The sequence below is a fragment of the Benincasa hispida genome, chromosome 9 (assembly GCF_009727055.1).
Source record: "Benincasa hispida cultivar B227 chromosome 9, ASM972705v1, whole genome shotgun sequence".
NCBI classification, from domain to species: Eukaryota; Viridiplantae; Streptophyta; class Magnoliopsida; order Cucurbitales; family Cucurbitaceae; genus Benincasa; species Benincasa hispida.
The window spans coordinates 79,282,974-79,355,062 of NC_052357.1; the positions used below are offsets into that span (position 1 = coordinate 79,282,974).

Here is a 72,089-nt window from a genome sequence, read left to right on the forward strand (position 1 = left end):
TGGACGTAAAATGACTTTTGATATCTCTTATAAAAAATCATTTTACCACCTAATTCAAAATTGAAATTTTAAATTTGTTTAGCATGACTTTGACAGCTTAATTATCAAAAAATGTAAGTCATTTCATCATTATGTTTAATAATTAAGAGAATCTTAATAGTATGATATTTGTTTATTGTATTTTTTTTTTAAAAAAATAAAGTTTATGAAATGTTGAAATTTTGTAAAGAAAAAAAAATCTAACTTTCCCTTATCTGATTTAGAAATATCATATTGAATAAAACATGACGAATAATGAGAGGGGAGTCGGTCAAATTATGTCAAAAAGTCAAAGGCTCCGTTTTTTTAACTATTTTGTTTTTTATATTTATTTTTAAAATTATGTTTATGAACACTACTTCCGCTTCTAAATTTCTTCTTTTATCATATACTTTTCATCAATGATTTAAAAAACTAAGCCAAATTTTGAGAACTACAAAAATAACTTTTAAATAGTTGTTTTGTTTTTAGAATTTGGTTAAGAATTCAACTATTGTACTTGAGAAAAATGCAAATCATTGTAAAAAACATGAATAAAATAGACTTAATTTTTTTTTCAAAAAAAAACTAAAAACTAAGGTCCCATTTGGTAATCATATGATTTTATGGAAATAGGAAATATATGAAATTTTCTTTTGATTCTCACCAATGTGCATAATTTTAAGATTCACCAAATGCCACTATTTATAGGCAAAATGGCAAGTACGATGTGGACTTACATAGACACAAAACATGAATTACTACAAGCCACATGGACAACATGAAAAAATGACACGTGACTTTTAGGATACTAAGCATTGGGTATATATTTTTATGATATTTATAATACTCCCCCTTAGATCCTCATATTTATATATGAAATATGCTTCGTTAAAACCTTACTAGAAAAAATCCAATGAGAAAAAACCCAATGAGAAAAAATCCTAGTGAAGAAAGAAGAGTACATATTTCATATAATACATTCTTCTAAAAGAATACAATATACTTACTCCCCCTCACGAAAATATCACTTAATATCTCTGAGTCGCCGCGTTCTATTGTTGTGCATCAATTTTTCAAAAGTTGCAGTTGGTAATGCTTTTATAAATAAGTCTGTCAAGTTATCCTTCGAACAAATTTGTTGTACAGTGATGTTGCCATTTTCTTCAAGATCATGAGTGTAGGTGCATTCGCGGTTAATACGTTGTAATTGGATAAGTTATTAGGAATATGACGGAACGAAAGACCAAAGCTTCGATGAAATATGTTTTGTTCTATCTCTCTCAGTATATCCTCATTTGATTTAAGCTATGCAAGTTGTGATGTATTAGTATAATATTGTTGGAAGATTTTCACGAATGTACTAAGTCATTTACCTTAGCCATACACATTCTCAACTAACCTCGTGAATTGCAAGAATTTCAGCATGATTCGAGAAAGTGGTCGTTATGGTCTGTTTCACCTTCGCCATGATATAGCAATTCCCCCACATGTGAACAGATAACCTATTTAATATATAGTTTTGTATAGATCGGATAAATATCCAAAATATGCATAATCAACTAGATCAAAATTTGATTTATGTGAATAAAACAAACTCATACCAATTGTTCCTCGAAGATAACAGAGGATATGCTTATTTCCATTCCAATACCTTTTTGTAGGAGAAGAACTATATCTAGCTAATAAATTTACTGAAAATACAATATCTAGTCTTGTATTTGTTGGGTTGTATGTCCTAAAACTCGCAGTTTGTAATGACAAACATATTATATTATCAATCAATAAAGATATTATTGATATTTATTCAATAAAATTTATTGTTAAGTCTATAAATTACATTTGTAATGACTAAATCCAATAAACTAAGACCCATGACTATTACATGAATACTTGTACTTTATGTGGAGACATAAAGATGGATCGAGTTTGAGTAAATAGCAAAAAACAGTCTATAGTATATGAATAAAGTTTGGTACCTTATTCTAGTAACACTATTGGATACTGCCCACTTTGTATCTAATATAAACGATGTGATCCTGAATCATTCATGTGGAGATATGCAAGTGGAGGCGTCCTATGCAAAGAGTTTGTATAAGACCAGGACCAAGAAATAAGTCACTGTTACTTTATAATGCTGTTTACTGTTTAAAACTAAATGTTTCAAATCGATGACCTAGGTAACTCGACCTTAATCCTGAGCTAACTATGACCTCTTATTTATTCGGGATCATCCTTAGATTTGCATATGTGAGGACTAGCTCAACAGCGCCGGTTCAATAAGTCCCCCATTTCAGGGGTAAAACGGGTAGATAGCTGGGGGCATAGGGTGCAAGACGGAATTCAGTACTCCTACCTATTTCTAGGGATAGTAGTGAGATTGTTTTCTTAAGTACTGATTCCAGGTCTTGAACAAGGGGTCTCACCCTCTCAGTTTAGTGATTGGATCACAAACCTATTGTTCAATAGATGATCAGTGAGACTTAAGGAGCAAGATGCAATTTCGGGGGTAAAACAGTGTTAGACCTAGCTGTTATTTTGAACAACCCATGAAAGGCCGACTTACTGATTGTGATTAAATCATGTGAATAGAAATATATCTATAGTGAGAAGAGTGCAACCATCGAGCTATAGTGGTGTGTCTCGGTGGTTACGAATATTGATTAATTTGGATTAAAGTGTTTAACTGATTAATCTTAAATCGTTGGAGCTCGTGATCTATAGTTCCATAAGGTCCCCCTACTAACTCATAAGAGATTAAACCTTGGATTAGAATACTGAGCGAATTTGAAGTGTTCAAATTCGAAATTAGGGTTTGCAATTTGAAATGTTCGAATTCAATTTTTAGGGTTTGGATAATTATATTTGATATAATTAAACGTTTAATTTTGTCGTAACTAAATGTAATTGGAGAGTTCAAAATATTTAAATATTGATTACATGAATAAGGATTCATATATAAATTAGGTGTTTTATTAATTTAATATTTGATATTAAAATATTTGTTAATTAATTAAATTTATTTAATTAATTAAATTAAAATTAATTTCAAAGTTAGAAAAAAAATTAAATTTGTTATATTTAATTGATTTCTTAAATTAAATGTATTTAATTAAATTAAATTTGAAATTATGATTTTTTTAGTGGTTTTATCCCAAAATGGGATTTTAGTGGATTTTTCCACAATTCAACACCTAACCCATTTCCTAAGTGCAATTTGAAGTGTCAAATTGCTGAATTAGTTTGTGCTTTTGCATGAGTATATATTAAATTATCAAATTTTGATACATGCAATTTTGAATTTTTGAAGAGAAAATTCTATTAAAATATTCTCTCAAAAACAATCTCCAATCCATTCTCAATCCCTTTCAATTCAGAGTTCTACCACTCAAATCTAATATTGAGAACAGTAGAGAAGATTCTTCTGGTGGTCTACTAAAGAAATTGAAAGTCAATTTCGTGGAACTTGCAAGGATTAAGTAGAATTCTTCAAACGTATACTTGTTGAAACCCTTTTCCGTTTTATGTTTTTTATTAACATGTTTTGTACTTAAATTAAGTGTAATTATAGTGATTAATGATTTTGTTAGCTTCCGCTCTATGCGTGTTTATTCCATTAGTATTATTAGAAAGATACATAGATGCACCAATTGCACTGAGATATAGTACTTCAGGATCAAGAAGTTCTTCATTATCTTTTCGAGGTCGAAATATATATTTCTTTATATCCAATGAATAGACTTCCATTGGAATATTTAATGGATGTGCTTTGTCCATACAAAATATTTTCAAAAATTTCCTTGTATAAGTTGTCTGTTGAATAAAATTCCATTTGCTAAATGCTTAATTTTCAAACCAAGGCAAAATATTCCATTTTCTTAAGATATTCTATTGCTTTTGAAAGCTCTTCAAGAGTTCCAATTATATTCAAGTCAGACGATTGTACCACATCCTTCCTAATTGTTTCAATCCATATAGTGATCTCTGTAACTTTATTGAATACCATTCCTGGGAATTTGATGTATATGTTTTAGGTACCTTAAATCCTTATGGGATTCTCATATAAATATCATTATCAAGAGATTCATATAAATATGTTGTAAAACTACATCCATAAGATGCATATCTAGACTTTCATATACAGTCAAGTCAATTAAATATCTTAGTGTAATTGCATCTACCACTAGAGAATATGTCACCTCATAATCAATACCAGGTCTTTATGCAAAACTTTGTGCCACTAGTCTTGCTTTGTATTTTGTGACCTCATTATTTTCATTTCTTTTTCTCATAAATACTCATTTGTATCCCACAGATTTGACACCTTCTAGTGTTCGGACTATTGGTCCAAAAACCTGCCGTTTTGAAAGTGAGTTTAATTCTGCCTCGATTGCTTCTTTCTACTAAAGCCAATCTTTTCTATGTCAACATTCTTCAATAGAGTTTTGGTTCAAGATCCTCGTTTTTAGATATAATATCAAGAGCAGTATTATACGCAAAAATGTTGTCGATAATTACATTAGTTCGATCCATCTTTTTTTCTATCATGACAAAGTTTATTGAAATCTTATTATTATCGTTAGGTATTTCACCTTCCTCACTAGTTATGTCGAGGATTTTTTTCATGGGTATTTACATCCTCAACCAAGTCTTTTTCACTATTAATTATCTTTCATTTTTTAGGATTTTTATCTTTGGAACCCGCTGGTCTACCACGCTTCTGACGTGTTTTAGACTCACTAGCGACAACTTGTTATGTTAGGATATCAATATTTTATGGAACATTTGCAGTTGGTATTGTTGGGGTTGATGCCCTAAAGTCTCGTGTCATGTAGTTTGTAAACAGTATATATGAACACTTGTGCTGTTAATATATGATATTTACTTCACATCTTGTATTTTGCTCGGTTAATTGTTTTATTTGTTTTACCACAAACCAATAAATGTAAAATCCCTGGTTATCTGTATGTGTCTAAAGCATGTATATGGTGACATACAAGTAGATCATGTCTTGATTGATAACCAAAATGGTTTGTAGTTTATGGATACAGGAGGAAAATGTTATCCTGGTAACGCTACAGACACGGCCCGCTTTGTGGAATGGTCACAAGTTTTGTGAGTCACAGATGGTCTGATCCTATTCATTCGTGTTGGGGACATGCGAGCAGGGGCGTCCTATACAAAGAGTTTGTATAAGACCTGACCACGAAGTGTTAACGTCTCGTTATATAACACCGTTCATGATAGAGACTTCACTTCACTAGGATGACCATATGTAACATGACCTCAATCCTGAGTGAGTTGGGAACTTCTGCCATTGAGGGCGGTCCTTTGATTTGTATGGGTGCAAGTGGCTAGGTCGCCAATTCAAACCTACCATTTTGGGATTCGTCTGATTTAGGAGCTGGAAACTCAGCTACACAAGATGAAATTCACTCTTTCCCCGAGGCAGGGGTACGTAGATAGATGACTCCCTTAAGGGTTGATTCCGGGTCTTGAAAGATATGGCGCCACACACCTTATCTTGGCCCGAAAGGTGTTCATACATAGTTGGACTATGTTGTATTGTTCATTAGAGGAATCAGTGGTACTTAAGAAGTGAGATGTAACTACTGTGGCAAAACGATAAATTGGCTCAACTGTACTTACGAGCATCTGTGAAGGGTCATCGTACTCATGATTGGTTATATCCGATGGACACAGAAATATATCTGGTGGTAAGAAGAGTTCAGCTGTTGGTCTTTAGTGGAATCATTGACAGTTAACGAATGGTGGATCTCGTGGCTAAAGAGTTTAGTCAACTATTCATGTACCGTTGGAGCTTCGAGCCACAGGTCCATTAGGTCACCTGGGTAGCTTGGATAAAGTTGAGAACCAGTGTTTGGGATAATTTAAAATGTTCAAATTGACAAGAGGAAGTTCGATTATATATGATATAATTGGACTGATTAATTATATATGATATAATCGTCTATATGTATGAGATACATTATTTTGAAGGAAATTAGACACAAATATGATTTATATCAAGTAGAGGAGAAAATACTATAGTAGATATATGATATCAAACTATAGGATATAAATATAAATGTTCAAATTGACAAGAGGAAGTTCGATTATATATGATATAATTGGACTGATTAATTATATATGATATAATCGTCTATATGTATAAGATACATTATTTTGAAGGAAATTAGATACAAATATGATTTATATCAAGTAGAGGAGAAAATACTATAGTAGATATATGATATCAAACTATAGGATATAAATATAATATGATTATATTTATTAATTAAATTAATTGATTAATTATTTGATAATTAATGAATTTATCCACGTTCGGACGTAGGAAGTGGGCTGTGATGGTTATGGTAACTAGCGGATTAAAAAATGAAAATCGTTTTCATTTTTTCACAATCGTGTATTCATATTTTCGTGCGCGCCCAAAAAGAATTCGTGAAAGCGATCGTGAGAGCCTATACAATAAAAGCTTGTCCGTCTAAATAATCGCCTGCCTTACGATTTCTCTAAACGATCGCATACATTTTTCCTAAACGATCGTTTAGCCTTTCATACACGATCATGTAGCTCTTCTATACGATAAAAATTTCCGCTATACGATAGCAGAGTTTCAACTCCCACTTGCTTATCGTCTACACGACGCGTTCTCCTCTACCAAACTCACCAAAGCCCACTCTTTGGGTTTTTTATGTCGAGAATACTCGGATTTCTCTTTTGGTGGTGTCGTCTCCGCTGCAGTGTTCGTGCATGTTCTGATCGTGCTGTCGCAGTCGACAGACTCGTCGGGTGCTGGTAGATCCGTTGGAGGTTTCCGTTGCTTAAGGTTCGGACGTTCGAAGAGTGTCTTCATCTGGTATGAACCCTTTCCATGATTTTTACCGTATTCTGAGCATGCCGATAATTAGGTTTATATGCATAACTGTATGTGTTGAATGTATGTCATTTGTGTTTCAGTCACTGTGAAATCGAAGCGATCTGAACCCGCTCATGGAACTCTCAGTATGAGATCTTTCAAGTATATGTGACTTAGTTACTTTCTTTGCATCTATAAATGTATATGGTAATTGATTTGTTATATTTTGCAAATGAATTATTTTCTGAATTTCAAGTTCACATTGATCTATACGGCAATCTAGATGAGACAATAATGATTCATTCCATGTAATTTATTTTTCCAAATTCTTAATTCGTCTCCCTAATGTTGGAAAATTTGTCTCATTAAAATGACAATAAGCAAATCATGCAGTAAATACATCACTCGTCAAGGGTTCAAGATATTTAATAATTGATGGGGAATCATATCTAACATTTATTCCTAACCTCTTTTAAGGACCCATCTTAGTGCTTTGTGGTGGAGTAATTGGAACATATACTGCACACCAAAAACTTCTTATATGGGAAATATTTGGCTTATGACCATAAGCTAATTGTAATGACAAATATTTATGATAAGCTACTGGCATAATACGTATAAGTGACGCTGCATACAAAATAGCAAGTCCCCATACAGATGAAGGAAGCTTAACTCTCATAAGTAATGGTCTTGCAATTAATTACAAACATTTTATAAATGATTTTTCTAAACCATTTTGTGTATGAACATGAGCTACAGGATGTTCAACACTTATCCCAATTGTCATACAATAATTTTCAAAAGTTTGAGATATAAATGCACCAGCATTATCAAGACGACTAGTCTTAATTGATAATTAGAAAATCGTGCTCTTAACTTAATTATTTGAGCAAGTAATCTTGCAAATGCAAGATTTCGACTTGATAATGAGCACACGTGTGACCATCTATTAGATGCACTTATTAGTTCTATAAAATATCTCAATGGTCCACTTTGTGGGTTAATAGATCCATATATATCACCATGAATTCTAAAAATGCAAGTGATTCAGTCCCGACTTTAGCTAGTGATGGTCTAATTATTAATTTGTCTTGAGAGTAAGCATCACATGATAATTCATTATATTAAAGAATCTTTTGGTTCTTCAATGAGTGTCCATTTGAATTCTCAATAATTTTCCTCATCATTATAAATCCTAAATGTCCCAATCAGTCATGCCAAATTGTAAATATGTTTGGATTCATGAACTTCAGGTTCATTGTTGCATATGTTTCAATTACTCGTGTATAAATATAATACCATCCAAAAGATAAAGTAGACGATTTTTCCAATATACATTTTTCATTTGAGAAGTAGAAATAATATATAGATATTTTACATTATTCTTACTATCAGTCTTAATATGATAACCATTGCAACGTATATTTTTAAAACTTAGAAGCTTTCTCTTTGATTGATTGGAAAATAATGCATTGTCAATTGTAAATTTTGTTCATCTAGGCAAAATAATATTTGCTTTTCCAAAACCTTCGATCAAGTTTGCAGAACCTGATATTGTATTTACTTTTTCTTTCAGCATTGTCAATTTGGAAAAGTTTTTTATTTGTAAGTATTGTGTGTAGTTGTACTGTCTGCTAGATATAAATCTTCTTTGATCATTTTTGAAGTACCCAACATATGAAAATGATCCATGTTTATTCATTAAAAGAAAATAATTACAATAAGAAAAACATCACTTAAAATGTACAAAAGTTACTAAAAAACATGAAGATAGATTAAAAAAAAAACATTAAGTTTAGATATTCTCAAAATCAAAAGAAACTCTTGATGTTCCATCAACTGCTCCAATCTTCTCTTCAGGAGGTTCAAAGAAGTCCGTCACATCCAAGTTTTTCATATGGGAGGGGTCAAATATATCATTATCCTGGTATGCAAAATTTGCTTCCACATTTTTTCCTTTTTCCTCTAGGGATGTTTGATAAAGGTCAACTAAGTGTTTTGACGTACGACAAGTACGTGACCAGTGCCCAGTCATTTCGAATCAGAAGCATTTATTTTCAACACCTTTTGAACTCTTATCTTGTGGAGTTTTTCCTTTTTGATAATCATTTTTTATGGTTCTTTTGAAATTTGAATGATTAGAGTGACCACCACGAAAATAATAATTATTTATTCCTCTGCCACGGTCATGACCTCGACCTCGACCACAATTATTATTAAAATTCACAATATTCACTTCAAGGAATGATGTCGTTCTAGTTGGTCGAGATTCATGATTTTTCATCAATAACTCATTATTTTGTTCGACCACGAGAAGACATGAAATTTATTTAGAATACTGTTTAAAACTTTTATCTCGATATTGCTGCTGCAGGAGCATATTCGAGACATGAAAATGTCTTCTCTAACATATCAGCATCAACAATTTTTTTCCGCATAACAACAATTTTGAACTAATTTTAAATAATGCATAATTGTAATCATTTACCGATTAAAATCTTGTAGCCTCAAATGCATTAACTCATAATAGGCTTTAGGAAGAATAACTGTCTTTTGATAATCATACATTTCTTTCAATTTTTTACACAAGATATAGAGATATTTTATTATAAGATACTCCATTTTTAATCCCTCGTGGAGGGGATAACGAAGGAAAATAATAGTTTTTGCTTTGTTCTGACTAGATGTTGTATTTCCTTCTTTAATTGTTTTTCCCAAGTTCATAGCATTAAGGTGAATTTCGAAATTGAGCACCCATGACAAAGAATTATTGTCATTAATGTCAAGGGCTGCGAATTTTAATTTTATGAGGTTTGTCATGACAATACCATCACAAAATATTATATTTATATTAGAAATTTAATATGTACTAAATATGAAAAATAACATTTAACTTATTAATTGTAATAAATAGTGGAAAAAAGCCCACCTACCTTCAGTGATAGAAGCAACAAGAGCTTGTGCCAATAATGTGTTGTGAAACTGAGGAACACAATGGAGCAGGACGAATATGGAGAAAATATAATATATAATAATAATAATAATAAATAAATAAACATAATAATAAAAAAATAAAAAAATATAACTAAACTTATAGAGAACTAAATTAAAAATAACTAGCATCATAATTTTATGGAAACAGAAAATATATGAAATTTTCTTTTCATTCTCACCATTGTGCATAATTTTAAGATCTATTAAATGTCACTACTTATAGGCAAAATGACAGTAGGATGTAAACTTATATAAACACTAAGCATTAATTATTACAAGCCACATGGACAACATGTATAACTTTTAGGACACTAAGCATTGAATATCTATTTTTATGATATTTATAATAATAATAATAATAATAATTTACATGTTTAAAAAGTGTGAAATATTTATTGAAATATCTTTTAAAAATTTTGTATTTTAAAAATTCTTTAAAAAATATATTTATTGATATCCACAATTTTACAGTGAGTTATTTATTTATTTGAAATATAAAGTAAAAGAAGTTAGAGGGAGAATTTGGAACGGGAAGGTGGGAGAGTGTGAGTCAAGCGCTTGGGAAAGCGAGTGAGGGTAAGAAGGGAAAGAGGACAAAAAAATGAAGAAGCAAGGAGGAGAGGGTTCTTTATCAGAATAGCTGGCAGAAAAATGGCATTTTGGGAACATCATAACAAAACAAATTACACAAATCAACACAACCATTCCCTCCTCTACTTTTTCTATTTATGACAACTATCCAAATTTCATCTCCCATTATTTTCAAAACAATAATATTAATAATTAGACAAATTATAAAAAACCACTACTAAATATAATGCTAATTATAATTATACACTTAAATTTGTAATTGTAAAAATTCAGTTCGGTTAAAATTTGACCTTCAAATTTTGTAGAAATTATAATGATTGTATAAGTTCATTTGGGGTCCAAATTCTATCGTCATTGTATGTTTAGGAGTCTAATTTTAACATGTGTATACGTTTGAAAGCTCAGTTTTTACCATTCAAATATGAGAGTCTAATGTCAATCGCTACTGTAATTTAGGGGTAGTTTTTGCAATTTGCTATAATAATAATAATAATAATAATAAGGGTAGTTACAATGGGTATCATTTTTAGGACAATAACCAAGTATATAACAACACTTTTTTAAAAAAATTGTAAATATAGCGAAGCCTATCAACGATAGACTTCTATGCTAATAGACTCTTACAACGATATAGTATATCATTGATAGACTCTTATTAGCGATAGATTATCTAAATTTGGTCATACTTATAATTTTTTACATTATGTTATATAATACTTTAGGTCTGATTGCTATATTTTATATCTGCTAATACTTTAGGCTTTATTGCTATATTTGCAACAATTCCTATTAATAATGATCTCCCTTTTTTTTAAACACGACTTAATAGCAATTGACAGATACTACTTTCATTTTCAATCGACCAAATTAAATATTCTACACCGTCACTTGTTATTGAACTAAAAGAATTTTTCTTCACAATTGTGATAAAATAAGTCTTGAATTTTTTTAAATAGTTGATCCTATCGATTTTATGTCTAATAAATCTATAAATTTTTAATTTTGCATATGGTAGATTCTATATCTATTCAACATTAAAAATATATATATATATATATATATATATATATATATATGATCTAGTGGATTTGTTAATTTTTAAAATTTTGACATTTTTGTTGGAATTTATTAAACATAAAATTAAATAGTGAGGAACTTATTTGATATTTTAAAAATTTATTGACGTGATATAAACAAAATTGTTAGATAATGACTCACTAAATACTTTTTAATTTCATGGACTTTGTAATTTTACAACAATGTTCACAATTTAATGTAGCGAGAGTAACTTAGTAAAAAAGAGTGATAAATTAAATCAATCAACCTTTAGAATAATGATAGGCGATTTATACATTAAGTTGTGCTTAATATTGTTATTAAACATAATTTTTTATATACATATTATTCGATATAATGATTTAGCACAATGTGAAAACACGTGACATAAAAAGTTAATCACCTAGATCGAAATAAAAACAAGCCAATTTTTATTTACTACACAACACATTTTTTGTCTAGTTCGTTATTTTATTTACCTTTTCTATGATATGTCATGTCAAATCGCCCCTCATAGTACAATCAACCATTCATAACAATACATTACAATCAAATTTGATTTTTATTTTTAAAAAATGATTAAAACATCCAAAATCCAATTATAATTTTTCACGTAGGATAGGAACTACAAACATAGTTGCATCTCAAATATTACTTTTATTTTTAGAACAATATTTAGGTGAACCTAGACGGCAGCTAAGTCTCATACTCCCTCTTCCTCCCTCTGCTTACACAAGAAAATAATCTTTTAACTATTTTTTTGAAAAAATGAATCGACAATTTTTAATTGCATGTTGTAGTATCTGCACAAATAGATTACGGGTGTACATGGGTTGAGGGTATTTTTTGGACCAACCCGAAAATTCGGATTGGTTTTGTTGGCAACCCAAATGACCCAAATAAAGTTTTCAACCCAACCTTTAAAATTCGGGTTGGATTGGGTTGTCGAGTTATAACTTGTTTTGTTATTTTTAATGAAAAATATGTAAATTTTTTTTTAACCAACCCATAATCCAACTCCACCCAATAAAAATAGAAAAATTCAACTCAACTCAACCAATTCAGTGTTATTTGAACACCCCTACAATAGATGGAGATTTGTTTTCCCTTTTTTTTTTAATTTACATTAGAAATTCATGTAAATTTATGATTTATCAAAATAATTAAAAAGAAGAAAGAAAAAGATGATTAGATAATGACGTGGAAGAATTGGTGTAAAATTATTAAAAACATAAACCGCCATTGTTTGTGAGTTGTGTTATATAAATCGGAAATGGAAGCCCATTTTTGCAAGTGATGAAAGCCTTCTTCTTCTTCGTCTTCCTTTCTCCGTTTTCTCTCAATTTTCAAGGTCCAGTGAGAGGCAAAGAGAGGAGCCATTTGAGGCTCTGAAATGTATGTGATATTTTGGAATCTGCTTATCGACGGCGAGAAAGTAACCGTGCGGGAGTGGGAGAAGGAGAGATAAATTATTCAAAAAGAAAAAATAAAAAAATAAAAAAAGTTTCAAATTATCAAAAATTCAAATCCATTCACATCTTTTATCCAAATCCAAATCAACTTTTCTCGGATTTCCATATCTTCAACGGAAGAGATATCAACAAGTATAAGAAGAACGATCCGAAATCCAGGTAAGCTTAAATCTCTGTTCAATTCTTATTTTGAGATTCAATTAGAGAAAATACCTTGCGGATCTTGTTTCGATTCTGAATTTCTGTAAGTAGACAACAATGGCGGCGAAGGTGATCTCCGGCAAGGAACAGACGGCACCGGTGACGCAACACAACGGTCAAGTAATCGACGTGGAGTCTGTAAAATGCGAGTGCTGTGGATTGACGGAGGAATGTACTCCGGCGTACATCAGCCGTGTGCGGGAGCGGTACGAAGGGCGTTGGATTTGTGGACTCTGTGCGGAGGCGGTGAAAGACGAATCTCTCAGATCTCAGAGCAAAATCACCACCGGTGAAGCTGTGAAGAGACATATGAAGTTTCACAAAGCTTTTAAATCTTCAATTCCTCCTCTGAATCCGACGGAGGATTTGATTTCGGCTATGAAACAGCTTCTCCGACGATCGCTGGACTCTCCGAAGAAGGAAGCTTCACGATCGCTTGGCCGTTCAAATAGCTGTTTCTCCGCCATCCCGGGCCGGCGAAATCATTATGATTAGACGCCGGCCGTCGTTCACGGCGGTTAAGATGAAAATAAATAATATGTTAGGTTTAAACCTCGGATGTAAATTTTTTTGCTGGGCCTTTTTTTTTCTTCTTCTTCTTCTTCTTCTTCTTCTTTTAATAATTAATTTAGGATTCTGTTGCTTATTTTATTATTGAGAAAAAATCTCGTATTGATGAGTGATCTCAAACGAGATTTGAATTTTGCAGTTGCATGGCTACATGTATCCTTTACTCGATCTTAGATTCTTGGGTATGGTTGTTCTTTAATATTAAGTAATGCATTATTTGACAAAATCTCAAATATTTTTCTGATCGGAAAAGATTGCATAATAGAAGGCAAAATTATATATATTTTTCTTTGGGGGAAAATGTTGAAATTATGTGGTCTAAAAGTTCTATTATATTAAATGTCTCTTCAACTTTGTTACCCACTGTAATTTGTTCGGGTATTAGATTTAATAGAAACATTGTCGCATAGGATCACTAACTAAAACAAAGAAATATAATTATCGATCCTAAGACTTATACCAAAATTGGAGTAAAAGTAGTAAGAACATTATTAAATCCACATGGAAACTATTGACTAGTAAAGCTGTGAGTATACAATTGGGTTGGAGTTGGAGTTAATCAATAAAATGGGACTTGGGGATACAATTGGGTATGCATATCCAATTTCAATCATTAGATACTAATTAATAACACCGAATCTGTGAACTCCACAACCTATTACATATACTAATAGCCCAATTAGCCAATTAAATTACATTACAAAAGGGTTCATGTGTTGAGACATACTAAAGTTGGAATTCTAGTTTGTGCAACTAAATCATCAATTATGCATAGCGTCATGAAGATTTTGTAAACAAGAATTTAATACAATCAATTTATCATATCAATTCAATAAAATTCTATTAAATATAATCCAAATCAAACCCAATAAGTTTACATAATCCAGTACAATTAACTAGAAATCTTCAAGAAACCGAACATACAACTAAACCCAAGAAAGAATTTACCTAGCCTTGCATAGGAATATGAAAAGAACAATGAATGAAGAGGGAAGAATGAGGAATCTGGTAAATAATAGCCAAGAAATCGTCCAAATCGTTCTCACTTCTGTATTTTTCTTCACACTTTCTGTTATAATCAAAACTCCTCTCTATTTGTAAAACAATCACATCGTTGTAATTCTATCAAGAGCGTTGCAACGCTACTGTTGAATCAGACTTCAAGCATCGAAGGAGAGGCACAACGCTACTGCGACGGTGTGTTGCATGCGCACAGAAACCACTCGTCCATTGGAATGATCGATAACTTTTTCAAGATCATAGAAAACTCATAAGCCATTGAGAATGTGACCAAAGTCGACGATCATTGGTATATAAACAGTGACAGATCCAGAAATTTTATTGAGAGGTACTTTATATAATTCAACAAAAATAAATGTAATGAGTAGAGCTTGAACTAAGTCTAGAGGAGGCTAAAAGGCAGATTTACCACTACTAGCTAATGATTTCAAAATCATACTAGTTTATATATATCATATAAAAAACATAAAGTTGAGGGAAGATTCGAACCCCTCTGAATCCATAATAAATTTATTTCTGTATATAAATAAGAACAACTATCCTAGTGTCTTAAGTTTTGGGTGAAACCCAGAAACAAAGTCGCAAAGATTTACATCAAAGTAACAATATTATACGATTATAAAGATAATTACGGTAATGGGTTGGTTATCCCTAAAAATTCAACCTTGACAATATGTTCGGCAAGAAGCTTGGATATGGTCCATCCCATGAGGAGAGTGGATTGTTTGACGACTGATTTTCCTTAATCTTTATCTTGGGATAAATAATTTTCTGTTCACATAGTTATCAATGGTTGATAAGAACTTTATGTTAAAATGATTGGTAGTATAGATGAACTAGAACTCACAAGAAGATACCAATATCTGCGTGCCATGCTCATATAGACAAGTATACAGTAATTAAAAGTGCAATGAAATAATTTTAAATAATAGTTGTATATAAAACAGAGTCCAACTCTTAAGCTTTGTGTAATCAAATTGTTTTTGCTGTCCTACAGTCAACATCATAACTACTACACAATCATGGCCGCCAAATTGCCACGTTATGCTTTTTTTCTTACAATTTTTTTTTTTTGGCTTCTTCTTCACTAGCACCCCTCTATGTACAGTCTATTAATAAGGTTTGCAATGTGTATACTAAATTCTATAATATATCAGGTTGGTTATTCCATTCAATTTGGTGGAAGCATTCACTATGTGCAATCCAATACTCCATCAAAAAGTTCGTATCTTATCTCAAAATATATTCTCGACCAAAAAATCAAAGATTTAGAAGAGAAGAAAAGAAAAAGAAAAAGAAATCTTTGGATTGCTTGAGTGGGTGACTAATAGAAATTCATGAAAATTGACTCTATATGTTCCAACAAGATGGTCAGAGAAATTACTATAATTCATGTCCTCTAAATCAAAACCCCAACCACGACTGACATAAGGGTCTTTAAAGCGGCCCTCCCCATCACAACAAAACTTATGATTTTACCTAATATAAATGAGAAAAAAAGATGGACCCAAGTAGAAGAGTAATACTTTGACTCTTGCTTAGTTTGAATCTATTCTCGTGTATCTCACTCAATCACAAATGGAAATAAGTATATTAAAAAAAACTCTGTTTTAGAAAATGAAAAAAAAAAAAAATTGTCATGTGACCACATGTGATTGGACATTTGGATGAGTTGCAAACAAAAATGGGTGCAAGTGCAACCTGGAATGTGCCATGTATTTTTCTTAGTGTTAAAAGAGCAATATTTGGGTAATGCACCCATCTTCATATTTTCATTCTCATCATACATAAAAAAAAATAATAATAATAAAAAAAAAAGGTTAAAATATTTCAAAAAATAAGTGAGAAAATTTTTTCATGTGACAAATTATGATTAAATAATTCGATGGGATGCACAAAAATAGGTATTATCCGAGATGCAACCTAAGTATATATATATATTTTTAATTTCTTTTATTTATATTTGTGAGTGTTTGAACCAGTTTATATGCACGTCGACTAATCTTATCAGACAACCTGCATAACCCTACAATATTTGAGTGTAAAGAAGTTCGTAGGATATTAAATCTTAAGTAAGTGACCACCTTAAATTGAATCCATGACCTCTTAGTCATTTATAACGAAAGAAAATACAACACAAACACATGGTATAGTTTCTCTTTCTCCTTTTTCCTCCGAGCACTTGCTGAACTATGTGTTCTTGAACAGAAAATATAGGAACTAGTGTCAATTGGTTAAGAAATAAGAGTCCTGAATAAACGGCCCAGTGCATGTGCTCTGCTAGGTTTTCCGGCAGGGTCGAGTAAGGGAAGAAAAGAAATAAAAAGAAGGGTAGGGCCATGGAGTTGACAGTCCAAGGGCCAATAGGCCCTGGAGGTTGAATCTCAATAGAACCACTTGTAAAACAATGAAAAATATGTCCAATCAATTAGTAGAAGAGATAAAAAGACAAGGAGTGGTTGGTACAAAGGCACATGAAAAAGGCATCTCATTCAGCCCCACCACCTTATTCTATGTCATTATTCTTATTATGCCTTAAAAACCAACATCTTATGGCAAGTTCAGACAAACTAACCTTATTCATTGTTATTGTGAATCAAAGAAAGGCGCTGAGTTGGTCTTAATCTTATCACCAAAGTCTCTGCATGCCTTCTAAGCTTCATCATTCTGCAGAAGTTTCCTCACCTTTTTTCTGATAATATTAAGAATTGGAATATTTTCAAAGGGAAATGGTTATGACAGAAAGAAAGCAAACAAAATCACAATATTCGTTTATTTACTTATTTAGAGTTACTTGTTATCAATTAAAACATTATAAGACATAGATTCTTGAAAAGGCAATCAAATCTCTATATTTCAACTCTTTCTAAGTTTCAATCTGTTCAACCCAAATAAATGTATACAAGACAAACCAAAATTTCCCAATCTCAAGTTACCCTTTATAAATGGGCAGACCAAAAGGCAAACACTTTTTTTTTTTTTTCCTTTTTTTCTTTTTCCTTCGGGGTTCATTAGCTAGATTTGACGTTGAAACAGCTAGGATGCAAAACCCAGGCATCAAAGTGTCTTTATAAATTTATGATTAGGTGCTTGCCTGTGTCAAATCTCTCCGTAGTGCGACGTGTGGAAAGAGTTGGTTTACAGCATAATTATTCTTTTCCCCAATCATTAGTTGTCATCTCAAGTTTGCGTACTATATAGCAACTGCTACTACTCTCAAATTTCTCATCTACAGGTAAGATTTCAATTGAAATTTTTTTCACCTACACTCAAAAGTCAACAACAACAATAATATCAATAATCGAATATTTTAAAGCTGTTACGCAGTCGAAATTTCCATATAGGCCTCTTGTACCTTGTCAATCAGGGAAAAAAAAAAAAGAAGAAGAAAACAGTGAATTTTGAATAGCTTTTCAAAGTTAATTTCAATTTATAACATTTTTCAAACGTAATCACTTGTCCGATTATTTTTTTTTTTAAGAAAGAAACATAATATCTTATGGCGTTGATTTTGTTTGACGTGCTTACCATGAAATTTTAGTTATGAATTGTTCTGTTTTATTAGTTACATCTAACTCTAATCGGCCAGGCGCGGATTAAAAAAAACACGTGGAAAGAAAAGAGTTGAATACCCATAATAAAATTGAAAACTCTAGAATCCTTGGCGAGATATTTTTGAAGGAATTTATTACAAAAGGTATGTTTAGCTAATGTTTTTTTAAAATTTAAAATTTTAGGAAGATCGTTTAGCAATTAGACCCAAACTTATCAAGTTGTATCAATTTAGATTCTAAATTTTTAATTCCAACGAAACCTTAAACATAAACAAGTGTTGCAATTTTTCAGTTGATTCAATTTCAGCTAATATGCCCAATAATTTTTTTAAAAAATCGCATAGAAATCTTCTTTAACTTGTTAACTTCAATAAAATAAATTCACACAAATAATTTGATCAACGTACAAATTAACCATCGGATCACTTTGCCAAAGTTCATAAATTTAAACTAAAAATTAGCTCTAATATCATTTTCTCTAAAGTTTCGTCACTTTCATATTGGATACATGTTTTATAATCCATCAAACATATAAGAGAATTTTTTTTAATGATATTTGAAATAAAAACTAAATAGAGGGTTAAAATTACAACATTCTTTAAAATTTAGAAATAATATTACAATTCTTATCTAAGTTTAAAATGCAATTTGATGAAACTGAAAGTTCCAAGGTAAAATGAATACGAATGGATAAATTTTAGATCAAATTTAATAAGAAAACATGAAAACATAGATGAAGACAGGTGACTTTCTTTAAAATAACATCATTATGGGAGGCTGTAACCCAAAACAAACCCCAAAAGACATGATTTGCCAATATAATATTTTTTTTAAATGTAGATTCAATTCTAAAATAGTTGAAATCAGTTTTTCTAAAAAAATTTAAAATCATTTAAACATATTTTTTTACCAATCAAAACCAATCTTGATGATATACAAACGGCACTTAAATTAAAATTAAATATTAAATTAATTTTGAATAATTAATTAAGGTTCCAATTGATAACCATTTGGTTTTCTATTTTTTGTTTTTGAAAATTAGCATATACATACAACTTCCACCTCTAAACTTGTCATCTACATTTTATCAGTTATTTATAAAAACAAGTTAAAATTTGAAAAGTAAAAAAAGTAGCTTTTAAAAACTTGTTTTATTTTTAAAATTTAACTATGAATTCAAGCATTGTATTAATGAAAGATGCAAGTTATTTAAAAACGGAAAAATAAATTATTACCAAGAGGAATCTACGTGATATTAGATTGATTTTGATAATGAGAATTGATTTTAGCTATTTCAAAACCCCTCCTAAGACGTGTCCATACAATGACGAGAATTTAATTTCAGAGTGAAGATGGCTTATCTGTAAAGAAACGGCAGCTTCCACCTCATCCTTATCTGCAATGGGAAGCAACCGCCATTCGCCACCATTGATAGAGACCACCATCCTATCCAGACTGAATGGCCAAAGCATGTGCTGCAGTTGCGGCGGCCTCACCTATCAACCTTGCAAATCATCTGGGATTGGTGATACTGATATGTGCTTTTTATGGAAATTGGAATTATTCAGAAGCCACAAACGAAACGCACTAAATTAAACAACACAGTACATGATAAGAGATAAAATTAAGCTGCCAACTCAGAGTTTTGGAACACAATATTCATCACTAAACGTAACCACACAAAATTTTCAAAGCATTTGGCGCAAATAGACCAGTGACCTGGTGCAATAAAAAAGAAAGAAAGAAAGAAAGAAACTGTCGTATTAAAGTAGAAACATGCAAAAAAGTGAGGAGCATCATTCTATGATGTGTAATAATATAATATTAAAGCTGCGTGAACGCTTAGCAATGATAAAGTGATAATGAACGGCGCATAAAGCTTCATACAGGAATTTTGATTAGGCAGCTCAATCTTTTTCTACAATCTACAGATTCAGTATCCAAAGGCTTTATATTCCACGATTTTCCATCCCTGATCACCACTTGAGAGAGACTGCCAAATTCTCTATCATATCATCAATCAGAGAACAGTGAAGAGTCAGTACCCGCGGAAAACAGGAGGTCATGATAATCACATCAACTGAATGGATGGTCGTTACCCTACACGGACAATGAATTGCTGGGCTCCTATATACATGGCCTCCAAAGAAAATGGAGGAAATAAATCTTGTAATGGAAGGCTAGCCGATGGAGGCATGTCCGTTGACTAATTTACTATGGCTGATCCAGACTTTTCAAGGAAACCAGTTCACCCTCTTGTTGTTGGTTTCGGAACCTTGAATTGCTGGGGAGCCATCTTCGTAGCTTCTCAGGCCAAAACCTGCTTAAGATATGCCAAAACAAGCAATCACTCAAAAGAATGTTTATCTGAGACCAAATGGACCACGGAGGCTTGGTCCTTGGACAAATAAACATTATATCAGGGACTCAAGACTAAGGAAATTGCATAAGCAAAGTTTTCTCGATTCACTTCTTTGAACTTATCTGTCACTGAAGCCCCAAGTCTCGTGACAGTAAAGTAGTCCCACGATGAAGTTCTTCCAGATGCTCAATAGAATTTTGCCAACTTCACAATATTTAATAAAACCACGACTTCTGCTTCTATCTCTGTCCATTGCTAATGTATTAAAGTGATAATTCATACATTTTTTTGTTCACCCCAACTCACACTTTTACTAAGTTCAATTGTGTTTCTATACTAAAAGTCACATTATCTCTGAAACGAGATGGAAAGACAACATTTACGAAAAATCAACTTTAAAGGATAGCAGGCACGTTAATTTTATAGTGAAGAGTCATTAACATCATTTTTTTTTTTTTTTGAAGGGCAAATGGGGAGGGGACTTATTATCAATCCTATACCATAGGAGAGTTCCATGATCGTAACTACCACAACCATATATAGCGATAGATAAATACAAATGAAGTATAGAAAATGCATATACATTTGGTTGTCCATGCGAAAAGATTCAAGAATGAAATGATGAGCAGGTTTGAAGATATAAGGAGCAGGTTTACTTACAGGTCTATTCTTTCATAAATTGCCCGTCGCACTGAAGAATTAAAACCATATGCTATTGAATTGAACAAGCCCTACAGCACATAGCCAATCACAACTAGTTTGTTTATATTACCAACAGAAATCTAATTGCATCACATAAATTTGTGGAAAATTTAATCAACTTAATGGTGATTAAGCTGCTTATGATCATGCGTCCATCATTACTGGATTTTGGAACAATCAATAAAATCAATAATGATAAAACCTTGCTATTCTATTAGGTCAATGACATCTGGAAACATACTAAAAACCCCAACGAGCATTATAATCATACTATCAATTTACAACCATTTCCAAAAGGAAAAAGTTGGTTACCATTAGAGAAGCCATCCCAACATCAAGAACCGACAGCCAAAAGATTTTATGACCTGGCTCAATAAAATCATGGATACGGTTGATTGTACCAAAAGCCCATGACCCTATGAGGATGAGCGGATAATATCCCCATCTGTTTAAAGCCTGTTAGATGAGACAAGGAAAAAGTGACCAAGAATTGAAGGTAACTAATCAGAGTCCATCATGTGATTGCTTTAAAAAATAAAATTATACATGCAAAATATATTGTTGCAATGGATGCCAGAATGAATTGTGTTTCTGGATTCTGGACTAATGACAAGTTAAGACATTAAATGCCTATAATTTAGTATTGAAGACTAGTTTTCTTAATTTATTCTTTCAAGTGTCCTTGAAGTTCGTGTGAAGAGAACCAAACACAAAAAGATCATTTACCCCTAATGGAAAATAATAATAAAACAATCTTCATTTAGTGTATTTCTGAGGACATTCTTTTTCTCTCTTCGCCATCATTATTCTTCTGGATCTCTCTAAATCATATCAAAGAAATTATTGGAAATCAAACCTTCATGTCTGCTCTTGCATCCGACTGGTAAGCCCTATCTGAGATGCCAACTGCCATCTAGAAATTCCACGACCGGAAGTTATATGAAATGCAAAGATGATCACAGCATGTAATATTCTTCAGAAATGATTTGAGAACATACACGGGTAGCATTATTAAGCATGCGTATCACTTGAAGGTAAGTAAAGCCATTGTAGAGAATTGCACCCCAGAGTGGCATGTAAAATGTTATAAAGTGAACAGCCTGCAAGAAAGGTCATGCTTGAGTAAGAGTAGGATGAAAATGCAATCACAAATAAAGTTGAAGATTTATAATAAAAAGAAAGTCTTTATCCTTTCTACTTTGAGACACGAATCACACTCCTTACCCATTTCTAGCGACAACATTTTCGTACAGGTTAAAATCTACAGGGCAGTGATTGAAAATGAAGATGAAAATTTTATTCCTTCTGGGTAATATTTCATGTTAAGTTTAACACCCATTTCTAAATGGAAACCCCAAGTAGAATGCAAGAAAACTTCACAAGTTCCCATATGGAACTTACTAATTATCCTGGGTTTTCAGTGCAATACACATTTTAATTGCAGTCTCATCCCAAAAAAAAAACATGCATCCCAGTAACCAGTAATAGCTAAAAACACAATCATGCTTGAAGGAGATGATTCAAAGTTACCCACCTTTCCTGTACGACTTGACTGTGCCCAACACCAGGTACCCAAATGTCCATGGTTATTACCAATTGAACGTATAACAGTCAACACTAACGACGTCCCTGAATTAAAATAAATATTTAAATTATCATTGGAAATTATCAAATAAGTTTAATAGCTCATATATGAAACAATATTAGTTGCAGACTTAGTAATAATAATTTTGGAAACAAAAAAAGGTAATTCAATGTGCTTTTGTTAACCAATATCGACATTTTAAAGAAAAAAAGTAGAAACCCAAAGATATATGAGATGCCACAAATGTAACAGCTGAATTCATACCCCATACATACAAGTGAAACATAGCCTCCAAATCTTCAACGTCGGTTTTGTGTCTAACAACTGTACGGTGAAGGGTGAATGCAATCGTTGTGGTCCACAAGAACGATGCCACACAAAAGAAATGAGTGCTATAGCCCTGAGTATAACAGTAAAATCCAGTTGCCGGATCCCTAGATTGAGAACAATACTCATCAGTAACAAGTTCAGGAACTACCAAGTGAATCCATTTTGTGAAGATGACACCAGGAATTCCTACCCAATCATAGTGAAGAAACTGCAAAGCATATCCTGCATCCCAATAAATTACGATTAGTAAGCAAGCATTTTACAGCTAAACATATTAGCTGAAAATCAGAGGAAGCCTCTGACTCCAGAAACTGCATTTTCCGTATAGTTCTATTTCTAATAGCAAATTTGATCATTTCAGTTCGCAGGAAGAGAAAATCAACCGGAGCCGTGGTCGTCATCATCACATGTACTTGTTATTAAATTATTAGAGTAGCTGGTGAAATTTCACTTATATAATGTGTCATAGAGAATTTAAGAACAATAGCTGTCCATGACGCTAAATGTTGTCCGTTATCTACTTCGTTCGGCGCACGCGATTCTCGCGGAATTTAGCATGGTTTCACGGGTATTTATGAATCACTGGCAAACAGACAAAAATCGATAAGTTACTCAGCCTAGTGCTGCAAAACAAAATTTAAAATATCCATCTGCAAAATACGTTCCGTGCACCAAAAACTGAAGATAAAACTAAAAACAAAATCGAATTTGGTAAAGTGATCTTCGCCAAAAAACCCTAGCAGTTACGAAAGACCCTCCAAGAAGAGATCGTAATCAAAATTGAAAAGTTACAGCAAGGTAGAAACAATAACAAGAATTCTAAATTTCCAACTCTTCGCATATGAACACTAAGTAACAATGCTACGAAATCCGCGCTTCATTATTCGAATCTCACATTAATTTTAGTCAAGTTCAATTGAAGATTCGGTGTAGCTTAATCTTCAATGTCAATTGTCGAAATCAAATAATTATAATAAAAAACACTGAATCTCGCAAACGAAAGGAGGAGACGAAGATAAGTAGATCTGAAATAATAATATAAAGTAGAGAAGAAGAAGATGCGCACGGATAGGGCAAGATAGAAGACGAGCTTGTAGGAGAACTTGCGAAGTTCTTTGAAGAGGACGTAACAGAGCACTATGAATCCCGATCCCACGAACGAAAGGCTGGAGGCTCCGGCGATAACCGCCGTGAGAAGTCGATCGCGGCCGAGAATACTCCCGGCAACTCGCACAACGGGCGTCATTTTTTCCGGGGTCGGCACTGCTCGATTTCAATCTCCCGGGAGAATCACTGACGAAGAATTAGTTCTCGAATCTGAACTGTTGCGTTTTTGCCGGTTTGTAGATATACCGTTTCCTAATCGCCCCAACATACAGAAAATTGTTGCTCCAGTGTTCCTCGATCTCATTCATGTCCGTCGAGTTGGTTTCCACGTTTTTATCAACCGGAATATGCGGTTCAGTGTCCGGTTCAGATCGGTCATATTATATCATCTCATGTCCTATTCCAGTTCTCAATTCCTATCGTTACCCAAAATTTAAATACATTTAATTTGTTTTTTTAATCAAAATGTCAAACACATTTAAATGTTTGACTAGGGGTGAGCATGTTAAGCTGAAAAACTGACATGATGGATCCAAATCGGTCAAAATGGAGTTAGATAGTTGAAAATTAGATAAAAGCGATCGATGTCAATTTTCGATTTTTCAAACTAATTCCAGCGGCAGTTGGGGCGAGTTATTAGACCCGACCCGATCAATTTATTGTTTTTTTTTAAAAAATCATAAAATGCCATTTTAAAAAATAAAAATGGTTAAGGTTTGTTTTTCTTCTTCCTCTTCGATCTTCCATTCCAGCCTAAGTTGTCGACTTCGACTAAGTAGGCTTCCTCGTTCTTATTCGTTCCAGCCGCCGGCCGAGCCAACCATCTTCTTCGTTCCAGCCATCGTCGATCTTCTTTCTTCTTCGTTTTTCTTCGATTCCAACGCCAGCCCTACAAATCTGTTCCAGTCGCCGCCGATCTTCTTCGTTCTTCCTTCCAGTCGATCTTCGTTCTCACACTGCACAGTGTATCTGATTTCTACATTCAAGTAATAATTTTTTTAAAAAAATGTTATTTATATGTAAATTTGTGAAAACTATATATTTTTTTAAAATTAGATATGTTATTGTTTCTCTGCCTATTTGTATATAAGAATTTTTCAATGCTTTCCCATTATTCGAGTAGATATCTGAACTTGTTGCCCATGTTTCAATGCTTCCCCATTATATGTAAAATTATAGATGTGTAGGTAGTGATTGTAATGTACATAGTGGCCAGTGCCATAATCTTGTACAAGTCATTCAACTAGAATTTTCAAATTGTACTTTGAAAACAAAAATAAAAATTAATTTTTTAAAATAATTGTCCAAGTCATACTTAGTGTGCATGAACTTAACAATCTTGCTGAGATTAATTTTGAGTTATCAAAGTATGTGAAGGCGGTATATGTGTATGTCAAGATTTAGTCACATTTTTATTGGGGATGATCACAAATTAAGAGAGAAAACTAAACATGATTGATAAGGAAGTTAACAAATAGTTGATTTTTTATTTGTATTAAAAATTTGCTATTTATAACGATAATGATTTATAACTAAATATAACTTTTACCGAATAGCAAATACTACTAGTACTAACTATTAAATATAGCAATTTTTCTAACAATCTTAATAAATAAATATAATTTTTTAAAAATGGAAAATGAAAAACCGACCAAACCGACTGGTCGTGTTTATACCCAGTCGACGGTCGGGACCGATTTGGTCAGATTATAAACCGATTCTAGTCAGTTCGACATCGATCTGATCGAAAACCGACCCCGACCAGCCAATGATCACCCATATGTTTGACATTATTATAACAACAAAAATATATGTGTGTGCGTTTTAAACCAAAATTTAAAAGATATATTGATTAAAATATTAAAATCAATTATAATAAACTAAAACTAACCTATAAAGCACATATTTTTCAAAAGGGCTAGAGAATTGAATATGTATCTATATTCAGTTATGTGACAAATATATACGTGAAATGGAATATTTTTTTTAAAAAAAAAATCGGATGCACATATCCCTTTCCATATATAGGATAAAAAATTGACATCTTGGGCTAAACTCTAAGCCCAACGGCCCAATAGTCCACTGATTCACTTCTCATCTTTTTCATTATTATTATAATTGGAATTACATTTAGCTTCAATCCAGAAGAAAAATAACTAAAATAATAATAATAACAACTAAAACTAAAAATGATCCAGAAAATTAAAAGTTATATCATTCCCTCAAGATTCATATTCATATCTTCTTCTTCCTATCTTCCTCTTCAACTACTTGTAGGCAACACAAATCCTAAAACCATTATTCCTCCTAGACAAGCCTCTCTCTTCTTTCCAACAAGTATTCCTCCTTTCTTCAATGAATTTTCCTCTTTCCTTCGTCTTCATTCTTCAACGAGTTTCAGTTGGGTCTTCGCTATTGATAACGTCTCAGCTTGCCCTCGACCCCGCTTCACACACATATCTATATTTGTGTTTCTTAACAACTAACTAGTTAAACAAACATTTTAATAGTTAAATTCGCGATTTTACTTCCATAAGTGAAACAAATGCAACAAGTATGGAGTGGATTTAGATGATTAATACTATTAGTTCATCAATGTATAGAGGTGGGCATTTGAATTTTCGATCCCTTATTTAACGAATTAAATTATATGTGTAGTAGATTCAATATGATGTACAATTGTTGATTATATTTATACAAAAACGTATAAAACTTTTAACTTTATATTTCCCCATCAATTTAACTATTTGAATTCACCCGTTTACACCTGCATACAACACTACTTTTATCTACAGGTATTCCATATCTCTCTCAAAAACCTTCTACCATCACCTCACATTTTCTACCAAGGTTGGTAAGAAGGGTTCATTTAAAATAATAATAATTAAAAAGAAATAAAACTAAAATTTACAGGGATTTGTTTGATCCCAATTCATTTCTTCTCAAATCTAAAATATCATACAGAGATGGGCCTCCAATTTTTCCAATTCAGGCCCAGACCCAAGCCACCAAGCCCAAGCCCACTGCCTTCAATAACTCTGTCGTTTCTCCCATTCTTCTCCTCTTCCCCACAGCAGTCCTCCACCACGTAAACAAACGGCGCCGTGAACACGTCGTTGAAGTCTTGCAGGGACTTCAACACATTAACGACTTCCGTTACCGGCGGCCGCCGCTTAGGGTTGCGGCTCAAGCATTTGTGGGTTAAGGCAGCGGCCTTGCGTGCGCCATCGACTGAGTACAGGCCCTCGAGCCTTGGGTCCATGATCCGGCAGAGCCGTTTCGAGTCCTTTAAAAGTGGCTTGGCCCAATCCACTAGAAACTCGCCGGTCTTTCGGTCCATTGATGGCTTCCCCGTCAGCAGCTCTAGTAAAACGACGCCGTAGCTGTACACGTCACTCATCGTCGTCAAATGGCCTGCAAAAGTGGTTCAATTGCGTTAGGTGCCACCAAATAATAATAATAATAATTAATTAATTAATTAAAATAATGGTCCTTATTAGATTAGGAATTTCAATGGTATGATTTCATGCAGCAAAGTTCACTTTCAACTCTATAATTAATTTTGTAAGCTTAATTAAACTAATTGTATAAAATTATAGAGATTAAGGTATATTTCATTTAACTTTTTGAGTATTTAATTAAAAAAAAATAAAATATTTGAAAATTTCAAAAGTATTTTAAATATTTTTTGACAAAAAATTTAAATAAAAACAATTTTTTTAAAGTCAATCTAAACATACGCTAAATTAAAACTTTAGTTCGCTTACCAAATTTGACATATTCAGGAGCAGCATAGCCTTGAGTTCCCATAATGCAAGACATGTCAGGTTGGTCTTCACAATCGACACCACCGTCTTTAGCCAATCCAAGATCGGAAAGTTTTGTTGTATAATCCTAAATAAACCCATTACAAAGAGTCAGTACTTTAGAAACATTACATTTAATTCTGAAACAAATCAAATATTAAATTATATTTTTAGTCCCTAAATTTTTATAATTATTATTTTAAAAAAATACTGTTCTAGCTTTCAGAAAATATAAAATTTAGATCAAGATAACTTACAGAATCCAAGAGAATATTAGAAGTTTTGAAATCTCTAAATATAACGGGTGGGTCGGCTTCGTGAAGGAATTGAAGGCCTTTGGCTGCTTCTAAAGCAATTTTCATCCTCGTTGACCAAGGCAGAGCAGCTGAATACTCTACAATTATTCCAAACTATATTTTATTAGTTAATGATAATAATTAATTAATTTAATCCCATTTTTTGCTGACGTAAAAAATGAGAATTATTGTTGGAAATAAAAGACGAAATAAATAAATAAATAAATAAAAAGGCCCTTACTTCTGAATAGCTGGTTTTCTAAACTGCCTCTAGCCATATACTCATAAACCAAAAGTCTATATTCTTCTTCCCAACAGTAACCGATTAGTTTCACCAAATTTTGATGCCTCATTTGCCCCAAAATTATAATCTCTGCCTATAATAATAAATGCACAAAAAAACAACAACACCAAAATTAATATCATCTCATGCAAAACCCATAATATATATATATTAGTATTATATATATATATATTTCAAATTTGCTGAATAAGTTTAAAACTTTCAATCAATTTGGTTTTAAAAAACTATTCTCAATAAATTGCAAAAGTCAAACCGATATTCTTTAAAAAAAAAAAAAATTGATGTAAATTGCAATAAAACAAAATACTTTTCTACATCATTTATCACGCGGTAAATCTTTTTTTAATCCTTCTATTTTTTTTTTCGTAAAAGAAAATGTACAATTTGTTTTTTTATTTAAAAAAAAAAAAACACGACTTCATAAATAAAAATAAAAATAAAACAAAAACTAAAGGGTTTTTTTTTTTTTTTTTCAATGCCTCGCCAAAGTTTTCCGACTTAAAAACTTTAAAATTTGTGAAGGACCGAATTGAAAATAATGTAAGGGCAAATAAGTAATTTTTTAAAAAACTTGTAAACTGAAGGCAACCTACCAGCCATTCTTTATGGCCTTGAGATCCATCGAGGTCGAGCAATTTAACGGCGACCGGCTGAGCTTCCAAGCCCGGTTTAATTTTATCGTCGATGAACCCTTTGTAAACCGGACCGAACCCGCCTTCACCAAGCAAATTGGAGGAAGCGAAATTGTGAGTGATGGTTCGAAGGTCCGCGAATGAAAAAATATGAAGCTTCGGTCCGACGAGGGAATTCGACAAGTCGTCGATCGACAACGGCGAACTCGGATTACTGGCGTCCGATAGCGACAGCCGCTGCGATGAACCTTTTTTCGAAAATCGCCGCCGCTCGTCGTCCTCGGACTCCGATAGACGGCGGTGCGACGCAGTGTAACAACTCGGAATGATCATCGATTTCCACGTCATCTTCCTCTTCATACCCATAATTGCATCTGAATTCTGGATTTTCTTTTGGAAATTAAAATTGAAAAATGTAATTATTTTTTAGGTATTTTCTTTTTCACTCACCTACTGCAGAGGAAGAGTGGTATTTATAGCAATGGGGTTTGCCGCGTGGCTTCGTTGTGGACCCAGTTTTGTGAGATTATTAGAAATCTTAGTCTAATAAATTATTGGAATTTTGAAACGGGAAACAGCTTGCTATTTTCCTTCACGTTGAATTTGATTTGAGAGAGGAACCAATATTTTCTCACAATAAAATAAACACACAATTTTGAGCTTAATTTAAATTTGATCTATAACTTTCAGAATATAAATTTAGTATATATTTCTCATTTAGTATTGAATTCAGTGTTCCTTAATTTCAATATTTTACATTTTTACTTTTAACTTTTTTATAAATGTTCATTTTGGTATTTGACATTATTTTCAGTTATTTAATTTAAAAAATGTGAAAATAGTAAAATTGATTAATAAATATTAATACAATATCTACGAGTGAGTATTAAGTAAAATTAAGTTGAAGTGTGAGTTTTAAAGTCGTATAGATTAAATCGAAACAAAATTTAAAATTTAAAAGTAAATATAAGATTTTGAAATTTAGGAATCAAATTAAAATTTAACTCCGAAATTAAGAATAAAATTATAATCCTTTAAAATTTAGAGATGAAATGAAAATAAAACAAACAAAAATTCTTCCTTCCTATTTTCATTAATGCGTTTATACTCGATTAGAAAGCTTTACCTTTTTTTTATAATTATTTTTTAAAAGAATTAGAAATAATTGGGAATATGATGTTTGGGGATTGGGTGAGAGTAGACTTTTTCCTGACACTACAAGTTTCAAGTAAAAATAGAAACTGATTTTCTGTTTTATTTTTATTCAAAAGATAAACAAGAAAGAACTTCCTGTTTAAAATTATTGGCAACTTTTTTATTAAAGGTTTGCTCTGCCTTAATCTAGCTTCAATTACCCAAAAAATGGTGTAGTTCAGTAGAGGTCTAAGTCAAAGTTTTGATAATAATTGCATTTACATTGATATAATAAATTAAATCAACAACTTTTAAAATAATAATTTATATTTTATAACAACGTAGTTAGTCTTAATAATTTGATTACCTTCAAATAATCATAATCAACCAAAATATTTGAGATTTGAGAGGTGGAAATCTGAAAGTTATTGTTTTCTCTCATTTTTGTCATATTTAAAATGAGCTACTACATCGTGTGACGTGCAAAGCTTGAAAGATTAAGAGTTTAGGATACTTGACTCCATATCTCGAGTGGTTTACATTTATTTTGGCTCGAGATGTAATCTTCTAAGTTTGTTTGAGATATTGTCTTTTTATGTTGTTTATCCTTAAAATAATTAAAAAGTTACAACTTACTATTGATATATGTTGGATTGATGACATAGAATTCCTCGAACTCATAATATATTTAGAAGGGTGATGATTAGGTGTAACCTAAACTGCATCTAACCATGTGCATCTTCTTTTTATACACACAAAAAAAAATTAAAAAATTAATATTTCCTTTTTTAATGATTGGGTGCAACCTAACTATGTGCATCCTCTTTTTACACACAAAAAAAAAAAAATAGTTAATTAAAAAAAATATTTATCATGTGTCATAATTTTGTTTGACAATTATTTGAACTGGACCAAGATAACTGCAGCCAGAGAACACCTAAATACAATCCAAATTCTTTTCTATTTAGAATTGTTTTGCAATCTACTTGGAGGAGGGAAAGAAATTGATTAATTAAAAAGTAATAATAATTAAATTACATTTATAATTGAAACACCTAACCTAAAGAAAGCTGAAGTTTTTGTATTTAATTATTTTTTAAAGTTTTCTTTCCCTATCTAGATAATAAATATTTTTTACGTAATGATTTTCTTTATTATTTTTATACCTACAACATTTTCCTTTTATCAACGATGATGGTTATTTTATAATTCAATAGTTTTTCCTTTTCGTATTGTTATTATTTTCATTCACGTTGAAAACAGTATTACTCATTCCACATCGGCATATGTCCGTCATCTAAATAACGTAATAACAATATTCATACAAATTCTTTACAATATAACGCCAATAGTTAGGCATGTTTGACAAGAAATTAACTAGACTTTAGTTATGATTCGAGATTATAAAGTCGTTCTATCGAAATGATATATTTTTGCTCATTTCAACTTACGCGTTTGTTGTTATTTTTACTTATTACATCAATTCTACATCACACGATCTAAATAAATTTAGAATCATCTTCAATATAAAAAGATGAGTCAACTTAATCAACATTTCTCAGTTCCTATCATTGATACTCTATCAATACTTATCTCTAATAGACAATAGTTATATTTTGTTATATTTAAAAATATTTAAATCATTTTTATAATTTAAAACAATTGCTCATAAACTTACCATTTATGTCATAAAAAAAATACTATACTAAATCACATAGATTCACACACTATATAATTATGATATATTTTCTAATTTCATTATTTTATAAGTTAACGTTAAAAATAACCTTAATTCAGTAGTAAATTAATGAAGTGTAGTCTCTCCCTTCAGGTTGAAAATTTGATCCAACCTCTGTGGCGAATTAAAAATAAAATTAAAACATAAAACATTATAAATCCATATTTATAAAAACCATAAGAAGAACGGCTTATAAGAGATTTTGGGATATAGTGTTATCAGCGGTTGAAATAAATTAGTATCCGTAGTATGGTATAGACATTAATTATCAGTAACACAAGTAGAATTGTATTGTTGTGTATACGTGTCATTTGTTTAATTTAAATGCGTGACGCGATAAGAAATTACGTGGCATACACGTTGCAAATTATTTATTATTTATGAATAAAAAGTGCATGAAATTATGTGTATAATTAATATGATACAAGTTGGGTATTCAGGGGTCGGTAGGGTTGGGATCGGGATAATCGATAAGCATGAAATGTTTTTTTTTTTTTAATAAACTGGAATATATATATATTTGGAGTGTCTCGTTTTTATTGATGGTCTTATTTTAGAATTGTTTTTAAATATATTAAAATAAAAAAAATATTTATAAATATAGTATCATATAGATGAGTGATAAATATAGTATTCTATCAGCGTAAGTCATTAATAGACAATGATATTTTATGTTTAAAAATATTTTTATCAATTTTATCATTTAAAATAAATTTTTTATTTTTTTATTTAAAATTTGAGTTTAAACCATTATATTATTATATTTTTTCTCTTTAATTTTGAGTTTAATTTTTATTTAATAGACGAGTTTCAATATTTTACCTTTTCTTTTCACTTTTGATTAATCATCATTTCAGTCTTCGACTGCGTTAACTATTTAGTTAATTAATTTTCCATAATGATGATGTGATTTGTTTTAATTAAGTACAATAATGATAAAAGAAGATAGTGAAAACTAATTTAAATATTCTAAAATATTTAATAGAAATTAACTCTAGTTGCTTGTGGAATATTTAGTAAAAAATCGACACTTAAAAATTAAGGGAGTATTTGGTATGCAGGTTTGGAATCTTAAGCCTAAAAATGTTAAATTTAGAGGATTAAATTGGGAGGTTTAGATAGCATGGGTTTAATAAAACTATATTTAGACCGTAGGGTTTGAAGTCTGAATTTAAGAAAACCGTGTTTGGAGTGTAGGCTTAAGTAGCCTGGGAATAGAGTGCAAATTTATAAATATTTAGTTTGTGAAATATTTTATTATATTTAATCACTTGTTAGATTTTATATTAGTTTAAATTTGTTATCTTGATTGTTTTAATATAGTTAAGTTTAAACCACTTTAGAAGATTTTTTTAAAAAAATTTGAAATAAAGATTTTGACTAAAATTATAATTTTATTTAATCTATTGTTTTAATAATTTGATATTTTAATTTTACTAGATTTTGAAATAAAATTTTATAGCCTTTTGTCGCTTTAACTAATTTGAAAATGATCATTTTTTCACCATAATAAGCTAATTTAAAATTGAATCAAACTAATATTTTAATACCAAACTAAATTATTGAAAATTTATATATATATTATCAAATTATGTTTGAGGAATAAAAAATTATAAATTTTGAATTTTAGTTTTTATTTGGTCGCCAAGTTGTTTTAAACATTTTAAATCTTTATGTTTAGAAAATGATTTTAAGTCTTCGAGTTAGTTAAAATGACCAATGGAAAAAAAATAAAAATATAATTAAAAATTAAACTAGGACTTCTACACATATAACCTAAATAAATATACATACACAATTGCAGTATAGTAGTGTATTTGGAATGATTTAAAAAATATATATCTTTCAAAAATTCATTTTATTTAAACATTTTCTATGAAAACTCATCAAAATAAAAAAAAAAACACACACATATATTGCAATTCTTCCTTAAAAGTGTCTCTATATACAAATTTGTATGGTTTGTTACCTACTAAGAGTGTTTTTATTAATGTTTTTCAAGTTTGGATGGTGGCGGTCGCCAGAGGTAGTAGTCGGAGTTGGTGGCTAAAATGCCAGTGCAGGGGGAAGGGGTTGCCAGAGGTTGTTGATGCGTGGTTGGAGTTGGCGATGGGGGGGGGGGGGAACTGAAGATTGGTCAATAACGGTCATCGAGGTGGTGGCTAGATGTGTTGGGATTGGTGTCATGATTCTCCCGGAGTCTCATTATTTTGTAAAGATATACATTGTTTGATGAATAAAATAATTTTTATTTAATTATAACATTTACTCATGTCCAATAAACAAAGCTCATTGGTTATTTTATGTGAACTTGAGCATGTATATGTAATATACAAGTGGATCATGTCTTAAGTGATAACCTAAATAGGTTTGTAGCATAAGGATTAAGGTGGGATACCTGATTCTGGTGACACTACGAATACGACCCGCTTTGTAGAGGTTTACAAGTGTTGTAAACTACTACAGATGGTAGATCCTGACCATTCATGTGGAGACGTGCGAGCGGGGGTGTCCTATCAAAGAGTTTGTATAAGACCTAGACCACGAGATGACTAGACTTTGTATATAACGCCATTGATACTAGAGACTTACATCTCGCCTAAACGACCATAAACGACACGACCTCAATCATGAGTGTTTTGGAAACTCTTGCCTTTGAGGGCGGCCATTTGATTAGTATGGATGAGAGTGGCCAGATTGCCAACTCAACATGCCTACCTTTTTAGGGACTTGTCTGATCTGGGAGCTGAGAACTCAATCCACAATATAAAATTCACTCCTTTCCTAAAGCAGGGATAAGTAGAGAGATTGCTCCCTTAAGGGCCGATTCCGGGGCTTGAACATAGTGGTCATAGTTTCTCTTTGGAAGAGATGATTCCATCATAGTAGGACTATAACTTATGTTCATTAGAGGGATCAGTGGTACTTAAGGAGTTAGATGTAAGGCATAACGGTTATTGGCCCAGCTGTACTTACGAGCGATCTGTGAAGGGTTGTCGCACTTTTGATTGGTTAAGATGAACACATAATATATCTGTGGTAAGGAGAGTTCGGCTGTCGGTCTTTAGTGGAGTGCTTGACAGTTAACGGATGGTGGATCCCGTGACTAAAGAGTTTAATCAGTTATTCACATACCGTCTGAGCTTCGAGCTACAGGTTCATAAGGTCCCCTTCGTAGCTCAATGGATTCAGTTGAAGATCAGTTCTTGGTGTTGATTTGAAATGTTCAAATTAACAAGAGGTAATTCAGTTATATATGATATAATCAGATTGATGTATGAGATACATCTAGTGGAGGATTGATGTAAATGTGATTTACATTATGTACCATGGAATAGAAAAAGAACTATGGTTTATATGTTTCATGAGATGAAATATTAAAACTATAGGTTATAAATATAGTATGATAAGTTGATTATTATTTATATTTACAATAATATTAATTACTGGATAATTAAATCTTTTTCTCTAACAACCAATTGAGTTTGAGGTTGTTGGTGGTTCATGGTAATCGTGAGATAAAAGGGAAATTGTTTTCCAATTTTAGAAAGTTTTTGTCAAATTTTGTTTTGAGATTTCTCTCTCGGAAAAAGAATATCACGGAACTTGTCAAGTAAATACGAATTTACTAAGCGACAGCTTGTTTTAGTAAACGATCGTGTAGTGTTTTGTAAACGACAGACACACAGTTAAACGATCGCTTTGCTTTTGCTAGATGATGGCTTAGCTTTTGCTAAACAATTGGGCATCGACCTATATGATAGGTCCAGTCTTCTCCCACTTGCCCAATCATGTACACAATTATTGTTTCCTCCTTCGTCTGTCTCATTCAAAGTCCACACAGAGCCCATCCTCTAGATTATCACACCGAGAATACCAAAGTAGCATTTTTGGTGGTGTCATACTCAACTCGACACCGTTGAGGTTCTGTGGAGGCCGTTTGTGTTGTTGGAATGTTCGTGACCGAGGCGATCGCAGAGGACGAGTACGTGGTGTTCGTGCTGCGGAGCGGTCGTGTTGTTTGAGCGTTCGAAGTTGCTGTGTTCGAGCGTTCGTGAGCAAGGAGCGCATAGATGAGTCAACATATGTTCATAGCATTCTTCTTGTTTATTTGTACTTTTATGGTGTAATTTATGTATTGATTGCATAACCATTTATGTTGTTTACTACTGTAATTTGTAATGTTCATGCATGATTGTAATTTGTAATGATCTATTTCGCTGCTCATGGAAATCCTCGTGTTCGATTTCCTTCAAGAGGTTGACCGACGATGGTCACCAAAGTAGCGATCGAAGTTGGCCGGCGGTCGCACGAGGTAGCGGTTGGAGTTGGCCAACGACGGTCATAGGAGGTGGCGTCCTAAGGTTGGTCGACATTCTTCCTAAATAAAATTAGAAAAAAAATGGATAACTCATATGTTTGAATAATGGCATGGAAAAAAGGATGGTCTTCCTAAATCCATGTCCCCAAACAAGAGTAGTGTTTAGAATATCTAACTCATCTAATCCTAACCCTTGAAACAAACACTCAAATAAAAAAAAATTAAAGTTCAATAGTAAAGAAGGTAATATTTTAAAATCTGGAGATAAATTGAAATTTAAACTCAAAATTTAGGAATAAAATTGTAATATTTTGAAACTTATAAATGAAACAAACCGTAGATACAAAATTTAATGATAAAAAAGTAATTTTCTCTATTAAATTTGTGAGTTTTGTTTTTGTTTTCAAAATGAATAAATAAAAGGACAACTGTACAAGACAGTGTTTGGCTTTTATGTTTAATAATAATTCAACCTTTTCTTTAAAATAAATTCAGCGGTTTAAATGTGATTGTGATTTGTCCCTTCTAATCTCCGAATCCAAACACCTCCTTTCTCACGAAGTATTCGGGCGGGGGCTTCCTAGAGAGGGTTGGACTTCTCCCCCCCCCCCATTTTTAGAATTTTAAAAAGCTAAGGAGAATCTTAATCATATAGACCGTTTGATCAAATAATTTATTTATTTCTATAGTCAGAATCATTTTTAAAATTATTTTGACGTGAAAAGTTATTTGTCTGAATTTTTAAATTTTAGCTTTCCTAAAAATTTGGTATCTCCTTATCCAAAACAAATTTTAATCTTTTTAATTTATTTTCTTACATTTATTCTAAATTTTAATTGATTCAAATTTTTATAACAATTATTATTTTTTTAAAATATTATTTCATAAATTATTTTAGTGAAATAAAAATAGTTGCAATTCAAATTATATATATATATATATATATTCAAATCATTATGATTGGAATTTCGTAGGTTTAATTTTGTTATTATTAAGGTTCTATTTGGTAATTATTTTATTTTTTCTTTATGTTTNCAAATCATTATATAACTAAATTACATTAATTTAGTATTAATTTACCAAATATCTTAACTAGTTCTTTTCTAAATTAAAATTGAAATTTACCAAACACTCTTTTACTTTTCTCCACAACTGATTTTTTCTAGGAGCACAACTACCAACAATTATTTTAAAAGTTATGACAATCCCAAGCGAAGTTTAAATATGAAATTAATAAATTAACATTTAGTTATAAAAATTATAATTTTTTAAGAAAAAATTCTTATAAATAGAAAAATCCTAAAAGTATTTACATTTCATAGCAAAAAGTTTTAAAAGTGCTATATACTTTTGGAACTCTTTGCTATAAATTGTAACTATTTTTAAATATTTTTTTATATTTAAAAAGACCATTTTTTTTAAAGAATTATAAAAGTAGGGTTAAACCTTTTTTTTTTTTTTTTTTTTTAAAAAAAAAATCTACACGATATTTAGATTTTTGACATTATAGTCAATGACGTTTGTAAAATTGATACAAATTTGAATATTTAAACTTTAAAAAATATTTAACAAGTCTACCATATTTAGACATATATCTAATTATTAGACTTCAAAGCAAATAGAATATATATGTTAGAAAAAACTACATCAGATAGATAATATATGAACTCAAGTCAAAACACAAGCATATGAACTCTAGATATATGAATTCAACTCAACACCTCAAATAGATCTTAAGTTAAAAAAAAAATTGATAAATTGAATCAATGTATATAAATTTAATTTAAAAAAAATTAAAAATCAAATAGTTACTAAAAAGACTTTAATACCTAAAATTAAGAATTACCTAAATTTTATCTGGCATTAGATATATTACATATTAGAATACTACTAAAGTGATAGGCTCATTAGTTCAACTTCATGCAACCAAGAGCAAATCCAAACACCTCTTTTTTTGGTCTTTAGATTTAAATAGAATAAAAAATAATTTTTTTTTAATATTCCCTTGTCATTGGTCCATCCAGACACAAATATGGATTAATTCTCCATAAATTTGCTTCCTTTAATTTTATTAGAAATTAATTTGTTTATTTAATTTAACAACCGATGCTAAATAGAAATAATAATTCAAATCTTTACGAGGTTAGGAGTTTTTTTTATTTTTCCATTTGTGTTTTTAGTTCAATCATTATTACGAAGTGAAAAATAAATTGACAATATTTAAAACGATACATGATTTATATCATATTTATTAAATTAGGTTAGTTTCTGTTCGTTGAAATTAAATTAAAAAAATAAAACGACGAATCCAATTTGAAAATTACGATTAGAGGATATATATATATTAAAAATAAAATGGTGAAGAGTTGGAAGCAAGGAAGAGTTTGAAAGTGGTCAAAATTACAAGGTGAACCAAATTGATCTACTCTCCAACTAACCCTCTACTAATTTAATTAATTAATTTTTAAAAACTTCAATATTTTTGCTATAAAATTACGACATCGCTTACATCTACAATATTAATTGGTTGAATTTATTACTATTATTATTATTATTTAATTCATGGGAAAGAGACTATCATGTTATGCAAAACATGCTCTTAAATCAATTGGTGACTGCTTTGTTAATTAATTTAATATATCTGACCTAAATTAATGGAACCAAGTTGAGGAGTCCGATATATATGTGTGCGTGTGTGGGGTTAATTTAAATGGGTATTTTTTAATTACCTCATGAACTTAAATTAATACTGTAAAATTAGGTCATTTAAATAATATATAATTTTTTTTATTGGTTTCTTATTCTGTAAATGAGTTAAAAGAGTCCAGCCACAAAGTTGATAATAATTACATTATATTGACAATAATAACATTATATTTCAATTGAATTATATTCGCGTCGAATTGAATTAAATGAAAAATGGGAGTAGATATGAAACGAAGAATAATGGGAAGATTTTGAAAAAATTAAAGTTAGCTTGCGTAACGCACAAGAAATTCTAGAAACAAAGTTAGGAATTTAAGTGGTTTTAGATTTTTTTTTTGGGGGGAGTTGGTGTTATATATAATAAAGACTAATTAAAGGGTTAAAATAATAATATTATTAACATATATCTGGTCATAGTATTTCTCAAACCACATCAGCCCATAGCTTCCAACATCAGCAATCTCTCTCTCTCTCTCTCTCTCTCTCTCTCTCTAGATTTAGGGCTTAATCTTAGTTTTAATTTTAGTTCCTATTTGTTTTTTTAGTATGAGGGTCATTCAAATCTAAGTTTTAGTTTATAGTATTTATTAAAATACTATGGTTACTGAAAAGTGCTAAACCTAAAATAGGGTAACAAGTTGTTATATTTATAGATGTGATTAGTAAAGTTTTTCGGAGATAAAATATGTCTAAGAAAAATATTAGGGTCGATGTTTTGAATTATTGTTTTGCTTATTGAGTAGAAAGTATCATAGAGAGAATAGTTCATCTTGAAATTAAATGATATATCCATTTCTTCATTCCTATTGTATTTTTAAAGTGCAATTCAATTCACTAATTGTAATTTGTTGTATCAAGTTTTCTTATCTTTATAAATAATATAGGTGTTTTTGAATGATATGGAATTAGAAAAGTGATAATAAATATTTTAAAGAAAATATGAATTAAATCTAAGTTGACTTTTTATACGTATACGTGTCTCAAAATAATAAACTTGTAAGGGACTTTGGTTAAGATTATTAGTGTGTTATTTTATTATCTAAAAACAATGGTCCTCTCTAAAATTAAAACATAAGTTGAAGAGCTTATTTCAATAATAATTCTTAATGGTCGAAAATTCGGCCCACTATATTTTGGTTCTCAAAAGTAAAAGAATTAGTCATTTTTTTCTTTAATAATATGTTGGTAGGGAATTGAATCTTCAACTTCGAAGTTGATAGTACATCTTCGATGTAAATTAAGTTATGCTATTTTTTTTTTTTAAAAAAGGAATTAATTACTTTAAATGGTCTCAATTGCATGAAAAATTCAATAGTTCTAGTTGATATTTAAAATTTTTATTTTGTTCTAAAACATGAAAAAAAAAGGAGTACAATCTTAACTTTTTAGAATACACATGGTCGTACAAGTTGTTCTCAAATATAGGAAAATGAACAAAAATGTTTACAAATATAGCAAAATTCACTATCTATTGTGATATATCATGATAGATTATCGTCTGTGTCTATTGCAATTTATTGCAGATAGATTGTGATATCTCACTATTATGCTAAATATTTTTAACAGTTTATCATTTAAAATAATTTTTGTGAAAGAAAATATAAGTAATATTTGGAAAAAAGACCTAAAGTCAAAATTTCATCGGGAATCATTTAAACATTCGATGAAAACAAATTAAATAAAAAGAATGTTTGTTTATGGTTGGATTTAATATTTTTCAAAGGCGAGAACAAAAGAGAGTAAACAGGTGTGATAAATATGTTTCTTTTCAAAGTAGTGTGTTTTTAACCTGTTTACACTACTTAAATTCACACGTTAATTACGTACAATATTTTACGAGTTCTTTAGCGCATTACGTAAGGTTAACACGCTTAAGTACCTTAGTCAAGGTATGGATCTTCATTATTATTATTTTTAAATAATTTATTTTAAAAAGAATGAATATAACTATTTCACTTGTCTTTAACGTTCTATATTTTAATTTTTATCGCCATTAATTATTTGACGAAGGAAAAAAATAGAATGTACATGAGTGTTGATTGGATCATATATAAATTAGAATGTACATGAGTGTTAGTTGTCCAATAAGAAGAGATTTTGATCCGATCAATAATAGTAAACCCAAAAGAAACACCATTTTATAGATGAGTTACTTCTCTAATTGAGTGACAAATAAATATTAATGGTTGGAGTAAACTTGCATATGAACACACGTATCTAATTTATTTTCCTCTTAAATATGATATATAACAACCTTTATTCTCTCCAACATTTCTTAATATAATTAAACACACTTTTAATTATTTTAAAATTACTTAATAAAATAAAACTATTATAATTTATTTGCTAAAACTCTCCTACAAAAATACTCATTAACTAAATCAATCAAGACGTGTATTATAAAATGATTCCATGCTCTAATAACAACCACAAAACTAATTATTATTATATTTTTAGTTGAAACTAAAATGGACACGATTTAAACAAAATAATAATAATAATAACAACAACAATAAATATGAGAATATATTAGTTCATTGGCCATCGACGGTTGAGAAAGTGAGGTTCAAATACGATGTACTTTTTCGAAGTCAACCGACCACAGGCCGGCGAGAGCCGCCTTGACAAGGTGGCGTAGCGTGCCGCCTCCGGGATTCTGTCGTTTAGGAGACAAAAAAGCCGACGGTTACCGAACAATTACCAAACAGATGGGAAAGGCTTTTGGGTTTGGTCCCCTTCTAAACATAATAAAAAATTATTAACTAAAATTCTATCACTCGAATTATTTTATGCGCGATAAAGAAGTAAACGACACCGTAGTAGCAATTTAAAATTAAATAAACAAAAAATTGGCATGATTTTAAATAATGTCTCTTTTAGTTTGGACAAAAAAAATGAAAACCCTATCCGGTTTTCTTTGTCGGATTTTCCGAAATACCGTTAACTGCATTGCACGACCATGGAATCTAAGATCTCCCTCTGTGTGTTTGGCCGTTTTTTTTTAGCTTCTTTATTTTTATATTTTTAATTTATTATAATCTTTTGTTTCCATATTTCAGTACGATCCTTTTTTTTTTTTTTTTTTTTTTTTTTTTTTCCATTAATAGTTCATAGACAGAGAGAATTTAGAGAGTAAGAGACAAATTAGAGGGAAAATGTTTAAATCTTAACAGTTTTATATAATATTTTTAATGTAAGACAAATCGAGTTTGAGATTGGACTAAAAGAACATGAGTTTGAATTGATTTTTGAGAGAATTATTTTAATAAAAATAGGTTTCAATTATTTAGATATGTTTCTGGACTTTTTTTTTTCATTTTAATTTTAAAATTTAAAAATATCACAAAAATACTCTTAAGGATTTTTCTATTAGTTATAATTATGAGGGGAAATTATCACACGATTAATGATGTGTTAAAATGAGAAAGCATACCATGATATTATTTATGACATCATTTATGTATAAATTGATGTAACATCGGTATTTGTTGTGCAAAAATTAATTTGATAAATAATGTTAACAATTCTTTGTTTTATTGAAATAAATGGTAGCGACAATTTTAATCTTCTATATAATTGAAATAGTTTTTATTATCAAATGTGGCCTTGAATTTTGTCATTTTACTATTAAAATTAATTAAAACCAATCTCAAAATATTGGGGTATCTATATATAATTTAAGTAGGATTGAAAATATATAAGTAAGTACTGATTTCCAGTAAAATTAAGTATGGCAAGAAAATGACATAAATATATCTTAGATTTCTGTTACTTTAGTAGAAATTTCAAATAAAATTTAAACAAAATATAACACTAGTAGTACATTTTAAAATGTATATACATGGGGATTAAAATATTGAGTTCAAAGGGAAAGTTAATTAAGTTTTAATTTATTATTAATAGAAAGGGCAATGACTTTTTAGTTATACAAGTTGAACTACACGTAGCCGCCGCATGGAGTCTGTGGGTTAGGAAATTTAATACGGATTTGGTACGCAGCCGTGGAATTTGGTCTTATTAATTAAGTTCGTATTAGCTCTCTAATTTTTTTTTTTTTTTTTTTTTTTTATTTTATTATTATTTTCAATTATTATTAGTTTTTTGGGTGAAGACTAAAGACCAAGGCATGAAATGACAGTCTACTAGCTCATCTTATAATCTCATCCAAAAATTTCAGATTTGACTTTGAATTTATATTTCTAGACGCCCATGAAACCATATTCTAGAATTAGACTTGCAAAGTCTTTTTTTTTTTTAAAAAAAAAAAATATTTTTTGGTGAAGACTTATACAATTTTTCATATCCATAACTTTATTGTAAAAACAAATTGGAGGAAGAAAAGGATAATATGACAACAAACTAATGACGTGAATAAGTTAGTGACACAAATATATTTAGGCAAAGTATGATAAGTGTTGAGATATTAATAAAGGAGTGAAATCAACCTTTACTTTTATGTTATATTTTTTCTTTACAACCACTTTGGTAAAACATCCTATATATAAAGGATCATTTAGCACAAAGTTTAGAGTTAGAAAAAGACTTATCTGTATTTTGTAATCTCTCTAAGAAACTAGAAATTCTAGCTCCTCTCGTGGATGTAACTAGGCCTCATGTTGTTGAACCACGTAAATATCTTGTGTTCTTCTTCTTCTTTTCCTCACTGCATGCGTGATTTAAGCAACAACATCATTTTCTCCTTCTCGAGTTTATACAACCTCCCTCATCTCCTTTTTCCTTTTCTCTCACAACTGTAACTTTGAGCAAAACAAAAAATGAAAGCTGATTTTGTTTGAATGCAATTAGTAAAGGACTTGAGTGGGAAGAAGGAATCCTGACCTTCAACGTGTCTAGTGGGATTATCTTTAATGTGACATTTTTTCCACCATTTGTTTCTTTTAAGACCATCAATCTTGGTCTTTATCCTTCAGTTCTGGGCCTCAGTGGAAATAGGAAAAGCCCATCAAAGTGGTATCAAAGCTTGCAAGAATAAGAAAAATTCTTCAAGAATTCAAAGAAATATAATCTTTGAGGATTGCAAGCACACAAGAAGGTAGAAAATGGTTGTTGCAAGGTATGACTTAGAAAAGTTTGATGGGAAAGGAGATTTCAGGCTGTGGAAGGCCAAAGAGCTATATTGGGGCAATAGAAGGCTCATAAGGCTCTTGTCTAAACTCCCTACTACTGTAACAGAAGATGACAGAGAAAATATGGAGTTGATTGCACATGGAACTCTTGTTTTAAATATCTCAGACAGTGTACTTAGATAAGTGATTGATCAAGACGCTGCTTTTAAAATGTGGACAAAGTTGAATGAGCTATATGAATCTAAAGATCTTCATAATAAACTATTCTTGAGGGAAAGATTCTTTACATTTAAAATGAATTCATCCAAGACCTTGACAGAAAATCTTGATGAGTTAAAAAAGATTACAATAGAATTTAAAACTCAAGGTGACACTATTAGGGCAGATAATGAAGCTTTTGTGCTTCTAAATTCACTTCCAGAAACATACAGAGATGTTAAAACAGTCCTAAAGTATGAGAGAGATTCAATAACCACAGATATCATCATTTCAACACTTAAAATAAAAGAAATGGAGTTAATGTCAAATAAAGAAGAGAAACCTAGTGTAGAAGAACTATTTGTGAAAGGCAAAATTGAACATCACAATAAAGAAAAAGGCAAACAATTTTTCACAGAAGAAAACAAGGAGAAGTCTAAGATTAGATGCAAATATTGCAAAAAGACAGGACATCTAACCAAAGATTGCAGAATTTTGAAATGAAAAAATGAGCCAAAAAAAAAATACATAATAAAAAAATCAGTCAACACAGTTAGGAGAAACCTCAGTAGGGGAAGATTCATTCTTCTTTTCAGATACCTTAACCACTTCAAACCAAAAAGCAGAAATTGAAGAACTAGTAAAGAACCTTGATTGGGTTCTTGATTCAAGGTGCTCTTTTCATATGACCCCTAACAAGGACTGGTTCAGCACTTACAAAGAAATGGATGGAGACTCGGTCTACATGGGTAATAATCACTCATATTCTGTAGTTGACATTGGCTCAATTTCCCTAAAATTAGAAGATGGGTCAGTGAAGCTACTAAGAAATGTCAGACATGTGCCCAAGTTAAAAAGAAATATGATCTCATTGGGTATGCTTGACTCAACTGGCTGTGAATACAGAGGAAAAGGAAGCTATAAAAGATTCTAAGCAAGTATCCAAAGGGGTAAAGATAAATGGTGTATATGTAGTTCAAGGAGTTCAAAAATTGCAATATGCTTTAATTGTAACATCCAAAGAACTTACTGAAGGAGACCTTTGGCACAAAAGACTTTCACACATCAGTGCCAAAGTCTTCAAACTCTGACCAAGCAAGAAATCCTTCCTAAAGGGGTTCACCAAGGCCTATTCTTTTGTGAACATTGTGTAATAAGGAAGGCTACAAGGCAGAGTTTTACCAAGGCTTAGCACACAACTAAAGCAATCCTTGACTATGTGCACTCAGGCCTATGGAGTCCCTCAACTTTCTAATATTTGAGTGGTGTCAGGTACTTCCTAACCTTTGTTGATGATTTTTCTATAAAAAGATGGATATATTTTCTTAAAACTAAAGACATTGTCTTTAAGAAATTTAAAGAATGGAAGATTTTGGTTGAAAAACAAACAGGCTACCAAATTAAATGTCTTAGAACAGATAATGGGCTTAAGTTTTGTGTAGAAGAATTCAATGTTTTTTGTAGACATCAAGGAATAATCAGACACAGAATAATAAGGTATACACCTCAACAAAATGGGGTGGCGAAGAGGCTAAATAGAACTATACATGAAAGAGTGAGAAGCCTTTTATCTGATGCTAACCTACCAGAGAAGTTTTTGGCTGAAACAACCTCTTATACACTCTACACACTCAATAGATGCCCACAAGCTTCATTGGACCTACCTACTCATGATGAAAAGTGGACCAAACACCCCCCCAATCTAAGTAACCTAAGGGTTTTTGGATGCATTGGTTTTGTACACCAGAATAAAGGAAAATTGAATGCCTGAGCAGTCAAATGCATATTTTTGGGGTTCACTCAAGGAGTGAAAGATTTCAAACTTTGGCATCCTATTAAGAAAAAAATGTGTAACTAGCAAAGATGTTATCTTCAGGGAAACAGAAATGTTTATGCAGAAAACAAATACTCTTGAACAAACACCTCAAGAGCTGATAGATAAAATTGAGCTGGAGCATTCACTTGTGCCTGCATCAGTTCCCTCAAGCTCAAATTCTGAAGATACAGGTGTTTAGATGTCTCAACATGAAGAAAAAGAAGAGACAACCACTGATACTCAGCAAGAGGGACCAGACTTAAGAAATTATCCCTTGGCTAGAGACATACAAAGGAGAACAATAATGCCACCTACTAGGTATGAGGGCTACATCAACTTAGCATTGAATGCTTTAGAAGAGATCAGTGATTCAGAACCCTTTACTTTTGAAGAAGCAGTGAGTTTTGCAAATACAAAAAGATGGATAGAAGCTATGAATAATGAAATAGAGTCCCTGATGAAAAATGAGACATGGGATTTAGTTCCTCTACCTAAGGGGTGTAAACCTATAACATCTAAGTGGGTGTACAAGTTTAAAAAATGCATCCCTAATATTCAAGAACCTAGGTTTAAAGCTAGGTTGTTTGCTAAGGGGTTTACACAAAGACAGGGAGTTGACTACAATAAGATATTCTCTCATGTTGTTAAACAAACCTCTATTAGACTACTTCTATCCATAGTAGTACAACAAAAACTAGAGCTTGATCAACTTGATGTAAAAGCAGCTTTTCTTCATGATTACCTAGAAGAAACTATACATATGTGTCAACCTAAAGGCTATCAAGTCAAAGTGAAAGAAGATCACTACTGCTTACTTAAAAGGTCCATCTATGGACTAAAGTGGTCTCCTAGGTACTAAAACAGGAGGTTTGATGAGTTTATGTAAAAGAATGGCTTCCTAAAGAGTTCCTATGCCAACTGTGTTTACATCAATACTAAGACATTTGCTAATCATGTCTATCTACTTCTATATATGGATGATATGTTACTATCAAGTAGTTCTAAGGATGAGTTGAAACAAGTTAAAATCTCATAAAATCAGAGTTTTAAAATGAAAGATATGGGCAATATAAATAGAATACTTAGTATTGATAATAAAAGAGATAGAACAGATCACATATTATACATCAATCAAACTAAGTACTGTGAGAAATTGATACAGAAGTTCCATATGAAAGAAGCAAAAATAGTTTGCACACCCATTACACAACATTTCAAACTATCAGCAGAAAATTCACCCAAAAAACAGAGATTGAGCATAAAAAACTAATGTTTGCAGTGCCTTACTCCTAAACAGTGGGAAGTTTTATGTATTTGATGATTTCTACTAGACCAGACATAGCCTATGCAACTAGTTTGGTCAGTAGGTACATGGCCAACCCAGGAAAGAGACATTAGGAGGCCACCAAATGGATTATGAAGTACCTAAAGGGCACAATGGGAGCTAGACTTCTATACCAACAAGTCATTGACACAGAACCAGAGTTATTTGGCTTTGTTGACTTAGATTATGCAGGGGATCTTGATAGAAGAAGGTCATTGTCAGGGTATATCTTTCTATTTGGAAGTTGTGAAGCTAGAAGGCCTCATTGCAATCAGTGGTAGCTCTTTCTACCACTAAAGCACAGTTTATTGCCCTATTAGAAGCTATGAAAGAAGACCTATAGTTAAAGGGTCTACTTTAAGACTTTGGTATGACATAGACAACAGTAAGAATCTATTGCGATAATCAGAGTACTATACATCTGTCTAAGCATCCCCAAAATCATAATCGTACAAAACATGTAGATGTAAAGTATCATTTTATCAGCAAGAAAATAGAAGAAAAGAAGATTGAAGTCCTTAAGGTTCATACCTCTGATAACGCATCTGACATGCTAGCAAAAGAAGTCACTTAGCTCAAACTCCAGAAGTGTCTTGACGTAATCAGGTTTGAACTGCCAGAGAAAGGTTAGAAATGAGAAATTAGCAAAAGGGAGCTGATTCAAAGTAAATGTTAATATCAAGGTGGAGATTTGTTAAGAAATTAATAAATGGCAATGAAATCAAGCTTTACTTTTATGTTATATTTTTTCTTTACAACCACTTTTATAAAACGTCCTATATATAAAGGATCATTCAACACAAAGTTTAGAGTTAGAAAAATACTTATCTGTATTTTGTAATCTCTGCAAGAAACTAGAAATCCCAGCTCCTCTCGTGGATGTAGGCATCTTGTTGCCGAACCACGTAAAGATCTTGTGTTCTTTTTCTTCTTTCTCTCACTCCATGCGTGATTTGAGCATCAACATCATCTTCTTCTTCTTGCTCCCTCATCTCTTTTTTCCTTTTCTCTCACGATTGTAACTCTGAGCAAAACAAAAAATGAAAGTTGATTTTGTTTGAATGTTATCAATAAAGGATTTGAGTGGGAAGAAGGAATCTTGACCTTCAACGTATCTGGTGGGATTATCTTTAACGTGGCATTTTTTCTACCATTTGTTTCTTTTCAGACCATCAATCTTGGTCTTTATCCTTCAGCTTTGGGCCTCAGTGGAAATAGGAAAGGCTCATCAATAAGGTTGTCTTTCTTACCTTCACACATAAAACAACCAATTTAATAAATTAAAATGACAAATAAATGAATATGAAAAAAGCGATTGCACCAAGGATATTTTTTTTCCTCACAAATTTGAGATTACGTGTCTTTTAGCAATTACATATCATACTATAATGGAGATTACATTAGACCCTTATTCACACTACAAATCACCTTTCAAATGATTGAAATATGATGTACTTGACTTCCAAGCACCAAAACCTAATATTATGATAGCTTGGAGATATACAAAGGAATAAACCATCAACTTTGATAAAGAGAACAAAGAACTATTATTGCTTTGAACAAAAATAAATAAATAAATAAAAAGAACGCATAACTCTAAGAAAAAACCCATAGAAAGAAGTGTAAAAAACAATCTCACTAAAACTTTGGAAAGAAAAAGTGTGTGTCAATATCTTTATTCTCGTGATAGCACCTAAATGTTGTCCTCTTAAACAACACAAATCCTAACATAAATAATTATCACTACTGCAAAATTTGATATAGATTACAGTCATATAACCTTAATCACTGATCCACTCTAAATTCCACTCAAATTAATGAAGAAGGAGCTGACTTTCATGCAAGCAATCTAATTACATAGTGAAGAACTTATAAAATGAAAATTGAAGTTTCATTACTTTCGATTCAGTGTTTCCACCATACAATCTGAGTTAGAGATTAGTAGAGAAGCACCTCTTGGTGGTCTACTGAAAGATTGAAACATCAATTCGTGGAATTCAACTGGCATTAAAGAGTTTTCTTCAAAGGTTCTGTGTTTTTAAAACACTCTGCTAAAATTGTGTTTCAATGCATGTTTTAAACTCAAATTAAGTGTAATTAGAGTACTTATTGATTCCGTTTTTTCCCATTGCATGTTAGTTACTCTATCAATAAAAGTATTTTAATTTTGAAGAGATTATTTCTACTCATTGTGTACTTCAACAATCTCAACTTGTGCACGTGTCCTTTTTTAGTGTGGTAAATTGAAATAAAAAAGAACAAAAGATAAATGTTAGAATATAGAACTTTAAATTCTCATAATTACTCTCATCTTCTCAACCACGATAATGGAATTTAAGATTAGAATGCTCACATTAAAGTTTAATTTCACCTTTTGAATGTCTTTAAGTTAACATTTCTAAATAAACTTTCAATTTAAAGTAAAATCCTATATGAACTATCAACATACACCATACCACTAGAGATTTTAAGATTAAAAATTGAAGCCTTAAAAGTGATACGATGAATTATTATTGTATGTTGCAAATGTGATAATTAATTCTTTTAGTCCTTAAAAGAACTAAAAGTTACAATATTCTAACTCTAACTAGAAGACAAATAAGCATCATATCAAGTTAATATATTATGATAATGAATTGAAAAAGTCATTTAAATAAAAAAGTTATAATATTCTAATTCAAACTAAAAGAAAAATTAACATCATAACAAGTTATTGTATTAGGATAAAAAAAGAAAATTTTACTGTCTTTAGAGACAAAAATGAGGTTCTCCTACAATGAGACAACAAAACAACCAAATTCAGAAACATGTTTAGAATATTTAATTATTTTTCAATTTGTGCCAATTAAAAAAGACACTTAAAAAAAAAGAACCAAGAATGTATATGAAATATTATTGACATGTTTTAACAACAACAAAAAAATGTTGAACAATGAGACCCAACTACTAGAAATTAAAAATCAATTTAAACAATTATGAGAGGAAGCAAGAATCTAAATGAAGAAATAGTGAGACAAACTTGAGCAAAGTGGATTGAAGTTGAATAACTTTATTATATTACTTGATAGAGAAACTGGAGAATTGAGAGATTGCTAATCCAACTATCACAAACAATGTTGATCAACATTAAACTCCAAAAGGCTAAAAGGATTTACTAGATGACATTCTAACTACATGAATTTCTAATTCAATAGAGTAGTGGGTAAAGATAGTGGTTCCAAATTTCACTTTTTTTTTTTTTTTCAATTTTTTTTAATTTTTAACAACTAATGGGATTTTTTTAAGTGAAAAAATTTCGAATATTTGAATAATCAATAAATTTAGTTTTAATCTCACATAAAATTATCATTGAGAGAACATTTTATTTTTATGGTGCAAATGTTGATTTTCAACCACAGTGTTTTCTTAAATATAATTTTAAGACATATATTCAATTACAGTATTAACAAATTATTTTAAAGTAAAACAATACGAACAATACAATCTAACTATAGATTAAAATTCATATTTATCGTGGTAGAAAGTTAATATTAAACTTTCTATGGTTGTTGATAGTATAATCTCTAATTGTCTTTTAGACCACAATTTTTATTGACCGTGATGTAAAATTAATTTTTACACCACAATTTTTATTGCTTATAGTGTATAGTTAATTTTTACATCATGATTTTTATTGATCGTAGTATAAAATTAATTTTTACAACACGATTTTTATGCTTGTCCTATACAATAAGTTTTTACACCATGATTTTTATGAATTATGGTGTATTGTTATTTTCACATTTTGATTTTTATTGACTGTGGTACAAAGTTAATTATTATACCTTAGTTTAATTAGCCGTGGTATAAAGTAAACTTTTACACTATAATTTTTTTTTTACCGTAGTGCAAAAGTAATTTTTACATAATGATTTTTCTTGACTATGATGCAAATTTAATCATTACACCGTAATTTTTATTGATCGTGGTACAAAGTTAATTTTTACACCATGGTTTTTCCTTCACCATGGTTCAAAGTTACATTTTATACTATGATTTTTTTTTTTTTTATCATGGTGCAAAGTTAATTTTTATACCATGGCTTTTACTGACCGTGATGCAAAGTTAACTTTTACACAGTGGTTTTTATTGACCATAGTGCAAAGTTAATTTTTCACCATGATTTTTATTGATCATGGTGCAAAGTTAATTTTTTACGCCACTATTTTCAAAATCCTGTAGTCTATAACATATCTTTAAACCATGGTTTTTAATTTGTGTGGTCTCTAAATAGGTGTATTCATTTTAGATCATGGTTAATTCAATCTCTACAACATTAGACCATTGTTTTTTAAAAAATCATAGTCTTATATCTAAATAAAAGTATAGTGTATATTAAATTTTGTAGTAGTGATATCAATTTAATCATAGCTTGAGCTGGTTAGGTTAGCGATATATTTTAAAAGATACAATTTCAAACCCTAATACTCATTAATTCTTTGAATAGCAATGGGTTTTTTCTTTTTCTTTTTTCCAATTAAGGGTAGATTTCATGGCATTAAGAGTAAATAATGAAAAAAAAAAAATATTGGGTGATTGAGAGAAATATGTATACTCAACAGATACCAACTATATTTGAGTTAACTAAAACTCATCCATTAACTTGTTAAAATATATCGTCAATCGAGATTAAAGGTTTGTGATCATTCATTTTGATGTCAAGATAATAAAATATATTTAACATTCACGTGATAACAATGATAAATTTATAATTTAGAGAAGAATGTGACCTGTAAGATAGAAAGATACGTGCATTAGTGTGGTACTTGTCACATAGGCTCCGATGTTAAGTTAGAAAGCGTATATATGCAGCAAGTAGAGAGCTTCTTCCTAGAGCTAACATGATATATTTATAGGTGAAATTGACCCTAAGACCTTCTCCATAGAGTTTTAAAATTGCATAGTGATCATCCTTTCACTTATTAGGTTGGGGCATGCTTCGTTGGGTTGAAGTCAAATACATTCTTTTAGCCATATTTTGGGCTTAAAATAATCTCTTGGGTTGGGACATGCATGAGGCATGCCCCATCAGGTGTTTTGCGAGGCTCTGCCTCGACCAATTCTATTTATTTTCAAGATCCATTTTGATCCTAAATTGCCACTTTCAGTTCGAATTACGTTAACTTCTTGACTTTGTTACTTTTATGGTTGTTAAACGTGGAATATGTTCTTTGGTGTAAGAAAATAAGAAATAAATTGAATGAGCTGACTTCATTATACCCTATAATAGTGGGACAATAATTCTCCAAACTGAATATGTTTCACGTTTTGAAGTTTCTTTGTCCTCATTTGAAAATAAAATAACCCCCAAGGGATCGTATAGAATTTCTATCCGATCCTTATTTTTCAAACATTAATCTACTAATATTCTTTATTTCAATATCCGACAAGTATATGTTCATAAACCCAATAATATAAATTAATTTAATTAACTAATGTATATAATATGCCGTCAAATACCACACCCAAATTTAGAAATTAGAAATTTTAATTTCAAGATATTTTTAAAAAGCTTATTATTATTATTATTATTACTTTGCCTGTTGTTGAGATAGTCAAAGGATCTATAAATTCAAAATCTGCTAATCTACATTCATGAAGCCGAACAATACATACCATAAAGTCGCATTTGTGTAATGCATTAATAATTAATATATATTTTTCCCCATGAAGTCTACTCCCAACTTTCAGAGACCTAATTGCTTCCGACATTTTTTTAAATTCACCCTACAAAAATTACATATATTATTTTCATGAAAGGATATATATATCAATTTATACCTCTTATTTTTTTTATATCAATTTAAATCTTGAATTTTCACAAATATATCAATTTAAATCTTGAAATTTTATAAGTATGTTCAAATAAAGATAATAAACGATGTAAATTGATACATTTATGAAAGTTAAGAAATGACTATAATCATGAACTTAAGTCTAATTTAGATTTTCTAATGTACATCCAAATCAATACATTATATTTATTTTAGGGATTGGTTATCGATTTAAAAATAATAATAGGACATAAATTTAAGGTTAAAATTTTAAATGTGAAAACACGTATGAAACACGAATGTTAAAATTTAAATTGTAATTTTAAAAAATATATTAATAAAAAGAAAAGGAAGAAAGATATTAAAAGAAAGTTTCTAGAAGGCAGGTGAAGTTAGAAAAAATAAATAGAGAAAGCGAAATAAGGGGAAAAGGCTTCGAGAAAGGAAATTGCGTAGGGAGTTAGTGAGACAAAAGAGGTTCGGTGAAGGATTGGACCGGCGGTCCGACCGTCCCTATCGATCACGCAAATGAAAACAACAACCAAATAATAACAATAATACTAATTAATTATAGTAATAATATTAAAAATTTTACCCTCAAATTTTAAACTTTATCAAATTGGACTCTAGACTTAGTTAAATGATGTCTTTTTCTACCATTTATCTCATATTTCACTTATTCACTAATTTTCACTAATTTTAACAAAAAGTTATATAAAAGTCTTCCTAATTTCATTAATTTCAAGAATATCAAGTTTTAACACAAATTTGAATTCGATTAATACACAAATTATTCTAGAATAATATTGCCAAAAACTCACAAATTTTAACAAAAATTAAAGCTTTTTTTTTCTTTAAAATATTATCAATATTTTGTCATACACATATTTTATAAATCATTGAAATTGTATGATAGTGCTTTTAAACGACTTGCAAATAGTTATTAGAGGTGAATGTTAATATATATATTTTTTTAAAATGAATTATTATAACAAATCAAAGCCACTGAAGCATATGAATAAATTGATTATTTAACATAATAATAATTACCGCAAAATAGGGTCCAAGAATTTTTGGTATTATTTTTATTTGGTCCCTATATTTTCAACATATTACATTTTTATCTGCAAGTTTTGAGTTTCATTTTTATTTGGTTTTTAAGTTTCAAAAAGTTGCATGTATGTACCATTGAGTTTTAAATTTAGTTTCTATTTGGTCAATAAACTTCATAATTTTACATTTTTACTCTTTGGTTTTCAAAAATGCCCATTTTTACTGGTTTGTGTACTTTTTCTATTAATTAAATTTTAAAAAATTAGTTTCATTTAATTTCAACCACTGTTAAAATTAATTGAAAAGTCCACATCATGGTATTATTAATTATCGAAAGTTAACATCGAGGATTAAAAACAAACACAAGTCACTCATGAGTAAAAGTACAGTTTCTTAAAATCCAAGGACCTCAAACCTCAAATAACAACTAAACTCTTCTCTCGAGAATAAAAATGTAACATTTTGAAACGTATTGACAAAATAAAATCTAAATTCAAAACTTAAAGGAAAAAACGTAACATTTCGAAATTTAAGAGATGAAATAGAAAATTACAGAGATTAAAAAATATATTATTTTCTAATAAATATATAAATAAAAACAAATTTCAAATTAAAATAAACAATTTGATGCGATCTTCTATCTCCGTCATTATCGTACTCAAATAATCTCCAAACCTAAAGCACCTAACCACACCGTTAAAATTCTCCCCCACGTCGCCTTCCCTAATTTTAAAGTCTCCTCCCCTTTCCCATCCCCCCTTTGACACGCCACCCACTTTATCATTTTTCAGCCCCATATTTCATTTCTTTTTCAAACTTTGATTTCATACCATCTATGGAATTCATGGACATAGTGATTATATTTTTTTGTGTACTTTTTTTTTCCTTTGATTTTTAGTTGATTTGCACTACTTTTAACTTATATTTTAAGATTGATTTGTTAAGGTGTGTTTGTTCATATCTATAACACCCTTAATTTGTTTCGCAAATAATCAGAGGATACTTTAACATAGACATTTGAGCACATTATCTTTTACACGTTCTCTTCTATTTTTTGTGTTGACTTCTGAAGTTAAACCCTAAAGAATAACCAATTGAAACATCAAATGATTATTGGGTCACAAACCAAGTAACCTTTTTGTAGTATGGTTTATAGCAATTTTAATTATAACAATACTTTAATACTCACCCTCGATTATACTTATAATAATAAAAGAAAGGACGATTAGAAATCAATATTAATTGAAGAGGAAATCACATTACAAATCAATCAACACAAAAACTTTTTTTTTTTTTTTTTTTTTTTGTCAAAGGATCAAAACATTTATAACCATGTTAAACAAGTGGGAGTATGAGCGATTGAACACCAACTTTAATGACATAGAGAGGTGGTCATTTAAACCACAAAAGCCGAACCGTTTCTAAAAACCAAACCGAAAACTCAATGAAACCGAAAAATGCGGCTCAATCCGGTTTGAAGAAATTTTGAAGCCAAATTAATTCGGTTCGGTTCGGTTTCACTTTCGAAAACCAAATTTGAAACCGAACTAAACCGTTTTTAACTAATATATTTATTTATTTATTTATATATTTTAAACAAAGAGTAAAACCGAATTTAAAACCAAACCGCTTTTAATTTAAAGAACAAAATCGAACCAAGCCGCATATATGCGGTTCGGTTTGAACCAATAAATCGGTTCGGTTTGGTTTCACATTTTAAAAAATTCAGTTCAGTTCGGTTTGACCACCAAACTAATCGATTCATTGTAGCCATCTTTTTGTTGGTTGTTATTAGATATAACAAAATGAGCTAATTTATTTATAGATATAGCAAAATTCAGTGATACATAGTGAAAGACAGTTATATTTTGTAGTTTTGTCATTTAAAATAATAATTATTTTTTTTTTCAATTAAGAGTAGGAAGGTTTGAACCATCTCGTGGCTACTAACATTTCGTAAGCCAATTGAACTATGTTTTATTGAACAATTATAAATGATGTTGATTCTATTTGTTATTAATTATGAAATAAATGTATTGATGAAAGCATGCTCACAATTAACGTATTTATCTACGAATTATAATTACTGGTTGACTCCATATAATGTTGTCATCGAACCAATTGAGATGTTTTCAATTTTTTATTTTAAAAGCATCATTTGATCAATATCAACAAGTGAAAAATTATTTCTATAAAAGAAAGATGCTGAAATTTTAATTTACTATTGTAAAAGGTATATTTCAAGTCAATGGATTTGGCTTATTTATCAACTTATGTGACTTTGAAAACGACTAATTATTTTCAAATTTTCTGTTTTGATTTCCACAATGATCGGAAGCTATGCATAAGGCCACGGGCTACAAATAGATATTAATCATTGAGGACAATATACATATATTATCGACTTGAGATTTGATTGTACGACGAGATCTCTGAAGATATTTAATTCGTGGATATTGTTTTCGGCTACCCTCTTGCGGTCAAATTTGACAGCAATGAACAGTCATGAATGACAGTCGTCAGAAATATGAGACCTACAAAATAGAAACTTGTTACAAGCTGAGTCACGGATCTCGCTCTCTTTAAGACGTTTTGCCGCTCTATTCAAGTATGCAAGCAATTTTTCAGAAGTGCCACGTCATCCCCAAGATAAAATGCCCCAAAAAATTGTCTCGATCGAAAATGCATAGTACCCGATCGGAAAACTCACAACCTTCAATGCTCAGCAAACAGAAAAATGTAAGTGAGGGGAACCGAAGAAAACGAGAGAGAATTGTGAAAATGTGGTGTGTTGAAACTGTTGAAGGCTTGCGCCTTTTATAGGCCTCATAGGCCAACTGCGGGGAAAAAGTCGTGCCCAACCATAGAATGTGTGGTGCAGGTGGGAAGATTGGAATGGACGACACGGGCAGACGACTTACCGGCTTGCGACACATGTTGGAGGAGTTGTTAAAATAATCCCACACACGCCTTGCCCGACCGGACGAACGATGGCGAACATTTGGGATGTTCATCATACCCACATTAGCCTATCTTCTTACTCCCTCTAAAACATGGGTACCCCTTGGGGCCCAAACCCAAAGTTCAAGATGGGAGTATAAGAAGGAGACTCCCCTTTAAAGAATAATAAATGTGGGATTCTCAACCAAAAGTTTTTTCCTTTTCTTTTAAAACTTGAATTTTCACCCAACAATCCTTCACTTGAAAATTTAAAACATAAGAAAAACATTTTTCATCGAGCAATATTAGTCTATAAACACTGTGCTTAAGCAAAAGTATCTTACGACTTGAATCTTTACGTATGGTAGATGATTCAGAATATACTAGAGTAACCTTTGGTTTTGAACTCTATCTCTAACAACATCTCACACACAGTATCACTAGGGTGTAGTTTGAAAGTTCATGCTTTAAGGCCTAGCACGTGTATCCTGATTTAGTGAACGCTCTAAAGAGTTTGCCTAAAAACTCCATAGGAAGCGACCCCCATTTTCACATTCACATAGGTGAGTCTATCAAAAGTGCTGGTGTAGCTAGGTACCCCATTTGACATCAAGTATAGATCTCATTAAGAACTAAGTTTAACCTTTCTTGCGCTTCAAGATATCATGCTCAGACTCTAGGTCATAGAAAGAGGGACTCTGTGTTAGTTTTAGCATGATTCACTTTATGTCACTTGTGATCAGTTATTACCCGTTGAATCTGTTTCTTGGGATCTCCAGTCTACAGGTTGGATTTTCCTCATAGTTATTCATCTCTTTATAGGCATGAGTCCCATCCTTTCTTAGGTTTTGAAAACCTTCTCTCTGGCCAATCCTTTTTCGTCAAAGGATCTACCAAATTTTCATCAGTCTGTATATGATCCATTCTAACTGCATCAGTAGTCAGGAGCTCTCTAATGATATTATACTTCCAACGTATTTTTCGTCTCTTTCCATTGTAGTAACGTTATGAATTTTTGTGATTGCTAAAATACTATCGCAATGGATCAATATGGTTGGTCAGACTTTTCCCATAGGGGAATCTCTGATAGTAGACTTCTAAGCCAATCTTCTTCTTCACTAGCTGTTGCTAGTGTTATCATTTTTTACTCCATCGTTGGGCTAAAATAGTTTGTTTCTTAGAATTCCAAGAGACATATTCGCCTGCTATATTAAAGATATAGCCACTCGTAGCTTTTGAATCATCCGAGAGGGAGTTCCAGTTAGCATTGTTGAATCCTTCCAGGACAGCGGGAAACTTCTGATAATGTAATCTTAGGTTTTGGATTTTCTTCAAGTACCTCATAATATTTTCTATAGCATTCCAATGCTCTATACTAGGCCAGCTTGTAAACCTACAAAGTAATCCTATAGCATAAGCTAAATTAGGCGCAATGTAGTTAGCAATGTATCTAAGACTGGTTATGATGCTCACATACTTATATTGATTAACACTGCCACTAGTGTTCTTGAACAACTTAACACTAGGGTCATAAGGAGTACATGCTGATTAACATTCAAAGTAATTATGTTTATTTAGAATCTTTTCAATATAGTGAGAATGATCTAAAGAAATTCACTTTTCAGACTTAGTCACTTTTATGCCTAAGATTACACTCGCTTGTCCGAAGTCTTCTTGTCGAAGTTTGCATTCAATGTAGATTTCACATCATTTGTGACATGCAAGTTCGACCCAAAGATTAACAAATCATCTACATATAGACACAGGATAGTGCAAAGATTATTTTCAAACATATAGTAGATGTATTTGTTATTTTCATTAACCTTGAAACCTTTAGATAGGATTAGGTTATCAAACTTTTCATGTCATTACTTAAGAGCTTGTTTCAGACCATAGAGAGATTTATCTAGCTTACAAACCTTATTTTCTTGACCATGGACTATAAAGCCTTCAAGTTGTTCCATGTAAATCTCTTATTCAAGTTCACCATTTAGGAAGGCGGTCTTTCACATCATTTGTCCCTTCAGGTTGTTCCATGAAAATCTCTTATTCAAGTAAATATGTAAATATTAACCTACTCTGCTGATATAATCAAAATTTAAAACTTAACCATCAATCATATATATTAACTGCTATAAGTAAATAAGAAACTAATCAATCCATTGCAGCCATCTTTTTATTGGTTGTTCTTAGATATAACAAAATGAGCTAATTTATTTATAAATATAGCAAAATTGAGTGATATATAGTGAAAGACAGTTATATTTTGTAGTTTTGTGTAACATCCCCAATTTCAGAAAAATTAAGTTAATAATCTAAAATTATTGAGTTTAAATTTCCCTTTCATTTGGAAAATTGGGATTAAGTTGAAATAATTGAAAAACTTTTATTGGTTAAATGAATTTAATTGATTAGATATTCGAACTGATTATCTTGAAAATATTGAATTTTGCATCCCTTTGATTTTAGATTTTAGGGTCAACTTAAAAAAAAATTAAATTAAATTAAGGAGATGATTAATTTCATGTGGTTTTGAATTGATTTAAATATTTGAAATGATTTAATTTGTGTCAAATTGGTGGATCTTATGCCATTTAATTTTGGTTTTTGAAGCCAAAATTAAGATAATTTGAAAAGTTAATTGATTTATTAATTTAGTAACCTCTCTTTGGTGTGAAATTAGATTCAAGATTTGGAAGTTTTAAGACATTTCCATCAAGCTAGACACTATTTTTCGTTTTGCAGAAAATTGGTAAAGATCGGTAAGTTTTAGGTAAGTTATTGGTTGGTTATTCTTTTGGATTGAGAGTAATAGTGGAAAAATTAAGTTATTGATTTTGGATTTAATTCTTGATCAGATTGGCTAATTGAATCAAGTTTTGGAATTTGCCTTGGACCAAGCCACAACTTTGGGTTGATTCAAATTTTCCAAAGGTTTTAAGGAATTATTTGCATGGACTTTTGTGACCAAGTTGAGGTAAGTGGTACTATTATCGGTGCCTTTGTACCAGGTGACCTAGTCTAGAATTATAAAGTTAACTAATGGACTCTTGAAGCATGATTTTGTCATTATGTTTTACTTGTTGCATGACAGTTATAAGTATTATGAGCATGTTCAGATTTCTAATCAGTATTGATATTATGTATGTGGTGCATGAATAGACCAATAGAGCGGTTTACTGTCTCGCCTTGACACATATTTTATTTCAGAGGACCTACGGGTCTAGTTTCATGTTTGACGGTGTGCCTACGGACCGCTAGACATGCATGAGTCAAAAGGTTCATGTTCATGTTATTTTTCCATGTTTGACGGTGTGCCTACGGGCTGCTAGACATGCGCGAGCCGACAGGTTTACGTTCATGTTACTTTTATTTTCATGTTTCATGTTTGACGGTGTGCCTATGGGCCACTAGACATGCATGAGCTGATAGGTTTACGTTCATGTTATTTTCATGTTTGATGGCAAGCCTACGGGCCGCTAGACATGCATGAGCCGACAGGTTTACGTTCATGTTATTTCCATGTTTGACGGTGTGCCTACGGGTCACTAGACATGCGTGAGTCGATGTGTTCACGTTCATGTTATTTTCGTGTTTGATGGTGTACCTATGGGCCGCTAGACATGCGTATCAAGAAAAGATAGTACATCTTTTGGTTTTCCTTTCATCATCAAAAATTGATGTAGTTATATGAGCTATGGGCTATTTTTTTTTTCTTTGCTCGTGGATGCATAGCCTGATCCCGGTAATGAGATTACTTACTGAGTATTTTATACTCAACCTTTTTAATTTTATGTTTTTCAGGTAATGATAGGAACGGACTGGCGTGTGACGAGAGGGACCTGTGATTGTGCCATATGGGACATGTAAATCGCTTCTGCTCAGTTTATGTTTTTAAGCTATTTAAATGTTTTGATTTGAAACTCAATGTTGGTCAAAATTTTATTTGTTTAAGTTATTTTTTTCCTTCATTATTTTAGGGGCCCCAAATAAATGTTTTACTTATTTGTTATTTATTTTGAAAAACTATGTTTATTATTTTAATGAAATTTATTCTCCTCGATGGTCAAAATATTTTGAATGTAAATATGTAATTATGAGTAACGACCGTTATCAGAGTACTCAAAAGTTTGGGTCTTTACATTTTGTCATTTAAAATAATTATTTTTTTTTTTCATTTAAGAGTAGGAAGATTTGAACCATCTCGTGGCTACTAACATTTCGTAAGCCAATTGAACTATGTTCCATTTGGACAATTATAAATGACGTTGATTCTATTTGTTATTAATTATGGAATAAATGTATTGATGAAAGCATGCTCACAATTAACGTATTTATCTACGAATTATAATTACTAGTTGACTCCATATTTTATTGTCATCGAATCAATTGAGATGTTTTTAATTTTTATTTTAAAAGCCCCATTTGATCAATATCAACAAGTGAAAAATTATTTCTATAAAAGAAAGATGCTGAAATTTTAATTTACTATCGTAAAAGGTATATTTCAAGTCAATGGATTTGGCTTATTTATCAACTTATGTGACTTTGAAAACGACTGATTATTTTCGAATTTTCTGTTTCGATTTCCACAATGATCGGAAGCTATGCATAAGGCTAATGGCTATAATTAGATATTAATCATTAAGGACAATATAAACCATATATTATCGATTTGAGATTTGATTGTTCGACGAGATATATGGGAAATTTAATTCGTGGATGTTGTTTTCAGCTACCTTTTTGCAGTCAAATTTGACAGCAGCGAACAGTTACGTACGGCTGTTGTCAGAAATATGAGACCCGAAAAACAGAAACTTATTACAGGCCGAGTCATGGATCTCACTCTCTTTAAGATGTTTCGTGGCTTTGCCCAAGTGTGCAAGCAGTTCTTCAAAAGTGTCATGTCTTCCCCAAGATAAAACGCCACAGAAAATTGTCTTGATCGAAAATGCATAGTACCCGACCAAAAAACTCACACCCTTAAATGCTCGGCAAAAACGTAAGTGAGGAGAATCGAAAAAATCGAGAGAGAATTGTGAAAATGTGGTGTGTTGAAACTGTTAAAGGTTTGCGCCTTTTATAGGCCTCGAAGGCCAACTGCAGTGCAAAACTACAGGGGAGAAGGTCGCACCCAGCCATAGAATGCAAGGGAGAAGGTCGCATCGAGCCATAGAATGTGTGGTGCAGGTGGAAAGACTAGAATAGATGATGGGGCAGATGACTGACCGGCTCTCGACACGTGTTAGAGGAGTTGTTAAAATAATCCCACACATACCTCGCCCGACCAGACGAACGATGGCAACGACGGCGCACGTGTGGGATGTTCATCATACCCACATTTTCCTATCTCCTCACTCCTCTAAAACATGGGTACCCCTTGGGGCCCAAAACCAAAGTCCAAGATGGGAGTATAAGAAGGAGACTCCCCTTTAAAGAATAATCAATGTGGAATTCTCAACCAAAAGTTTTTTTTTCTTTTCTTTTAAAACTTGAATTTTGACCGAATAATCCCCTAAAACATAAGAAAAACATTTTCATCAAACAATATAAATCTATACAATACTGTGCATAAGCAAAGGTGTCTTACAACTTGAACCTTTACGTATGGTAGATGATTTAGAATATACTAGAGTAACCCTTGGTTTTAAATTCTATCTCTAACAACATCTCACACACAGTCTCATTAGAGTGTAGTTCGAAAGTCCATGCTTTAAGGTCTAGCACGTGTATCTTGGTTTAGTGAACCGTTTAGAGAGTTTGTGTAAAAACTCCATAGGAAGCGGCCCCCATTTCCACATTCACATAGTGAGTCTATCAACAGTACTTGTGTAGCTAGGTACCCCCTTTGACATCAAGTATAAATCTCATTAAGAACTGAGTTTAACATTTATTGCACTTTAGGATATCATGCTCAGACTCTAGGTCATAGAAAAGGAACTCTGTATTAGTTTTAGCATGATTCACTTTATGTCACATGTGATCAGTTATTATTTGTTGAACCGCTTTCTTGGGATCTCCAGTCTATAGGTTAGATTTTTCTCACAGTTATTCATCTCTCTATAGGCATGAGTCCTATCATTTCTAAGGTTTTGAAAACCTTCTCTGTGACCAATCCTTTTTCGTCAAAGGATCTGCCAAGTTTTCATCAGTCTGTATATGATCCATTCTAACTGCACCAGTAGTGAGGAACTCTCTAATGATACTGTGCTTCCAATGTATTTTTCATCTTTTTCCATTGTAGAAGGATTATGAATTTTTGGGATTGCTACAGTACTATCGCAATGGATCAATATGGCTGGTCAGACTTTTCCCATAGGGGAATCTCTAACAGCAGACTTCTAAGCCAACCTGCTTCTTCACTAGCTGTTGCTAGTGTTATCATTTTTTACTCCATCGTAAATTGGGCTAAAATAGTCTATTTTTTTGAAATTTTAAGAGACAGTTCCGCCTGTTATATTAAATATATATCCACTTGTAGCTTTTGAATCATCCGAGAGAGAGTTCTTGTCAGCATTGTTGAATCCTTCCAGGACAGAGGGAAACTTCTAATAATGTAATCTTAGGTTTTGGTTTTTCATCAAGTACCTCATAATGTTTTCTATAGCATTCCAATGCTTTATACTAGGCCTTCTTGTAAACCTACAAAGTAATCCTAAAGCATAAGCTAAATCAGGCCTAATGCAGTTAGCAACGTATCTAAGACTGCCTATGATGCTCGCATACTCAGATTGATTAACACTATCACCAGTGTTCTTGAACAACTTAACACTAGGGTCATAAGGTGTACATGCTAGTTAACATTCAAAGTAATTATGTTTATTTAGAATCTTTTCAATATCGTGAGAATGATCCAAAGAAATTCCCTTTTCAGACTTAGTCACTTTTATGCCTAAGATTACACTCACTTCTCCTAAGTCTTTCATGTCGAAGTTTGCACTCAATGTAGATTTCACATTATTTGTGTCACGCAAGTTCGATCCAAAGATTAATAAATCATTTACATACAGATACAAGATAGTGCAATGATTATTTTCAATCTTATAGTAGATGCATTTGTTACTTCCATTAACCTTGAAACCTTTAGATAGGATTAGGTTATCAAACTTTCCATGTCATTGCTTAAGAGCTTGTTTCAGACCATAGAGAGATTTATCTAGCTTACAAACCTTATTTTCTTGACCATAGACTATAAAGTCTTCAGGTTGTTCCATGTAAATCTCTTATTCAATTTCCCACTTAGGAAGGCGGTCTTTACATCCAATCTGATGTACTACAAGGTTATAATGGCTAGGGAGTGAGAACAAAACACAAATCGAGGTAATTCTAGTGACAGGAGAGAAGGAGTAAAAAAGGTTTATGTTTTCTCTTTGTCTAAAGCCCTTTGCCACTAACCTAGCTTTAAACTTGTCAACTGTTCCATTAGGTATCAGCTTCTTCCTTAAGATCCATTTGCATCCTATTTCCCTTCTACCTGGGGGTAGGTCTACTAAGTGTCAAGTCTTATTTGACTCAAGAGAGTCCATCTCATCATTTATAGGTTCTTGTCATAAGTTGGCATCTACAGAGGACAGAGCTGTTTTTAGGTTTTTAGGATCTTCTTCTACATTATAGGTCTGAAAGTCATCCCCAAAATCCTTGGCGGTTCTAATTCTTTTACTTCTTCTAGGTCTTGGGTCAGCTTCCTCTGTAGAGGTAGGATTTCTAACTAGGATTAGACTACTAGATTCCGAGGCCCCACTATTTCTCGATTTAAAAGGAAATCTATCCACAAAGAAGTCCGCATCATTTGACTCAATGATCACTTGGTTTACTAGGTCATAGAACATATAAGCTTTAATGTTTATGGCATAACCTATAAAGATACACTCATAAGCTCTACTGGCTAGCTTTCTTCTTTTAGGATCTGGAATCCTTACAAAGACTAGACATCTCCAAATTCTAAAGTATGACAAGTTTGGTTTCTTATTCTTAAGGACTTCATAAGGTGAAGTTGGGTTTTTAGACTTTGATATTCTATTTAGAACATAACACATGGTAAGGATGATTTCACCCCACCAATAAGATACAGCTCCTAAACTAAGTAAAATAGCAACTACTAGCTCATCTAAACTTCTATATTTCCTTTTGGCTTTTTCGTTCATTTTAGAAAAGTAAGATGCAATTTTTTCGTATGTTATTCCATGTGAGTTAAAGAACTCATTAAAGTTGTCTGAGTCATACCCAGTTCCCCTATCACTACGAAGTCTTTTAACTTTTCTGTTAAACCGATTCCTTACGTTAGTTACAAACAATTTGAAAGCATAAAAAACATTACTTCTGTTTTTCAGCAAATATGCAAAAGTAAAATCAGAGCAATCATTAATGAAAGTAATAAAATATATTTTACTGTTCCTAGTCAAGATACCATCAAATTCACATAAGTCAGAATGAATTAAATATAGAAGCTCAAATACCCTAAGTTCAGATTTATACGAAGTCTTAGTTATTTTTGCCTGACTACAATACTCGCATTTATCAAATTCATTCATGGATAAGTTAGGTATCATTTTCAGCCTAATCATGTTACTAATTAATTTCTTATTAACATGACAAAGTCTAGCATACCAAACATTCAAAGAACACGACATATACACAGAAGATTTCATTTTATTTTTGTATAAATTTAATATGAAGATTCCCTTAGTTGCATAACCCTTCCCTACGAATACATTATTCTTAGTAAGAGTATATAAATCTATCCCTATAGTTTGAATAAATCCGACCTTGTTGAGTAAATAGCCCGAGACCAAGTTCTTTCTTATCTTCGGAGTGTGCAGGACATCCTTCAACATGAGGGTCTTCCTGGAGGTAAAATTTAGCTCCACCTTATCGGTTCCAACAACTTTCGTTGAGTGGTGACCCCACAACAGAATACTTTTATCCTTAGCTTCAGTATAAGTTTTAAAGAGACGAAGGTTGTGGCAGACATGACACGTAACGCCAGTATTTATCCACCACCTCTCAGAACCGCCAATCACATTAACTTATGTGATCATGGCAACTAACGGTTCTTCTATCAAGTTCACTTGACTAGCAGGACGACGCCTGTTCCTACAGTTTCTAGCCATGCGTCTAGGTTTATTACAATTAAAGCAAAGGAGCTGTATTGTGTCTCCTGAAGGGGTTTATGCTTCTTTTGTACGTTTTGGTTGCTGGAACCACGATTATGAATTTTCCTATTTGTCCCCTTGGACTTTTGGTCAGGCTTTATCGTCGCATAGGTAGATCTCTCAGAAACGATATTCACCTCCTCCCTCTAGTCCTACTTTCGAGTTTCTTTCTCAATCCTTAGTCGGGTGATAAGACTCTCCAATGAAAACTCTTTGGTCTTATGCCTCAAGGTATTCTTAAAATCCTTCTCAAGGGAGGCAGTTTGTCAATAATATTGACAATTAGAATTATTCGTCTAGGGGCATACCTTCAGTTATTATTTTATGGGCTATCTTCTGTAGTTCATGGGACTAGGCCTCCACAGATTTGTCATCCGTCATCTGGAACTTGAAGTAATGGCTGACGACATATTTTTTTTGACCCAGCCTCCTCGATATGGCACTTCTTCTGTAAGGCGTCCCAAACTTTCTTTGTTGTCTTCATTGTGCTATTGTAATCATACAGATCACTAGTCAAACCATTTAAAATGAAATTTTTTTCATAAAAAGTATTTTTCATCCCAATCAAGAGCTTCTTTTATTTGTTGTTTAGTCAGATCTTCTTTCAGTTGGATTATCCGTGGTACAAACATCTACAACTTTCTTAACCGTATGGAACAATAACATATTCTGCTTCGATCGTTTGAAGTTCAATCCTTCGAACCGGAATGGACGGATGAGGTCAGATGTCATAATGTCGTAATGACTTGTAAGGGCCATCACAGAAGTGGCACATGAACAACATCTTAATATTGTTATTTTCGGATACCCTTATGACGATCAAATTTGATAGCAGCGAACAATAACGAACTATAGTTGTAAAAAATACGAGACCTGTAAAACAGAAATTTGTTACAGGAAAAGTCGCAGATCTCGCTCTCTTTAAGACGTTTCGTGGCTTTGCCCAAGTGTGCGAGCAATTTTTCAGAAGTACCACGTCTTCCCCAGGATAAAACAATCCAGAAAACTGTCTCGATCAGAAATGCACAGTACTCGACCGAAAAACTCACATTCTTCAATGCTCGACAAACAGAAAATTGTAAGTGAGGAGAACAAAAGAAATCGAGAGAGAATTATGAAAATGTGGTGTATTGAAATTTCTGAAGGTTTGCACCTTTGATAGGTCTCGAAGGCCAATTGCAGTGCAAAACTGCAGGGGAGAAAGTTGCACCCAGCCATAGAACATGCGACATACACATAGAACTGCAGGGGAGTTGAATGAAGCCATAGAACTGCAGGGGAGTTGAATGAAGACATTAAATAATAATAATAATAAAATAAGGAAAAAATAATCCCCATACACACGCTCGCCTCACTCGACGGACTAGATGGCGGCGCGCACACGTGGGATGTCCACCATATCTACATTATCCTATCTTCTCACTCCCTCTAAAACATAGGTACCCGTTGGGGCCCAAACCCAAAGTCTAAAATAGGAGTATAAGAACGAGGTTCCCTTTTAAAAAATAATCAATGTGGGATTTTCAACCAAAAGTTTTTTCCTTTTCTTTTTAACTTGAATTTTCACTCAACAGTAGAATTTGAACTTTGTATTTGTATTGATTCCAATGTAATGAGTACAATCTCTAATAGTAATCCTTTGATGTTTTAGTTTGAAAAAATAAATTTTAACCTTTAAACTTGTACATCTTCTTGGATGATCGGCATTTGAGCTTGTTGATCTTCTTAGAGGATCGGCCTTTGGGCTTGTTGTTATACTTGGAGGATTGACTTTGGACTTGATGATCTTCTTGAAGGATCAACCTTTGGGCTTATTGATCTTCTTGGAAGATCGGCATTTGAGCATGTTGATCTTATTGATTAGTTTGGACTAGCCTTTGACTTGTTCATCGACTTGGATCAACTTTTAGTTTGTTGATCGTCTTGGATTAGCCTTTGGAATTTCAATCTTCTAGTCTTTGAGCTTGAAAGCTTTCGTCTTCAGGATTTGAGAGCTTCATGTCATCAATCTTCAAAGTTGAGGGCTTCATGGCTTCAGTATTTAGAACTTGAGAAGAGTTATATTCTTTATATTTTCGGAGCTTGAGAGGAGTTATAGTTATATCTTTCAGATCTTCAGAGTTTCTGTCTTTGAAACTTTAGATATTCAAAGAGCTTTGGCCTTCACTTCTTTCCATCTCTAGAAAGTTGTAAACTTGAGATCAATCAAAGCTTTAGTCTTCTGAAATTCAAGGAAGTTTTATTATTCTTCAATCTCTGGAAGGTTGTAATCTTGAGGTCGATCAGAGCTTTATAGTCTTGAAATCTTCCGAGCTTCATTTTTCAAGTCTTTAGCACTTCGTTGTCAATGCTTTCAACCTTTTCCGAATGTAAAGGTAAGACATTTATATAGAGGCCCAAAAATATTGTGCTTGAGCCTCGTCTTTAACTTGGCCTAGAAATTTATCATGAGCTTGAATTGGGTTGGGCCTGAGCGACTTTAATTACTCGATCCAATTTAATTTATAATTTCCACAGTGGACTTGGGTTTTCGTTTGATCACGTGGTAACTTGTGATTAGATAAAATTTCTCATTCAACATTGATCTTCCCACAAACTTGCCCATATGTAGCAAAATAATAATAGTAATAATAATAATTATTATTATTATTGAAATTTTGGTACAATGTGATGTTCACTACTTTATCATTAATATTATTTTATTTATGCTTGTTTATTGTTATTACAGCTAAGCGAAATTACACGTGTAATTTTTAAACTTCGAGATTTGTGTTATGTTTATTTAATCCTTCAACTTTGTTGTGTCTAATAAGTAAGTCAATGACAAAATTCAATTTCTTTTTAACTAATCAAACTGTTAGATTTAATTTTTAATATATATCTAATGAAACCCTAATTTACTTTCAATTTTGCATCTAAGTATATATATATATTTTTTAAATCTAATTTAAGATTAGATGAACTATATAGGTAAAAGACCAAAAAGTCCATACACAGTCCACCATTTTGCGCTTCTTTTTCTTATTTTCTCAAATTGAAAATTATCGCTAATAGCAACTATCAGTGATAGTTATTAATAGCAGCTATCAGTGATAGCTACTGATAACTTCTATTAGTTTCTATCAGTGATAGCTTTCAATTTGAGAAATATTAATACAATCTTAAAATAGTAACACTTGAGATATCACCTTTTAAGTTGCTATCAGTTTTCGATGGCTATCATTGATACACTTGATTAGTTGGAATCAAACTTAAAATATTAACACCTAAGGCTATCAATGGATATCAATGATAGACTTTTATAAGTAGTTATCAACTTTTAAAAGAAATACTATCATCTTTCAAAGATTAATATTTAAAATTATAAGTGATGAAAGTCTATTAATAAGGGGTCTATAAGTGACTATCTCTAATATTTACCTAAATCATATCACCAATATCACCAATATCATTCATTTTATTGATATATACCTAAGTCATATCACTGATATACGAATATCATTGGTAGCTATGGCCATCATTAATAGCTTAAATTAGTGGCTATCACCAATAGCTTTTAGTAGTGTCTATTAATGATAGACATTCATCAAATGAAATTGACTTTTATAGATATATGGAAATCACCTAAGTTCTATCATCGATATCACTGATATCACTTATAAATTGACTTTTAAAAGAAAACCATCATCTTTCAAAGATTAACATTTAAAATTATAAGTGATGAAAGTTTATCAATAAGAGGTCTATAAGTTACTATCTCTAATATTTACCTAAGTCATATCACTAATATCATTAATATCATTCACTTTCTTGATATATACCTAAGTCATATCGCTGATATACGGATATCACTAGTAGCTATGGCTATCATTAGTAGCTTAAATTAGTAGCTATCAATGATAGGCTTTCATAAAATGAAATTGACTTTTATATCACTGATATTACCGATATGTGGATATCATCTAAGTTCTATCACCGATATCACTTATATCGTAGTTATCAGTGATAACTTCTATCATTGATAACATGCTATTAGAGATAACTTCTGTCATTCTTTTTTACTATCTAATAACGTGTCATTGTTGATAACTTCTATCACTGATAAACATTCTATTAGTGATAACTTCTAGGCATACCACTTACACTTTAGTTCGAGATTCAACTTTATGAATTAAATTCACTAAGTTGGCTATCGATGATAGACTTCTATAAATGCTATTAGCTGTGAAAAATATCATCAAAGATTAAGCTATCAATGATAGAAAATATTAGTGACTATCATTGATAGACTTTCATTTTCTATTTATATTTAATATTTTGTTATAATAGTCAAACTTGATTATTGGTTTGTTGGTGTTAAGTCATTTATGAATTGGGTACTTTCAAGTTTTGGATATGAAACTCAACCTCATAATTCTTATGAAAAAAAAAAAAAGAAAGAAAGAGAAGAAGAAAAAGCTGAAGAAAGGAAAGAAATTTTTTTCAAAAAAAAAAAAGCAAAACTCGGAGAAATGAAAGAAAATTTTTTAAAAGAAAGAAAGGGAAGAAGTAAAATCTAGGGAAATAAAAGAAAATAGAAATTAAAAAAGGGAAAGGAAATAAGAAAAATTCGGAGAAAGGAGAGAAAATAAAAAAAATAAAGAAAGGGAATAAGCAAAAACCGAAGAAAGGAAAGAAAGTAAAACAAATAAAAAAAAAGGAAGAAGCAAAAACTGGATAAAGGAAAGAAAATAAAAAAAAATGAAAGAAGCAAAAAAAAAAAAAAGAATAGGAAGAAACAAAAACCAAAGAAAGAAAAAAAATAAAAGAAAGGAAAAAAGAAAAAAACTGAATAAAAGAAAAAAAAATAAAAAGAGGAAGAAGAATGTGTGCAACAAGACGAGACGAGGTTGACTAGTCAACCTTTCCATATTTGTAAATATTCTAAAGATTTTGGATTTTTTCCTTGGCTTTCTACATGCAAGGTCTTAATTTTAACCTAATATTACCCTTATGTCTTGAACTTTTCATTTTTTTCATAAATGTCATAGTGATTCATATTTTTAAGAAAGTAAGTGATTTTACTATTTAACCCTCCAAGATTAAAAATATATATATATATAAAAGAGGAAAAACTTTTCATATTCCACACATGCTCCATTAATGATTTTTTTTTTAATAATTTCATTTTCCGCTCTCATCATTTCATATCCCACCCATGTTTCACCTTCTTCAATTTCTCTTTCAAGACCCTCTCTCTCATCTTTTCCTTGCTGCCTCCCTTCCTTCGTCCACCCGACCAACATCGATGACATGCCTGCCAAGATCCAACCATTGCCTTCCTCTGT

General features: G+C 31.4%; 3 protein-coding genes and 1 long non-coding RNA gene across 7 annotated transcripts; 1 reads left to right on the plus strand and 3 right to left on the minus strand.

Annotated features, from left to right (window-relative positions):
* Nucleotides 1-12,809: 12,809 nt before the first annotated feature.
* On the plus strand, nucleotides 12,810-14,008 carry LOC120086213. Its single transcript, XM_039042748.1, has one exon. The coding sequence runs from the start codon at nucleotides 13,270-13,272 to the stop codon at nucleotides 13,705-13,707; it is 438 nt and encodes a 145-aa protein (XP_038898676.1). The 5' UTR covers nucleotides 12,810-13,269; the 3' UTR covers nucleotides 13,708-14,008.
* A 589-nt stretch (nucleotides 14,009-14,597) lies between these two features.
* Nucleotides 14,598-17,497, minus strand: LOC120085606. Its single transcript, XR_005483999.1, has 2 exons — nucleotides 17,378-17,497; nucleotides 14,598-15,028 (listed from the first exon to the last, which is right to left on the minus strand). It is a non-coding gene; the product is annotated as an uncharacterized LOC120085606 (long non-coding RNA).
* A 399-nt stretch (nucleotides 17,498-17,896) lies between these two features.
* On the minus strand, nucleotides 17,897-24,762 carry LOC120085605 (G-protein coupled receptor 1). Of its 4 annotated transcripts, XR_005483998.1 has the most exons (10): nucleotides 24,402-24,760; nucleotides 23,526-23,557; nucleotides 23,270-23,439; nucleotides 22,955-23,049; nucleotides 22,419-22,520; nucleotides 22,277-22,333; nucleotides 21,733-21,876; nucleotides 21,379-21,449; nucleotides 20,456-20,676; nucleotides 19,969-20,361 (listed from the first exon to the last, which is right to left on the minus strand). XR_005483998.1 is itself a non-coding variant. In XM_039041670.1 (9 exons), the coding sequence occupies exons 1-9, from the start codon at nucleotides 24,579-24,581 to the stop codon at nucleotides 20,837-20,839; spliced, it is 978 nt and encodes a 325-aa protein (XP_038897598.1). In that variant the 5' UTR covers nucleotides 24,582-24,762; the 3' UTR covers nucleotides 17,897-20,836. The 4 variants fall into 4 exon arrangements, 3 of the variants coding, with proteins under 3 accessions (XP_038897598.1, XP_038897600.1, XP_038897599.1); XM_039041670.1 differs by having other exon boundaries at nucleotides 17,897-20,963; nucleotides 24,402-24,762; XM_039041671.1 differs by having other exon boundaries at nucleotides 19,969-20,676.
* Nucleotides 24,763-27,147: 2,385 nt separating this feature from the next.
* On the minus strand, nucleotides 27,148-29,939 carry LOC120086358 (serine/threonine-protein kinase RIPK). Its single transcript, XM_039042974.1, has 5 exons — nucleotides 29,442-29,939; nucleotides 28,786-28,921; nucleotides 28,506-28,642; nucleotides 28,210-28,336; nucleotides 27,148-27,856 (listed from the first exon to the last, which is right to left on the minus strand). Exons 1-5 carry the CDS (start codon nucleotides 29,844-29,846, stop codon nucleotides 27,399-27,401), a joined length of 1,263 nt encoding a protein of 420 aa, XP_038898902.1. The 5' UTR covers nucleotides 29,847-29,939; the 3' UTR covers nucleotides 27,148-27,398.
* Nucleotides 29,940-72,089: the final 42,150 nt, after the last annotated feature.

Bases quoted from the DNA above. Each gene is read 5' to 3' on its own strand.
- LOC120086213 (XM_039042748.1), top strand. From the start codon at position 13,270: ATGGCGGCGAAGGTGATCTCCGGCAAGGAACAGACGGCACCGGTGACG.
- LOC120085605 (XM_039041670.1), bottom strand. From the start codon at position 24,581: ATGACGCCCGTTGTGCGAGTTGCCGGGAGTATTCTCGGCCGCGATCGA. The intron at 23,558-24,401 runs GTGCGCATCTTC...ATTGGGATGCAG, and splicing joins TCTTCTATCTTGCCCTATCC to GATATGCTTTGCAGTTTCTT. The intron at 22,521-22,954 runs GTGGGTAACTTT...CCTTTCTTGCAG, and splicing joins AGTCAAGTCGTACAGGAAAG to GCTGTTCACTTTATAACATT.
- LOC120086358 (XM_039042974.1), bottom strand. From the start codon at position 29,846: ATGGGTATGAAGAGGAAGATGACGTGGAAATCGATGATCATTCCGAGT. The intron at 28,643-28,785 runs GTAAGGGCCTTT...GAATAATTGTAG, and splicing joins AGAAAACCAGCTATTCAGAA to AGTATTCAGCTGCTCTGCCT. The intron at 28,337-28,505 runs GTAAGTTATCTT...GGGTTTATTTAG, and splicing joins CTAATATTCTCTTGGATTCT to GATTATACAACAAAACTTTC.